This window comes from Silene latifolia, chromosome 10 (genome assembly GCF_048544455.1).
Source record: "Silene latifolia isolate original U9 population chromosome 10, ASM4854445v1, whole genome shotgun sequence".
Taxonomy (NCBI): Eukaryota; Viridiplantae; Streptophyta; class Magnoliopsida; order Caryophyllales; family Caryophyllaceae; genus Silene; species Silene latifolia.
Window position 1 is genome coordinate 137,842,191 of NC_133535.1, and position 72,089 is coordinate 137,914,279.

At 38.4% G+C, this 72,089-nt stretch overlaps 3 protein-coding genes across 3 annotated transcripts; all 3 read left to right on the forward strand.

Moving 5' to 3' along the window:
- The first annotated feature begins 7,370 nt into the window (after positions 1 to 7,370).
- On the forward strand, positions 7,371 to 13,648 carry LOC141608331 (uncharacterized). The gene is made up of 3 exons (XM_074427691.1): positions 7,371 to 8,362; positions 8,811 to 8,979; positions 11,060 to 13,648. The coding sequence occupies exon 3, from the start codon at positions 11,993 to 11,995 to the stop codon at positions 13,646 to 13,648; it is 1,656 nt and encodes a 551-aa protein (XP_074283792.1). The 5' UTR covers positions 7,371 to 8,362; positions 8,811 to 8,979; positions 11,060 to 11,992.
- Positions 13,649 to 31,441: 17,793 nt separating this feature from the next.
- On the forward strand, positions 31,442 to 33,279 carry LOC141608332 (uncharacterized). The gene is made up of 2 exons (XM_074427693.1): positions 31,442 to 31,720; positions 32,335 to 33,279. Exons 1-2 carry the CDS (start codon positions 31,442 to 31,444, stop codon positions 33,277 to 33,279), a joined length of 1,224 nt encoding a protein of 407 aa, XP_074283794.1.
- Positions 33,280 to 33,518: 239 nt separating this feature from the next.
- LOC141608333 (uncharacterized) lies at positions 33,519 to 34,588 on the forward strand. The gene is made up of 2 exons (XM_074427694.1): positions 33,519 to 33,624; positions 34,071 to 34,588. Exons 1-2 carry the CDS (start codon positions 33,519 to 33,521, stop codon positions 34,586 to 34,588), a joined length of 624 nt encoding a protein of 207 aa, XP_074283795.1.
- Positions 34,589 to 72,089: the final 37,501 nt, after the last annotated feature.

A 72,089-nucleotide genomic window follows, 5' to 3' on the forward strand; every position in this document is an offset into this window, starting at 1 on the left:
ATCGGTGCGGTCACCCATCGACGGCGAGGATTACCCGTTGCGATGGGTAATCTGGCGCGGGGGCTACACACTTTAGTGTGTAGTCAGTTACTGTGTGAGACAGGGTGATTGGGAGTTGACGATGATCGGACGTGTATTGCATTTGTTTGTCTTGTTGTTGCATAATACTGACCCCGTTGTTGTTTGTGTAATCTGCGGTGATCCATTCGGGGATGGTGAGCAGGCTTGACAGGTTTTGCTAGTGAGAGCTTGGGGATTTCATTGGGAGAATTGCCACCACGAGTCATAGCAACACTGTCTGAGTCTTAGCGAGTTTCCTTTTATTATTAAGACTTTGAAGTTGTATTCGTTAGACAATATTTGGATTTGGATATTGTAAACTTTACATTCTACATTACTTTAATAAATGTGCTCAGTTCAGACGCTTTTGATATGTACTAACCTCGGGCAACCGAGATGGTAACAGTCTTTCATACTTGGGTGGTCCTGGTAAGGTACCTTGGTATGAGGGGGTGTTACACCGACGCAGAAAACGAAGGTACAAGAATCGGGACGATTCTTCTTGAAGAGAGGGAGTGTTGATGCGTGTAGAGGGGGGTAAAAATTCTAATAAAAATTAGCGGGAATCACAAATAAAATCAGTCCGAATAATCCCAAAATAAATATGACGGATGATCAAGTTACGGGTTGACAAATAGAAGCAAGCACGCAAAACAAGGGAAGACGGAATTAAAGGTCACGGGTGGCTGTCGTGTGAAGCCTTATTGTGGGAATTCGAGATAATTTATTATTTGCCTAGCATTGTAATCTACATTGTCAAATTCTCTTTTCCATAAAAATTTAATTAGGAGATTATGCTAGGAACTAGGTAGAACTGAATTTAATACGGGTCAAATATGGTCATCCTAAGTCCCCTAGGTCGGTTTAGGGCCTTATAAAAGGGTAGATTGTATTTCATTTCAGATCATTGTTGAAAGAAATTAAAATTATTTTTGAGAAGTTTTCTCCAAAAACCGTCAAAGCATTTTGTGTGGCATACACGAGTGTAGAGACGACAAGAGAGTCGACGTGTTTCTAACCTCGAATTAAACCAAGGACGTGCTCCGAAGTTTAAGGGGAATTTCTTGTCGCGTTACGAGAATTCCGCCCATTGTTATCGTTATAGTTCTAACGATAGCAAATATCCCATTGGTTCGATTTCTTCATAAGATATCGAAACAAATATCCCTTTTATTCTTGCACAACAGAAAAACACAAAAAAACAACAAAAAAAGTCTTTCGCTTCGCCAATAATGCATCAAGAGACACGAACTGGTCGGGTTGCACCTAGTGCATTCGGATCTCTCGCCTCACTTGAATTCACAATTAAATCTTCCGCCCCGTACACGGTTCAGAAAATTAAGTGAATCTTAATGTTGATGGAGATGAATTGAAGGAAGTAGAGCGAGAGAGGGGAAGTGCTGGTAAATGGAGGAGGATTGAGGAAGAATAGATGCAGGGGAAAATTCGTCATTTTATAATTTTTTCCACCTGAAAATGGCATCGGGTGCAATTTATAAACGGAGGTATTAATTTGGATGTAATTAAAAAAAAAATGACGTGGAAGTAAATATAAAAAAAAGTGGATTAAACGTGGATGTAAGCGATAAATTACTCTTTATGTAATTCTAATACATTTCAAACGTTTCACATAATTCTATCAGACTGTTTGTGCTACGATTAGCGCCCATCGTTGGCCTTCTCTTATTGAGAGGTTTTCGTAGGCATACTTGAGATACAAATATAAGTACTTGGTGTTTTTAAACGCACACTACTTAACTGCTTAAGAACTAAGGCCCTGTTCTTTTGGATTTAAAGTCACTTAATTTAAGTTTACTTCAGATTCTATAAGTTCAGTTCAGTGAAGTTCAGATCCTATACGTTCAGTTCAGATCTTATAAGTTCAGTTAAGTTCAGATCCTACAAATTCAGTTCAGTTCATATTCTATAAGTTCAGTTCAGTTCAGATCATATATATATATATGTTCAGTTCAGATCCCATAAATTAAGTTCAAAAAAGTTATATACGGAATATTATTTTTAAAAACCGATACAAAAATATTTGACATTAATTATTTGACACATATATACATTACTATTTTTAAAACAAAATTATCACTCCTCTCTTTATTTTTTTTATCGTAACGTAATCGTAATATAATGTATGAACAAACCAATGTATATAAAGCGGGAAAATGTTATTATCTTACCTTGTGTTTTAGACTATATTTTCTTATCAATATTCTCTTTTGGATGCCCATTATTTTCTTGTAAATTTTCTGTTTAATATCAATAAAAGTTTATGTTTTTTATAACAACAACAACAACAACAATAATAATAATAATAATAATAATAATAATAATAATAATAATAATAATAAAATTAACTAAAGTTAATTTAAATTCGGATCATGTAAGTTTAGTTCAGATCTTATAAGCTCAGTTCAGTTCAGACCCTATAAGTTCAGAAAAGTTCAGATCTTATAATTTCAGTTCAATTTAGTTCAGATCCTATAAGTTCAGTTTAGTTCTGACCAGATCCGTTTCAGTCGAAAAGAACATGGCCTAAGTACAGTTTCCAGGAAACTAGAGTCCATTTTTGAAATAATGTTCAAAAATAAAATATTTGTCGTTTTGGGTCGGTTTTGAAAATAATTGTCGAAATGGTGTCCACGTAGACTCGGGATTGCGGAACCTGAAAATTAGGATAAACACGCCATAGGGAGTGGCGTGTTTATAGTTACCAAGAAGGTCAGTAGTGAAATAAACTAGGAAGCCAAACACGCCACACGGAACGGCGGGTATACTTGAGGAGACACGCCATTGATAGTGGCGTGGCTCATGGATTAAAAATTTTCAATTGAAAACAGTACCACGTACTGTAACATTTATGCCAATCAACCATGCTTCCTCCTTATCCTCCTTCCTCACACAACTTAAGCGGCAGTGGTACGATGTGACACGAACCCGGCGTTTCTGGGTTGTATGCGAGCAGGTGCAAGTGGTGGTTATCTGGTTCGTTGGAGATGCGGAGGTGGTTCGTTGCTCTAACTTCGTTTCGATGGTGTTGGACCGAGGTGAGCGGCAATGGTCGGGCTGATTGTTGAATTGAGCAGCTATGGTGATGCTAATTAACTCGATTCCGATTCCGACGGGATTGATTGAAGGTTGAATCTGGGCTAATCGTAAATCGTAATTGAGCAGCGGGGTCGGGTTTCGATTTTAAGTAGCGGAGCAAGGGAGAGCAGTGGCGGTGTTTGTGGTTCATTGGTTGTGGCTTAGTCCGAGCCATAATGACTCGATTGAAGCGAACCATGGTGGTCAAAAGTGTGACGGAGATGATAAGCCATTAATGTGGGTGTTGAAGATGATTTGGTAATGGTGATGAGATGCTGATTTGGAGTGCGTGTTTATTTAGCAAGACCCGCCAGGAGAAGTGGCGTGTTTATTTAGTAAGACACGCCATTCGTATTGGCGTGTTTCCTTACGTTTACTTCCCAATAAGTACACTTTCATAATAACTATAAACACGCCACTCCCTATGGCGTGTTTATCCCAAATTTCAGGTTCCGCAATCCCGAGTCTACGTGGACATCATTTCGACAATTATTTTCAAAACCGACCCAAAACGACAAATACTTTATTTTTGATCATTATTTTAAAAATGAATTCAGGAAACTACGGCTTTGAACTATTATCTGGGTGTAAAAAAACTACAGTTTTGTGTAATGACAGTTTTTTGGATTCAAGGACAGTATTCAGGATTCGCCCTATACCCCTAGCATCCGAGTTTCAAAAATATCTTTCAACGGGATTCCAAAATATTTTGACCGGGGATCGGATAAGACGGTGTGGGAGTGGGTGAGGGTGGTGGTCTATCAGATATTTTTGGGGAAATTGCCCTGGCGTTAATGATGCAACCCGACACCCGAATTGAAGATCTTAGTTTGACTTATAACGCAATTGACTCGACCTAATATGATCAGTTCCAAATTTTTATTATTGCACAACAATAATTATTCCTAAATAATTTGATAATAATAAACTCGAAAAAGACTCGAACCCGAGCTAACCCGATCATTATTTTCAAGCTAAAATTAGTCCGTTAGATTATGGTGGAATAAAATATGAGTCAAAAAAAGAAAAAGAAAAAGAAAATGAGATGATCCCAATTTGTTGTTCTACCCTCAGTCACAAATCTTGCGAAGAACCCTAATTCTACCTCCCTTTTCTCTTCACTAATTCACTTCACTGCCTTCCTTTACTATTTACAGTTGAAGATCTGAGAAAATGGGAGACAAAGACCCAAATAATTCAATTAATTCAATGAAGAAACAAGTGATTGAGCAACAAAGCTACCTTTTTGATGATCTGATTTTTCAAGAAATACTTACAAGATTACCCGTTAAATCCATTGTTCGATTTAAGTCGGTTTCGAAACAATGGTATTCTACTCTTCTTCTTCCGAATTCGCCAATGCCCACCTTATCAAATCCCCCTTTTCTCACCCTTCCGTTCCGGTAAGCACCTTGTTTATCAAGAATTGTAAGAATTATTACATTTTTTCTTACGATGATGATCAAATTGCTGGTAATTCTGAAGATAATTTGGTCAAACTAGACTTCGAGTTTGGCGTCGATAAAGATGAACTTGAACTTACAGGCTGCTGCAATGGGTTGATTTGTTTAACCCCAGTTTCTGGTAAATACTTCATTTTATGGAACCCGGCTTCCCGTAAGCTGCACAAATACGAGTCAGATGGGTATTTAAAGCATTTTGATAAGGCTGTTAGAGTCGTTGTAGCTTCTGGATTTGGGTATGCATCGTCTGTTGATGACTACAAGTATGTTGTTATTTTGACAGTATATCAAGGTAACACAAAGAGTGATACTGTTTGGATCTTCTCTATGAGAGAAAATAGGTGGAGAAAAATTGATTTTTTTAATTATCCTCTCTTTCTTTTAAGACACGGAGTTCTTGTTGGTGAAAAATTATATTGGAATGGTTATAGTAGACCTGATAGTTGTTAGCTTTGATTTAGGGGTTGAGAGGTTTGACGTAGTTGAGATCAACTGGGATGGGTTGGACTTGTTAGGAGTTATGAGTGGGTGTTTGAGCCAGTTTAACTGTAGTAACACATTTATAGGTGACCAGTTAATGCACATATTGGAACCTCCTGCAATAGTGAAATCTATTAGTTTACCAAATGGGTTGATATTTGATCTGGTCTCTCAAATGATCGGATTTACAAAGACTGAGAAGTTTTTTATGACGGGGCCATTCCCTTGCGAGTTAAAGGATTTTCCAAGTAGAGCGTTGGGGATAGTCGACACATGTACTAGACCTATGACATACACAGTGCTTTTGAGGTTCAAGGAGTCAATTCAGGTAGCAAGATATGTTCCAAGCCTATTTTCGCCCTTTACTGTTGAGGAGCTTTCAGAGGGATTGACTAAATGTAGCAGTGAATTCTGACCCAAAAATTGATGTGGAAGCTTACCTGTTATCTTCCACTTTTTATTTTCTTAGACTTTTGAGTTCTGTGTTATATGTGGCCTTGGATAATTTCTTCTTATACAAGGCTATGAATTGCTAATTTGGTTGTTGCTGGTTAAGAGCTTCTCTTCTATGCTTTGTCTTCATTAAATCTTATTAGGAATCGATATTATCTATCTGTTAATAAATCTTTGATGTTGATCTTCTTATTGGGTTGTACGAATGTTGACATGCATGAGTGAGATGGAACTGTGATTGAGAGCTTATAAGCAAAAGTAGGCTTAAGATGGTACTGGGTCGTTTTCCCATGCAAGCGGGTCGTTTTCCCATGCAAGCGGAACTGTCCCGAATTCAAAGGAAGGCCCCTGAGCATACAAATATGCGACCAGTCCCAAATCATCTCTATTAGCAACCCATAAATATGGTCCTGACGGAGGTTTAACGTTTTCAAACCACCACCTCGAAGCTTCATTATTAGAAAAAGCGCGCTCCAGTTTGCGAGCTTGACGGAAGCATTCGCGCTCATCTCCCGCTCCAAACTCAATCATTGCATGTCCCTTGAACGACCCATTGGAAGAAATAGCGGGTGGATAGCTTGAACTAAATTTAATCCGGACCCCAGAATAACTTCTACTAATCTGTCAAGATCATATGAGAGAGTTTCCTTTCCAAACCCATCTCTCGTGTGCTTGGCAAATTATAAAGAATACACATCACGGGTTTGACGTACAATATTTGGAATGGCGTCCAAAAACTTTCTCTCGAATCAAAGGATTCTACATCGATTCATAGGATGCATCGATTCATAGGATGCATCGGACATAATTAGTTTATAGTATAAGAATGGTTGAGAGGAATTCGGTATAGATTAAGTTTGAAGTTTTTTGAAACAAACACATGAAAACCTATTTATATAGAAATAATTAAGGCGGATGCAATGCAAATGCATCGATGAATCGATGCATAAAACGTTTGGTGCATCCTATGAATCGATGCACGAAATAATCGATGCATAGAAATAATTAAAGCGGATCAATGCGTCCAATTAAGTTTGAATTTTTTTGAACGAATGAATGTTTTGTGTGAAACCAAGAGAAATGTGTAAATGTGTGGTTGTAAATAGTCAATGTTTTTATCAAGTTGTTTTTATAAAGATCAACCAAAAAGAATCCAAAAAGAATTGACACAAATTCTTACTTAAGACGGGCACTATCCGTCTTAAGTTGTAGACGGATACCATTTTGTGAGACAAAATGCCCAAATAGAGGATAGTGGAGGCACATGGGGGTGCCCCCACTTGTCCCCCATATTCGTTTTGGGAGTATTTGTTTTCAAAAAGAATAGTGCCCGTCTTAAGTAAGAATTTGTGTCAATTCTTTTTGGATTCTTTTTTGTTGATCTTTATAAAAACAACTTGATAAAAACATTGACTATTTACAACGTTTCTATTTACCACGCATTTACACATTTCTCTTAGGTTTCACACCAAACATTCATTCGTTCAAAAAAATTCAAACTTAATTGGACGCATTGCATCTGCCTTAATTATTTCTATGCATCAGATTATTTCTGTGCATCAGATTCATAGGATGCACCAAACGTTTCTATGCATCAGATTCATCGGATGCATTGCATCTGCCTTAATTATTTCTATATAAATAGGTTTTCATGTGTTTGTTTCAAAAAACTTCAAACTTAATCTATACTGAATTCCCTCTCAACCATTCTTATACTATAAACTAATTATGTCTGATGCATCCTATGAATCTGATGCATCCTATGAATCTGATGTAGAATCCTTTGATTCAAGAGAAAGTTTCGACGCCATTCCGAAATATTGTACGTCAAACCTGTGATGTGTATTCTTTATAATTTGCCAAGCACACGAGATGGGTTTGGAAAGGAAACTCTCTCATATGATCTTGACAGATTAGTAGAAGTTATTCGGGGTGCTGGATTAAATTTAGTTCAAGCTATCCACCCGGCTATTTCTTCCAATGGGTCGTTCAAGGGACATGCAATGATTGAGTTTGGAGCGGGAGATGAGCGCGAATGCTTCCGTCAAGCTCGCAAACTGGAGCGCGCTTTTTCTAATAATGAAGCTTCGAGGTGGTGGTTTGAAAACGTTAAACCTCCGTCAGGACCATATTTATGGGTTGCTAATAGAGATGATTTGGGACTGGTCGCATATTTGTATGCTCAGGGGCCTTCCTTTGAGTTCGGGACAGTTCCGCTTGCATGGGAAAACGACCCGGTGGATTGGGTTGAAGGTGATAATGATGTTTTCAGTGATAATGATGTTTTCAGTGATATTTTGCTTATCACTGAAAACATCATTATAAGCAAAAGTAGGCTTAAGTTCCGCTTGCTCCTTGGCTTGTTTGAATTGGAAACCAGTTGGGAGTATTTGGTTTCTAGGTTCAAGACTTCAAGTGTATCTATTTAGTACTTGGTGCTTATGTGGTTTGAAGAGTCGGTTATATTGGAAGCTATATTCCAAGCCTTGTTTCGTCTATTTCCCATTGAGTAATTTCTATGACATGGACACGGCACATTGTGCTTATGTTGGACGGTTCTGGTATTACTTGTCACCTCTGTGCAATTTTACAGTACACATGCAATTGTGAAAACCGATCCATTATAAAGAACCTAAAGAAGCCGGATCCATTGGAGCTTTAACATTATGGATTTATGATGATCATACGAGTGTCTCCACATCAATGAAAAATGGAAGAGAATGGTGTTAATTTCCGTCAATCTGCTTGACGAGAATAGAAGAGAAGATTATTCAGATCATGTACTGCACACTCCTTGTGTGAGGACCAAGGTACGCACATTTTCATTTCAAATTTGTATTAACTATAATTATACAAGTAAAACATTTTCAAAAATTATAAGAAATATTACCTATGGGTTGTTTATTTGTTTAGTGGTGATAAATTTAAAGAAACAGGAAAGAGGTTAGTATGAACTATGAATGTATGATGAGAGTAAATAAATGTCTAGGATATCCTCCCAACTTATATTCCCGTGTCTAAAATAATCTACACGTCTGAGATGTATACAAACTAATAAAGTAACAAGTCGTATTAGAATTGTCAATACGTATATATCTAAACCTTCACGATAATCTGTGTAAAGACACGAAAATGAAAAATGTCTATAAAATGGAAAAGGCATTAAAGTATCATACTATCATGTTGTCTACAAAATGATTATGACAATTTCAAAGTAGTGATGAGCACTCATTTGTCAATAAATAACAAAACTAAAAGGTGAAGAAATTGAAGAAAAAATAGAGATGGAAAGTCAAAGCAAGGATGAGAAAGATACAATACAGCAAACTGAGCAAAGAGAGCTGCCACATGATTTAATAAGCGAGATGATATTAACAAGATTGCCTATCAAATCCATTGTTCGATTGAAGTCCGTTTCCAAACTTTGGTATTCTACTCTTTCATCTTCTCATTTCGCTTTTGCCCACTTTAAATCTCCCCATCCTTTAATCATTCAATCCTTTTTCATTCAATCTGACTTTAAATTCAAGATGTTGTCTTATGAAAATGGCGAAATTGAGCTGGTTAACATGGAGGTTGACTTTGATGTACATAAGGATAGAATGCTGTTGGTGGGCACTTGTAATGGGCTGATTTGTTTAGGATCAAAAACTAAGTTGTCCTTCATCCTATGGAATCCCATAACCAGCGAATTTCGCAAATACTCGAACTCGAAAGTCTGTAAAGACAAAGAGTGGCTGGTTACTTGGGGATTTGGGTACGTTTCTGCTACAAATGACTACAAGATTATTGGTATATGCAAACGTCTGTGGGGTCAAGCTATCAGAGTTCATGTCTTCTCAATAAGGTTCAATAAATGGAGAAGAATTGACAATGATTTTTCCTCTCAAAATTTCTCCGATTTGAGGACTAGTGACCACTTAGATAGATCAGGGTTGCTAGTTAATGAGACTCTATATTGGATGACTATTCAGCGCAAATCCGGGATACAAAGAAAAATTCTTTTTTTTTTGATTTAGCCCTCGAGGTGTTTGACACGTTTCCTCACCTCACGGTGGCAACGCCTACTGCTGGGGTTGGTGACAAGTGTTCATGCAGGTTCTTATGTGTCGTAAAAGGGTGTCTTTATAAGTTTGGTAGATCTTTGACAAGCCATGAATGGGTTATTACCATGATGAAAAATCCTGGAGAAACAGAACAAATTGTTCTCTCTGGGGATTTACATTCAATTGGCTGGGTATCCGGAATCTTCTCTGGAATTAGAGGAATTAGCAAGTGTTTTACAGAATATCACGCTATTACTGTAGGAAAACTACATTTAGGGGTTATGGACTTAAGTTCGTCGCCTATGGAGCACACTTCATTAGCGACATTTGATGGAAGGTCGGAAATTGCCAGCTATTCTGCAAGTCTTCTTTCTACCTTTGCTGTTGCAAGAAGATCCAATAATTAGTACTCGAATAGCTAACCTTTGCTTTGCTTGACCTCGATGTTGTGGGACAATCTCCTGATTTTTCAACAACTTTGTATGAAAACATGTTAGTGTGAGACTCATTTAATGACAAGTGTAACAAACGTTTCGTCATCTTGAAGGATTTGGAACTAGCACATATGGCACATGAATCTGGATTCGTCAATTAGGTTCATCAGACTGATTTGTTGAGTCATCTAACCCACCGGAGCGTTACACCTTGTTTGGATACCAAAAATGGAGGGAAGGGAAAGGGAGGGGAGGGGTTTTTGAGTTTTACCTCCAAAACTTTCCTTGTGGGAGGGGAAACTATTGGCTTGGAGGAGAGAAATGGAGCGGTCTAGTTTTTCGTCCCTTCCAAATCCATCCATCTCCATTTTGTCATCTAAACAAAGGATATCACCTCTTTCCAAATCCCTCCCCTCCCTTTCCCTCCAAATTCATGCAAGCGAGTTAGTGCAGTGACTTACTCAATGGATAAATTTGTTAGACTAGTTTAGAAATACCGGTCACGGTTGCGTGTCCAAGTGCTTGGGGGGCTATTGTTGACGTAGGATTAATAGACAGAAATATAGAATGCTGAAGTTGATTGATACCGATACAGAATCGATGCAGTAGTTGTGCTTATGGGCTGAATAGTCTGTTAATATTGCAAGATATGTTACAGGGCTAGTCGCCTTTTCCAATTGAAGAGTTATCTAGGCCGTAGAGACAGTATCTTGTGATACGTATAATTTAAGATTCTCTTGCGTCGTGGCTTGGCCTTCTGAAGACATCCTAGTGAGAAACCAAATGGCCTGTAGTATTACAAGAGATTGTGTTCAACTGTTCATGCATTCTTGCGGCTAGCCTTTGAGGTAGAGTAATACTTTTTCAATATTTACATTACCCAAAAGGTATTGACCTGAAAAAAAGGACCTAAATCCGATTTTTCCGGTTAAGGACCTTTACGTTAACCAAATGCTGTCGATTTTTTCCGTTAACTTTTATTTTTGCTAAAACCTGTGATTTATGTGCCTTCCTCTGTAAACTGCAGTTGCAATATACGCATCTTTCTACCCTTTTCCATCTCTCTACTTATTTAGAGGCGCAGTACACAGAAATGAGGTTGCAACACTAGTAGGAGAGGCCGGAGGAGCAGCACTAGCTGTCTTCCACGAGCTAAAGAGACATTTCTTCACAATGTGGTACTAGTTCTGAATGATCCCCAGCCCATGAATGCGCTTTCAGCAAATCTACGCAAAAGAGCATACCATTTGTGGGCTTTATCTCAAGAAACAATTTTTTATTTAAAACGGAAGTACTCGTCTTAAATATAAAACAATTCAAACATGGCATATGAAATCAAAGGAGCATACTTTATGAGATGTTATATCCCCACCACTCATGATAGTTGTGGGATGAATGACCATATGATTTTGACCTCATCATTGTTACTTATTTGTTAGCTCTTTGATTTGAGGCTAGAGATGTTTTTGACATAATTCAACTTTTACCCCTTGGACCCGTTAAGAGTTATTTGAGGATGTTTAAGCAAGTGTAATTGTAACAACACATATTAACCACCATAAGAGATGCCTCGTGATCATGAAAAATTAAGGGTATCATAGAAATTGAGAGAACACCTCATACAATTATTTCCCTTAATATCATAATATAACTACCTCTCTCTAGAAATTCTCTCTAGAGTTTTCTCCCAAGGAGTCCTTAACTTTTGCCTGCTAAACCTTTTTTCGCATGTTTATCCCACCGCTAAACTTAACCCCTGCCTCTCTTGCTGACCTAAATTCCCTTTCTACCTAAGACATCCACCTAATTTCCCCTGCTTTTTGCCCCAGTGTCAGTTCATCGTCCGGTCTTTTCCACGTGTCATCTTACCTGTTTTTCCCTTCGTCTTTATAAACAGTTCAAGTAGGTCCTTTCTCCTTCTCCGTTTTCAGAAACTTAAATTATACATCTCCATCTTTTAATGGCTTCTTCTTCTTCCACCTTCTCGCCTCCTTGTAGAGCTGGAGCTTGCTTACAGCTCCCGCCTCATTTGTGTGTTGATTTCACGGATATTGATGCATCTCTCACACTTTTGGGGAAGCTGCAGGATCAACGATACTTCGAGATTGTCCGGATTTTGCAGATTGTCAATGCGAAGTGGAAGTTGAATGGTATGGTTTCTGTCCGTCGTTTTGAACCTTTTTACCTTTTCTCGTTCTCTTCAAAGCAAGATTATGATTACTTTCGTCAGCGTCAAACGGTTAATTTGGATGGTAGCCTGCTCGTCTTCCGCCCTATCTCGGCTACTTCAACCCCGGACAACCTCTTCTTCCATATTGTTCCTATTTGGATCCGGGTGAAGCATTTGCCTTTTCATCTGATGAATACCGCTGTTGCGGCGTTCTTACTGTCCCATGTTGGTGATGTATGTGAAGAGGAATCGTACCCGACTTTGCTACCTCCGCGAAACTTTGTTCGGGTTAAAGTTTGGATCGACCTCTCAAAGCCTTTGATTCCCGGATGTTATTTGGCGCTGAACGAAAAGGAACATCAATGGATTTCCTTTTTTTATGAAGGTGTTTTCAGATTTTGCAAGACCTATGGCCAGGTTGGTCATAGAATTTCCTTCTGTCCAACGAGTAAGGCAGCCGGAGCTCGAGCTATTCGTGCCCGTATTGATTCACTTGCAGCGCGTGGATTGGTGGTTCTTCATGGGCCGCCTAATACTCCTTTTTATTCTACAGAAATCATGGGTCTTCCACCAAGGTACAAGTATTTGAACTCTACTATTGATCTTACGGTTGATGGGGACCCTGTGGTGATGGATTCAGGGGGTGCTTCCCCTGTTTTTTCGTTCTCGAGCTCTGAAGATGATGATCCTGATGAGGCTGGTCCTTCGTCACCGGCTCCTCCGGACCTCCAGGTCCACGGAGATTTAACCCGTGAAGTTCTGTTGGAAGCGTTCCTGGTGCTGCGTGGAACTGCGGCTTTTGATCCTCCTTCTTCTTCTCGCTTTGTTCCACCTGCTGTCTCTGTTCATCCACCTTCTCCGGCGTTCCGTATGCACGTTCCTGAAGATGCTATGGAGGACTCACCTTTATTAGGCCTTCGGGAACCCACTCTTCCTTCTCAGATTATAGATATTGGTTGCCTTTTTCGTGACTCGATCACTTCTGCTTCTGATGTTGCTTTTGACTTTGTGAAACCTGTGTCGAGGTCTTTAACTATGGTTTATAAACGTAAGGTAAAAGTCGGTATAAACTCTTCCAGTCATGCATCTTTTAAACGAACAAATCGATCTTCTTTTTTTGATTTGGACTGCACGACGAATTTGGTATCCATTTCTCCTGATTTGGTATTAAATCCGTCTCGTATTCCTTCTTTTTCATTTTTGTTTCCTGCGCTTTCTAATAAGTTTGATGTTATTTTGAGGCATGTTGCTAAGCGTCTATTCAGTTCTATTTCGTGTGATGATTTTGATCAGCTGCCTCCCAAACGCGCTCGTCCAGATGAGCTTTTTCTTTTTCGTTTTGTTTCTTATTCCTTACCTGTTTCTTTTTTGCCTTGTACCAGCGTTGAAGACATGCTAGCTGAAGGTCTGGTGGCGGACCATAATTCGCCACCCGGTTTCCAATGACTACTTTTGCCTGGAATTGTAGGGGATTAGGAGAGATGGATGATCCTACAATTCCGTTTTTATTTTGGTGTATCCGTCAATATCATCTGTCAATTTTGTTTTTGCAAGAGATTGTGACTTCTTTATCTGTTGCTGCTTCGAAGACAGCCCATCTTAGACGCCCTCATTTTTGTGGCATTGACTCAGTTCGGCATAGTGGGGGGTCTTCTTTTGCGTTGGGATGACTCATTTATACTTAGCTCTATTAGTATTCACCCCCACTTTATTTTGTGTAAATTATGTTTACAAGTAACTGATGTATGTACAAAGCCTGATATGTATGTGATGTTTATATATGGTGAACCATCTTTTGAGTTGCGTCTTTCTTTATGGACCTCTATTACTGCTTTGATTTTTAGTCTGTCTCCTTTTCTAATTATTGGTGATTTTAATCAGGTTGAGATGCATTCTGATAAATTAGGTGGCTCATGTGACATTCGCGGTCAACAAGATTTCACTACCTGGCGACTTGACAATTTTTTGCTTGATGTTCCTTTCTTTGGTCCACCGTTTACTTGGTTAAATAATCGATCTGATGGTCAATTAATTATGGAACACCTATCGCGGTTCTTGTATTCCCGTGTTAAACAACGATCTTCTCATCAACGTATTCTTGCTTTACTTTCTGGCTCTGGTGAATAGCTGTTTACTCCAGAGCAGATTTCGTTGGAGATTACATCTTTCTTTCGAGATCTCCTGTGTGCAACACCTCCTCATGAACACCTCCTCATGATCCTGGCTCACCTCGTGGGTTTGTTGCCCCTTTGCTTGAGTCTTTAGATCTTCCGATGCTCAGCTCTGAGGACTGCCTACTGTTATCTGCTCCTTTTACGGAATCTGATATTATACATGCACTCAATGGTATGGATGGGTCCAAATCACCTGGGCCTGACGGGATTACTCCCAAATTTTTCCGGATGTTTTGGCCCCAGATAGGTCAGTTGGTTACTTTGGCTCTTCTTCGATTCCTTAACTCGGGTGTTATGTTGAAAGAATGGAATCATACACATATTATTCTTATCCCTAAGGTTGAGAAGCCGGAGTTGATTTCTCAGTATCGTCCTATCAGTCTCTGCAATGTTATTTATCGTCTTGCCTCCAAGTGTCTTGCTAATCGCCTCAAGCTTGTTATTTCATCGATTGTTTCGGAATCTCAGCAAGCTTTTGTCCCTTCTCGGCTTATGTCAGACGGCTGTCTTATTACTCACGAGATTATGCATTATCTTAATAAGACAAAGAAAGGATCGGTTTCTTATGCAGCTCTGAAACTTGATATACATAAAGCTTTCGATCGTGTTTCTTGGACATTTCTTGTTGCGGTTATGAAGAAATTTGGATTCCCAATTTTCTGGCAAAATATTATTTGGGAATGCATATCGACTGTCACTTATAATATCATTATCAATGGCGAGCCCTCTGCTACATTTAGACCTTCTTGTGGTCTTAGGCAAGGTGATCCTCTTTCACCTTATTTGTTTATTATGTGCATGGAGATTTTATCTTGCCAGTTGCGAATAGCGGAAAAGACTGGCACCTTACATGGCCTAAAGATTTCTCGGTATGCTCCACCTATTACGCATCTCTTTTATGCTGATGATGCCTTCATTTGCTGTAAAGCAAATCCATCTTCTTTTGAGACTCTCAGAGATTTGTTTCGGTGCTTTGAACTCGCATCGGGGCAGATGGTAAATTTGGATAAGTCTTTTATTAAATTCAGTCCTAATGCTCCGACTGATTTCAAGTCCCACACGGCATCCATTCTGAAAATGCGAACATGTGAATGCTTTGGGAATTATTTGGGTGTCCTGGTAGATCTTCCTTCTAAGAGATCTTTAGCATTTCATCCTTTGTTGGATAAGATGACTTCTCGTATTATTGCTTGGTCCTCTCTCCATCTCAACCAGCCTTGTAGCCTTGTAAGCTGCTTATTATCAACTCTATTATTTTGGGTTCTCTCCGGTTTCTAATGACTTCTATTCCTTTCCCGCTTGGAATTTGTAAGAAGCTTGATTCTCTGATTGCGGCTTTCTGGTGGCACAAAGATGTTCGTCATAGATCTATTCACTGGCTCTCTCGAGACTCTCTGCAGCTTCTTCTTGAAAGTGGTGGTCTGGGTTTGAAATCTGTCTCTTTGCTAAGTCAGGCATCCCTTATGAAAAATTTCTGGCGTATACATCATCATCCATCTGGTTTATTATCAAAGTTTATGACTCCCAAGTACAGGAAGGATCTACCTATTCCTGCTTCAAAATCAAAAGTCTCTCATCCTTCGTTTTTATGGTCTGGATTATGTCGAGCGGCTAATGCTTTTTCTCCTGGTTTTTCATGGAAACTTGGTAACGGTGCCGCTGTTGACCTGTTTACTAGCCCATGGGTGAACGGCCACACCCCCTCTGTGAGATTATTTTCGGCTGCCGAAACACCAACTCTTTGTGATTTGCTCAATGCTTCGGGTAATTGGAATCCTTTCTCTGTTTACCGTTGGTTTCAGTCTCCGTGTGCTAAGGCTATTCTTGCTATGGAACCCCCTCATATTGATATAGATGATTTTCTATACTGGAAATACACGGAGGATGGAGTCTATACAGTCCGCTCAGGATATGATTTCTTGTTGTCACAGATGTGCTTTTCTTGCTCTCCCTCGTTTTACTCTGCCTTTCCTTGGAAAGTTCTTTGGGGTTTTCGCTGTTCTCCTAAGTTCCCTCTCCTTGTTTGGCGTATAGTACATAATATCCTTCTCTCTTTAGAAAATCTCTCTGTTAGAGGCATCCAGGTTAGTACTTGCTGTGTCTTCTGCCACTCACATTCGGAGTCTTTAGATCATCTTTTTCGCTCTTGTACTGTTTCTAGACATGTTTGGCTATCTTCGGCTCTTGGCATTAATTCTGTAGCTAATCCTGCTGTTTGTTTGCAACGATGGATTGCTGATTTTATTACCTATTTTCACAGGGTCACGGACTTTGCAGATCAGTGCCTACTTCGTTTCCTATGTATTATTAAGGCCATTTGGATGACTCCAACTCGGTAGTCTTTGACAATTGCAGCGTCAATCCGATTCAGATTTTATATCTATCTGACTACCTTCTTGCATCTCATTCTCAGCTGACCGTACTTTGGTCTTCCTATTCTGCGGCCGCCTCCAAACTGTCTTTACCAATCTTGAACTGTGCTCTGCCTGTCTCTGCGGTGACTTACTTTATTCCTGTTTGCAGGTCATCTCATCGGGATCACTACATCATCTCTTCTTCGGATACGAGTTCTGACACTCCTGTTGTTCAACATGTGGCATCCACGGTTTTTGCAGCATCAACACAAGGCCTACTTCTCACAATGTATAGAGCTCACTCAGCTTTGCAACCTTCCGTTGCTTTCCAAGTTACATCAAAAAAATTATCTGCTGTTCTGGCCTCCAAAAAGCCAGTACCAATCGAATTGCGCCACTCTTTGAGCACAATTCGTAGTTTCCTTCGTCTATATGTTCACTGGTCAGTTAGCTTGGCAACTGGCTGATATTGTGGGTACTTTTTAAGTTAATATATGAAGTTTATTATTGTCAAAAAAAAAAAAAAGAAATTGAGAGAACGGAAATTTTGTTTTTCGACCCAAGTACAAAAGTGCGATCATGTCTCCTATTTAAGATGCGCAGCTCCACCTAGTGTGTTCATATTTGACTTCGACACCCATACACCACTCGTTATAATGTGTCCGATACGCAACAGAGAGAGTAAATGTTTTATTACTCTCTTCCTTCCGGTCAATTGTTGTCCTTTGGTTTTGACACAAAGACCAAGAAAAGAGTAAAGGTCATTACTAAATGACAAGTGGAACAAATATAGTGTGAATGATCAAATTAGTCTTCAAATTCATTTTTGAAATAAAAAGAACAATAATTGACGGAGACACCCCAATATGAAAAAGGACAAAAAATAAGCAGACAATATTATTTTCAAATTTTGGACACACCTCAAACCCTAGATGACACTTCAACTCAAATTTGATAAATATCATATAGTAGTATAATTTAAGGATCTTCATTATAAACATGATTATTTTTTGCATACATAACATTCATTTTCGATATGTTGAAATATCTGTTAATATTAATACAACCGTTAGGTTTTAAGTAATTAGGATTTACAATATACTTTCAACTCAATCTAAAATATAATACAAAATACTTTTAAAAAATAGTTTATAACACCTTTTCTTTTACAATTTTTAAATTGAAAATATATTTTTAAATAAAAATTATTTAATATTAATATTTTAATAGTATTCAATTTTTAAACTAGTTTTATGACCCGTGAAATTCACGCGTTCGGTTTAAGGACCGTTCATGCATTTTCCTCTTTAGTTTTTTTTTGATGATTTTTCCATTTTTCATTCGTGGTCTATCTCTATAATTATTTTAGCCTTTCATATTTTAGGTATGTTTTACTCAGCTAGAAAATGAGTTGTTTCTATGAATCGATAACAAAAATAAAGTTGACACATGAGACCTTCCATGATGTCTCATACTAATATACTCATATTTTATAAAAGTAAAAGATTGGCTTTTAAAGAGGATGATGAATTTGAATTTATGCCAAACTAATGAAAGAATTAAAAGTTAGAAAACATGAGAAGACACACAAAGCATTTGTGTAGGGTTCTAACTATTGCAATATTATGATAGGGAAATTGAAAGGATGAGATGTGGTTTATTCAATAGGAGATAACCTATTGTGAAAGTGTAAGAGTTAAGCTCTAACTTTTCATTAATTTGTTGGCGTAAATTTTTTTACTACTTTTTGTAGTAGCTTTATATTCAGTTATTTACGATTTTACGTCATTCTTTAGTATTGTTTTTTTATTGTAACCTATTATTTTGTTATTCTCATTCTCATTACTTTTGTAACCAAATGATATCATTTTTGTTTTACGTCAAATTTGATATTTTTGTTAGTCAACTTTATTAAAATGATAACACTCCGTATTAATTAAAAATAATAATAAGTAGTATATTATACAATAGTTTATATACCTCTTTTTTTTTTAATTTAGAAATAATGATGATATTTAAGACTTAAAATATTCTTCATTTCTCTTAACTATTGTAATGTTTAATCAAATAAAAATAATTTAAATAAGGTGGGTAAATAGATAAAACATCCATTCTCACATTGAAAATTAAAAGTAAAAAAGATATTCTACTCATTAGTATTATGTAATTTTGGGATAAAATGTAAGTAATTATACTAAGAGAATTAATATAAACATATTATCGCAAATCGATATATACAATGTACTTTTGCCATCTTATCATCAAAGCAACAATAAGATAACAAATTCAAATGTATCCTATCTCATCTCATTAGTATTCAAATCATGAGAAAAATATAGATTTACGGAAGTTGCTAAGGTTACACTTGGTGTATAAAATATTCTATACACCACCAATTAAATTTTGATATGTGGAAGAATCTCTTGGCATTTATGGGGGAATTATGGAGAGGTTTTGAGGGAAAAAAAATTCAACATTAGAGAAAAATATGGGAGGGAAAGTTTTAAGAACTTTAATAATTTTGGTATCAAGATTAATAAATATATTTACTATAATTAAATATAATATTATATCTTAGCAAAATATTTACCAGATCACTTAAAATTTCTACCCTAGCATTTAAGCAATTATCTTTCGATAAAAAAAAACTACAATTCTTACGTTGCTTTTTTTTTTTTTAGGGAATTACAAAAATAAACACCAAAAAATAATATCTTAAACAATCTGAATAATTATGACACATAATATTTTAGAAAAATTTTGAAATTTGAGATTTTATGTTTTGAATTATGGCTCCCAAATTTTGACAAAACAAAACCTAAAGAATATTCTATCTCGTATCCCTCAATTGCCACATGTCATAACGTTACTGGCAGTGTATAGAAGATTCTATACACTGAATGTAACCATAGCCTTTTCGTAGATGTACCCATTTAACCAACTTAATTAAATATATAGAGAATATTATATTTACACCGACGACTTGCCCTAGTCATATTTATAATTTGTTGTTAATATCAATCTTAATAAATTTATTACACATTAACAATGATGAATATATTAAAAACATCCACAAAAAATCTATCAATATTGAAAAGAGATTAAAAAAACTAAAGTTACAATTTATTCAAGTTATATTACTACGAAAACGCGGGTAACTGACGGGCAATCCGTCAGTAATAGCCTTTTTCCTTCGGTAATTCGCTGATGATTTCCTTCACCAAAGTTTGACCACCATTCGCTGATGATTATATTCAATCGTCGACAATCTCAAGTGTCTTTATATGCATTCGACAATGCCTAAAGCAAAATATATAATACAAATGCTTGTCGAATTCTCCACTTTTCTTCTACTTCTCTCTTATCTCTTCATTTATTGTCCATTTGATGTCCATTTGATTCCTACACAGCACAAAGTAAAGATATGCGAATTGTTGAAAAATAAATCAAATAAAATAATTAGGTGAAAATAAACAAACTTTTTCATTAATTTGTTTTTGCTAGGAATGTGTTAGAATTTTTATCAATTTATTTTCTTTTATAGGTGAAATGTTTTCATAACGGTAGAATATAAAAAGATTAGTACTAAATTATGATTATAGTTAAGTGGAATATGCGTGATAAACGAAAGTGTTTAAATAAGATGAGTAATTAGTCTATTGACTATTACTTTGCCTTTTCATTTTCTATTTTTACTTTTTTTTTTAAATAAAAAATAAAAAATTGATCAAACATGTAAATGTAGCTCGTCACGTGTTATTCTAGTGACTACTCAATTTAGGCTTTTTATGTTACTTTTCATTAATTTATTTTTGCTAGGAATATGCTAGGATATTATCAATTTATTTTCTTTTATTGATGAAATTTTTTCATAACAGTAGAATATTAAACCATTTGCACTAAATAATGATTATTAAGTGGAATAATGCATGGTAAATAAAAGTGTTTAAATAAGATGAATAATTAGTCTATTGATTACTACTTTGCCTTTACATTTATAATTTTTATTTTTTTTAAATAAAAAAAATGATCTAACATGTAAATGTTGCGTGCCATGTGTCATTCTTCTAACTACTCAATCTAGGCTTTTTATATTATTATATAGATATCTTGAAATTATTAAATTATAGTTAATGCATATTTTTTTATTGTAGTTTTTTTTTTGAGTTAATTAAGTTTAAAGCTAATGTAATATGGATGAATTTTTAAAGGAAATAAGTGAATTAAATTAATGCAATATAATAATAAATTGATAATCCATGTCATTTTGTTTGCCAAGTCACATTGTTATTGTGTACGTCACTTTTTTTTCATCCCATGTGACATTTTCTACGTGACATTTTTAGGCTAACCTTTTAATAATATTTTATAGATTTCTACGTGGCATTTTTAGGCTAGCCTTTTAATAATATTTTATAGATTAGTTATATAGAAACATTTATAAACATTTTTTCTTATCCACAATAATTCCCAAATAAAAAATACATTTTCTTCTATATTAATGTTGACTATGAAACACAAATATGGAAACAAAGTTTGTCAACGCCGACTTGATCATGTATATATATTCAACACTTTTTCAACTTAACGTAACCAACCAACCTCTCAGCTTAACGTAACCAACCAACATGTTGTCAAGTTTATGATTGTTGTTTAAGGAGGTAGAATTCAATGAAAGTCGGTGACGATCTGAGGGGATTAAATCTCCCCTTTTGTCAAAGTCGGTTGAATTTCATCAAGACTAGCTAGGCTTAAAGATTATTATGCCCCAAGTTCTAATGATCTTGCCTGTCTTGGGTCACTTGATGAGATAGCAAAAAAGTTTGAGCATAAGGTCTTTCTACAGGCAACAAGCCGCGGTGATTATTTAAAGATTATCGAACAAAAGCTCACGCAGGCCACTAATATACGTCCTGCATTATCTGTTACAGGAAATTAGTTGGAAGGGAATGTGATTTCGAGGCCTACTGTTCAGTCCGATTATGCTGAATTGAACTTTAATTAAAACCCGAATATTCCTGTAATCCAACCAAGAAATATGGTAGTGCAGAATCATCAGTATGTATCTCAAAATTATTCCGGTGCATCATAATTGTCAGCAATTTCCGATTCTGGAAGTACAAATCCGAATAAGTCTCAGCTTCTAATTGATGAGTTTAGACGCGCCAAACTCTCATACTTGCCTGAACTTGAGAAATGGTTAAAGGCTATGGAAGGTAAGTTTTCTGAGGTTCAAACTATCAGTGAGTGTGACAACCTTGAGACACACATCGTTTCAGTCCGACAAATGATCAAATTGCTGAGCATTGCCGAAAATCAATTGATGCTATGTGATAAGCAGAAACTACGCCATAACATGAATAATGCTATTGCGTACTATAATAAATTTGTTAAAAATGGTATTAGTTTTAATATGAACCAAGCATATCAGTTGTCTGCACCTCGGAGGATGGCCGGTACAAATGTAACTCAGAATACTCTTACTGGTCTGGTACTTATGAACCAACCCGAGATTTCTTCATCAACAATTAATCCAACGAATATGAAGAGTAATACAATCCAATATCCAGAAATGCCGGAGTCTGTTAGTCAACGAGAAAATAGAAATAAATTAACTAATGCCACCGGTAGGACATATAAGAAGCCACGCTCTAAGTCGATGGAAAAATCGTCAGGAAACTCTCATGAATCGTGGCTTAACTTGGCTACCTTACACTCAAAACGGTGCTATATTACCACAAAACTCTCTCACACCTCTACACCTTCAACTCCTATTACACAGTCTTGTGGAGCACCTGATGAGATTTCATTGGGTTCGCCAACACTGGAGGAAATTTCAGCTTGGAAACTGGTGATATAGACCCTGTTGGATCCGAATCATGATCAACTCTTCAAGAAAATATTTACAGTATAATAGAAGGACATAAGTCTTTCTTACATGTTAAGCTCTATTTATATATTTTTTTTTTTGAGAAATAAGCTCTATTTATATATTACAGTACTTGTTAGTTAGTTGTTCCACAATGATTACCTATATTTGTTCCATATACATATATGTACTTAATGGTTCAATAAGCATTCTATGTCGAAACTTCGAATCTGTACTTACGTATTATAGGGAGCTAGTTTGAAGAGTTAGGAACGATAAACATCTAAGAGGGGGAGGGGGTGAATTAGGTGTACCTTTTTAAAAATTTGTTCTTAACTTAGTTAATTGATAACTTAAGTAGAGAACCTTAAAGTACAAACCTTGAGAAACTTAATAGATTGTAAGTTCACAAGATGGTACAACATTTTTATGTCACAGTATAGCTGACTGTGGCACAGAACTTGAATAGGTATGAACGAGAAATAGCAAAGTGAAATAACTTATGAGTAAATGAACAAACAACCAAAATTTTTTAAAAATTGGTTCAGCCTCTACTCGAAGGCCTACGTCCAACCGTTATTTTATTGCTTGTTCAGAAATTTACTCAAACAACTAAACCTTTCAAATGAAAATAACTCGCCAATCTACCCCGACTGCACTCAAACTTAAAGCTACTCCGCTTCAAGAGTTTATGTGTTCTTTCTCACAGGTTTACAGAGTCTTTGAATCTCAAGGGTTCACTTAATGAACATGAAGATCACGATTAAGATTTAAACACGAGAATCATGGAACAAAACTCATTATGTCACAGTGCAGCGAACCGATACTCGGAGGTTTACAACTTTTTGAAAACAAACGAAGACTTTTAAAATCTGAAAAACGTTTTGCAAATACTTGAAGAACAAAGCTTTAACTGCACAAATGATTTGCAAGGTTTTACAATAAATGCTTTGGAAAGTCTTGAGAAATAAATGAAACTAAGGCACACTATTTATAATGGATTTGATCTTTAAGAAGTATAATTAAGGTTAATTAAATCCAATATAAAACAGGTAGCCTTTGAGTGATGGTAAGTGTTAGGCTTTAGGCTTGAGGCACAAGTCTTTGATTAAAATCAAAAAATACTTCCCAAAACACTCAACATGTGACACTTTACCAAATTGGCAAAAAACTTTTCTAGCTTTAGAACGTTGACAAGTTCAACTTACCATTTTGGTAAAAAGCAAATGTACAAATCTAGAGGTTTTATCAATAAAGATTAGTGACTTAAAATTTCAGATTTGTTTTGAACTTTGAAGATTCAAATGTTAAAGCTTTGACAATATTAAATTTGTAAAGATTTTAAGACTTAAAATTTTCGTATAAACATTCCTCCATACGGTAGTATCAGAAACCAAAGTGCAGTGCACTGTTGCATGGTTTTGCAACCACTTGACGAAAATGAGAATGTTACACTTAGGCCCTGTTTTTTCTGGCTTTTTAGAGCTGAATTGAACTGAATGAAGCTGAACTGAATGAAGCTGAACTGAATGGAGCTGAATTGAACTGAACTGAACTGAATGGAGCTGAACTGAACCAAATAATAATAATAATAATAATAATAATAATAATAATAATAATAATAATAATAATAATAATAATAGAGAGAGAGAGATAGGGGAGGGAGAGGCGATTCCTGGCGATCACGCGATTCCTAGCTGCTGCTGCCGTCGACGTTCACTATCACCCTAATCTTCACCACCGTGACTGCCGCCTCACACCGGCTTTGGGGTCATCGGCGGGTGCTGTTTAGGGTTTGTGGGTGTTTCGTGTCAGAGAGATTGAGGAATAGGGCATCGCGTTTTTGTGTCCTGCCGTCGTAGGCTGCCAACCACCACACCACGCCGACCTTTAGACCTCACGTCACCGGTCAGGGTGGTGATTGTTGGCTGTTCATATGGCTGCTGTCGTTTCCAGGGATATCGTGAGGGAGGGTTTGTCATTGTCGGGGTTTTCTGTCGTTTTCTGCGCCGGTTATTCCCTCTGCCACCACCATTGGGCCACCAGACCTCACGTCGCCGGTCTAACATGGTGGTTTGACGGCTCTGCCCTACGATCCTTTGCCGGTAAGTGCCTGCCATTTTTTTTTTTTTTTTTTTTTCGGTTAGGGTTTTCTTTTCTTCTTCCCGTGTTGCTGGAATCTGTTTCTCTCTGTTCTCCGGTGTCCGATCACCTCTGCCACCTCTGTCGCTGCTGGTTGTGTGGGTGTTACGGGTAGCGGGTGCTGTGGGGTTTGGGTTCGTTTGCCGCCTGCCTTTGTGGTTGTGTTGGTGTTCTCGGTTGCTTATTGATCATCACCGGAGTATGTGGTGCGTTGGTGGTCAGCTGGGCTGCCCTTTTGGATGCTGGTAGCGGGTACACTTTGAGCTCTTAGCTGCTTGTGCGTGAGCCTGTTTAGTGGTTTCCATTCGGGTGGTGGTTGTTGGTGGCTCTATAGTTTTCTGTGCAGGTTGGTGGTGTGTTCCTTCATGCCTGACTTGTACGGTGTCACTGTCCTTTTTCGAGTCTTCATGCATGTCCGGATGGTTTTGGTAGAGGCCTTACTAAGGCTGCATGGCAGAAACATTTTCAGGTCCGACATTGTCATTATGGTGCTTTAGAGCTTACATGTCAAACTCTTGTTGATAGTCTGACTGTTTTCTCTAATGCCGTGAGTACTTTGAAGCGGATGGGGCTTTGGTTGTGTGGGGTATGCTTTAAAACTCGTACAACTCGCGCTAGATGTCGGCATAGTCGGGGTGATATTGTGATGCCTCCGGAGTGTATTGATGGCCTCTACAGCTTTCATATTTATGGTATTCCAAGACCAAAGGCTCGTTCTACTTCGGTTTCTTCTGATGATAGTGTTGAGCTTGTTCAGTGGTCTATATCTTCGCTTGACCGTTTATTGTCTTTGGGCCTTTGCACCGTGAAATCTATTCCTCCTAAGTATCGTCTTGGGTTTGCTCGGGATTTGAAAGGAGCCCTGGATGATGTGGCTGGTTCCCCTAGTGATCTCTCCCGCTGGATTCGTTTGCTTGTTTTACCACTTTGTCTCCTTAAGACTTGCGCTCCTCGGAGTAATCTTGAGTGTAGGTGTGACACCCCCATACTCCAAGTGCCTTACCAGGACCACTCAGGTATAGAAACGTCACCATATCGGTTACCCAAGGCAATGATAATCACGTGACAATAGCGGAACATATTTTAAATAACAATATAGTTTAAAGTGATTACATGTTCAAAACAAAAACTGTTAAACTGAAGTACAAGGTTCCTAGACGGTCTACTGATAAAACTATCAAAACTATAAAACATCGTCTGACACATCGGAAGACTTCTAACTGCCACGTGATGACTCATCCCAGCTATCCCATACGCGTCATATCATACCTGCTCGATAACTGCTCACCATCCCCGAATGGATCACCACAGTTTTTAAAACATTTAAACGGGGTCAGTACTAATTACACAATACAAACCAATACGAAACAAATGCCAAACAGCTCAAACAACGCATCAATCCCCAGTCTCCATCATCAATCTTCACACAACTGACTACACACTAAAGTGTGTAGCCCTGCCAGAGTATCCATCGCAACAGGTACTCCACACCGCCAGTGGGGGACCGCAGCCGTTCCCACCTAAGCCCCGCTCATCTCATCGAGCGATAAACCCATGTTCCTTAATGTGAACATCCCTTCTGTGGCGGGTGCAGGCACGGAAAATTTATTAATGTGCCGAATAAATAAAATAAATCAGTTGAATCTGAGTTAATATTAAATTTTAGCTCAATTTGATTAATTTACCCCGATTAAATGAAATACGGATCGACACGGATTACAAAATGGGTTATCCGGATCATTAGACCCGAAAAAGATCAAATTTGGGCCAAATTCACTAATAAACCCATAAATGGGCCTGTGAATGCCAAAGTCCACCAAGGGGAATTAAAACTCTATAAATAGAGCTATTCCCATTCATTTCAGAAGAGAGAAATCATAATCATAAAATTCAGAGAGAAGAAGACATAAAAGCTCTATAAATTCCCTCTGCAAGACACCTCTGCAAGCAGTCAACAAGCACACCAAAACTGTGCCGCCTGCCCAAGAAATTCAAGTTCAAGCTACAACATTTAAGAGAGAACAAGTCGCAGTGACCCTCTCAAGAATACAAATCGACACCTCCTACAGAGTGCATACAACCTCTACAGGTGTCATTCAAATACAACGTTCGCGCCTCTACTACAAACAGCGTTTACGTGATCTACTACGGCATTTAGAATCAGAGGATACATTAGAGATTGTACACATAAACTTTCTGATATTAATAAAAATTCATTTGTTTCCTATTTTGTATTACATTTATTTTGCGATACAAAATTTGCTGTTACAAATTTTGGTGAACCCGACGTGAAAATCTCTACCTCTCATCTCTACTGCTGTTTTATTCAAGTCTACCAAAACAAGAAGATGTCTACTAAGCAAAGCATCTCCTCCAGTCCATCCAAGAAGACCTACGCAGATATCCTGCAGGGTACCCCCATTGCTGCTACCTCCCCTGCTACGCAGTCAGTTGGCATCTCCACAAGAGGAATGGCGAAGAAGGCTGCTGTCAATGCTGCTGCTGCCAGTCTACGCTCTGCACACGTCCCAACTAGGCCGCGCAAGTTCTCTGTCGCCTCCATAGCTGCTGCTGCTACAGCGCTCCTGGCCGCCTCTTCTCCTTCACGCGAGGAGACTAGAAGTGTTAAGGTTGACAAAAAGGCTTCCCCCTGCAAATCCAAGGCGTCGCCAAAGAAGAAAGAAACATCAACTCCTAGCGTCGCTTCAGTCATGGTGATAAGTGGTGATACTCTTGAGGATCGAATGCAGAAAATGAATGAACTCCTTGAGAAGATGATGAAGGAAAATGAAGAAAAGAACAAAAAAATTGATGAGCTCCAAAAAGAGGTGGTGGCACTCCGTGACAGGAAGGCCGAGAGCGAGCATGGTGACACCGATAGGGATGATGATAGCGATAGAGAAGTTGGCGAGGATAGGGAAAAGCCAAAAAATGAGATCAACAACTTCATCAAGAGAAGCTGCAGGAGTTAATAGCCAAGACGATCAAGTGTCAGTTGGATGATAGCTCGACAAGTAGTGGACGCTACATCAAGCCTTACACTAAGAGGATTGACATCTGCGCATGCCATCTCGGCTATCGGCCTCCAAAGTTTCAACAGCCGACGGGAAGGGGAACCCAAAGCAACACATCGCCCACTTCGTCGAGACATGCAACAATGCTTTGGAACAGAAGGTGATCGTTTGGTGAAGCGATTCGTTCGTTCGCTCAAAGGGATCGCGTTCGACGGTACACGATTTGGACTCGAGTCAATTGACAGCTGGGGTCACATGGAAGATGAATTCCTCAACAGATTCTACAAAGACACCAGGACGTGTCGTCGGCATGAGCGAATTGACAAAGACAACTCAATGGCAAGATGAGCACCGCTCGTCGATTACATCAACAGTGGCGTGCGCTGAGTCCGGAATGCAAGGATCGCTTAAGTGAAGCGTCGCAGATTGAAATGTGCGTCAACGGGATGAAATGGGACATTCTTTACATCCTGAAAGGGATCATGCCAAAGAGCTTCCAAGACCTGGCTACCCGCGCCCATGACATGGAGATCACAATCAAAGAACATGGTAGTGATCGACCAAGTTCTTCTAAGGTGCCAAGTGAAAAGAAGGAGTTCAAGAAAAATGATAAGAACTCCAAATCGTCGACAAAGGAAACAATGGTCGTCGAAACCAAAAACAGTGCACCACAAAATCTCGTCAAAGCCTAAGTATGAAAAGAAGAAAGAGTCATTCTCTTACAACTACCAACGAGACAAGCCTACATTGAAGGAGTTGCAGGCTAAGAAATACCCATTCCCAGATTCTCGACTTGTCCGGAATGCTCGATGACCTCTTAGAGAAGAAGGTTATACAATTGCCAGAGTCGAAGCGCCCTGAGCAAGCAAACAAGACAAACGATCCCAATTACTGTCGTTATCACAGGCTGGTGAGTCACCCTATTGAAAAGTGTATAACACTCAAGGATAAGATCATGCAGCTCTCCAAGGAAGGGAAGATCATTCTTGATTTGGAGGACACAGTAACCACAAATCAAACTACTGTAGTCCTGGAACAACTTGACGAGCCAATTACACAGCAAGGACAATGTGTGTATATGTTGCAGTTCGGAAGTTTTGAGCCTGTGGCATTACAGATCCAAGAGTCATTGCCGTCGCTACCTCCAATGTCATTGGAAGAAAAACTACCTCCTCAGAATAAGAATGAGGAAAAGAAGCATGAAGATGACGATGAAGGTTGGACTTTGGTTACGCGCAAGAAGTCAAAGAAACAAACAAGACAGATAGCGCAACTTGTTCATCGTCGAAGAAAACAATAAAAAAGGACGAAATCTCGCAAGACGAAGGGAAAGAGAAAGTCCAAAACAGTGGTCAAACCACATGTCTTGCCTATCGATATACTTGAGCAGGAACCACCGAGTCCCGTCACCTTAAAAGAATTTTTCCCACAAGACTTCTTAAACAAGGTTACCGTGTACACCGTCTCAGCTACGGAAGGTGGTGATGATAAAAATAATATAGAGGAAGGAGGCCCAGATGATACGGTATTGCCTCAACAGTTGCATTCTGAAAAGGAGAACGAAATAGTGGCTGCTCTTCACGCCCTTCCTACAAACATGGGATGGAAGCAAATCTTTCATCTACCTAAAGAGAAGCGTCAGCTGATAATTCAAGGACTTGAGAAGCCTGAGTTGTATGCGGGCAAGATGAAAGAAAAAATTGAGCCTCTTGAGCAATCAACTGGATGTGTCTCTGCAACGCACCTTGAGTTTTTCGGGATGAGGATTTACTTCTTGGATCCAAACCTCACAACAGGCCACTTTATGTGTCCGGGTACATCCGGGGGCAAAAGGTCAAGCGCATCTTAATAGATGGAGGCTCAGGAGTCAATCTCATGCCAAAAGCCACTATGAATGAATTAGGGATCACGATGGATGAACTCTCCAGTAGTCGAACAATGATTCATGGTTTCAACTTGAATGGGGAGCGCGCAGTTGGCATGATCCGCGTGAACCTTACCATGGGTGATCTTTCTTCCGACACGTTGTTCCATGTCATGGATGGCAAGACATCGTTCAAACTATTGCTGGGACGACCTTGGAAGCACGAAAACGGAGTTGTCGCCTCAACCCTCCATCAATGCTTGAAATATTACCGTGGTGGTGAAAGGAAGATAGACGGAGACGCCAAACCCTTCTCTAAGGTCGACTCTTTCTTCGCTGACGCAAAATTCTTTGAAGAGAATGGTACTTCCAGTGAGTTCATGCCAACCACCATCTCTTCAACAGGAAAAGGGGGTAAGCGGGAAAAGAACATCATCAAAGAAGATAGTGCTGCAAATCCTGCTAAAGAAAATGATGTTAAGAAAGATGTAGACAAGGCCAGCAAAACAGCTACTCCTGCCGCATCACCCAAGAAGCAAGAGACGACGCAGAAAACTACACCACCAGTACTACGCTACATCCCGAAGTCTCGCCGCAAAGATGGGGAGAGTCCTTTTACAGAGTGTCTAACACCAAAGACAGAGCCTAAGGATAAAAAGTCAAGTCGATGTTCAAGCGGGAATGGGTGGCCAAAGTCGTTACACCTCTACCAAGTTCATCTCAAACGAAGATTGTGAGACCTCCTCCGAATGGTTTCGTCTGTTCATCCAAAATCGTCAAGTGAGGGAAACAAGGGGATATTTGATTCCAATGCTTACAAGCTACTGGCAAAGGCTGGATATGACTTTACAAATCCGACTCCTCTCGGCAAAGTTATAGAAGTTGAGCCGTACGGTCTGAACAAAGCGCAACATGAAGTGTTCAAGCAAGATGGGAGCTTCATGGTGACCAGGGCCGGGCTCGGATATGAGTCTCCTGCGCCTGTGAAGATTGGTGCTCGTAGAAAAGGGCTCTCTGCGTCTTCTCGACATCACAAAGAGAAGAGGTCGAAGAAAATGAAGGAGAGGAAAAGATGCATCCATCTTCGCTTCGATCGAATAAGTCCACCTGCAGAGAAGTGTCACCCTTCTATATTCACAAGGTTAGGGAGACCAAGTGCTTCAACCAAACACATTTCTGTATTTGCTAGGCTTGGCAATCAAGGAGAAAGTAAAGTCAAAGTGTCAACTCCTTTGTTGCGCATAAACAAGAAGGGCGCAATACATGAACGCTTGGGCGGTCCATCAAAAACAGTCTTCAGTCGACTAGGGGCTCCCAAGAAGAATAGTGGCAAGGTTCGTCCTCTCTCAACTTCTGCAACACAAAATGAAGAAGAAGTAAGAGTAAGTGATGACTTGAGAAGCGCAATACCATCTCGTATGAAGCGTATGCAAGTAGTGGATATCATCCAACATGAGCCACTCAAATCAAGGAGGCGCGTACTAGTTCTTACTGGCCAGCAAAAGAATGCCGAAGAGCTTGTGCCTTCATCTTCACGTCCCTGTGATACAAAGAAGTCAAGTGACTTAGAAATTACAACGTCGTCATATCACATCACGAGAAGAGATACCGACGAGAACGAAGAAGTTGAGGCGGATGAAGCCCCCGAAACACTTGAAGACGGGGGCAATCGATCGTAGATGAACTCAAGGAACTCAACTTGGGAACTATTGAAGATCCTCGGCCCATTTATGTCAGTGCTCTACTGACTAAGGAAGAAGAAGAGGAGTACTACAAGTTGTTGGTCGAGTACAAAGATGTCTTCGCTTGGAGCTATAAAGAGATGCCTGGACTCAGCCCAAAAATTGCAGTTCATCGTCTAGCAATCAAGAAAGGCACCAACCCCAAAAAGCAACCTCAACGTCGTTTCAGGCCGGAGCTTGTACCTGAAATTGAAAAGGAAGTCAATAAACTCATTGAAGCAGGTTTCATTCGAGAAGTCAAATATTCTACCTGGATAGCAAACATTGTCCCGGTCAGAAACAAGAATGGACAACTGCGCATATGTGTCGACTTCAGAGACCTTAATGATGCATGCCCAAAGGATGACTTCCCTTTGCCAGTTACAGAGTTGATGATTGACGCAACCACTGGTCATGAAGCCCTCTCATTCATGGATTGTACTGCTGGTTACAATCAAATACATATGGCACCTGAAGATCAAGAAGCAACAGGTTTTCGAACCCCAAAAGGGATCTTCTGCTACACGGTCATGCCGTTTGGATTGAAGAACGCTGGAGCTACGTACCAACGCGCAATGCAAAACATCTTTGATGACATGCTGCATAAAACAATAGAGTGTTATGTTGATGACGTGGTTGTCAAATCAAAGAAAAGAGAAGACCATATCAAAGACCTTCGAACCGTCTTTGAAAGACTTAGAAAATGTCAACTCAAGATGAATCCACTCAAGTGCGCATTTGGAGTCACATCTGGGAAGTTCTTAGGTTTTGTGGTCAGGCATAGAGGCATTGAAATTGACCAAACAAAAATCAGAGCTATCAACGAAATGCCGGAACCAAAGACATTGAAAGAGTTGCGCGGATTGCAAGGACGTTTGGCATACATCCGAAAGTTCATCTCTAACTTAGCCGGGCGTTGCCAGCCGTTTAGCCATCTCATGAAAAAGGATGCTCCATTTCAATGGGATGAAAAATGCAAAAATGCTTTTGATAGCATCAAGAAGTACTTGGCCAGCGCGCCAGTGCTGGGGGCACCAATTCCAGGAAGACCACTGGTCCTCTACATTGCAGCACAAGAACGCTCACTGGGGGAAATTGTGCTCAAGAAATTGAAGACCGCAAGGAGAGAGCACTCTACTACCTGAGTCGTACCTTGGTTGGAGCTGAGTTGAATTACGCGCCTATAGAGAAGATATGTCTTGCTTTGGTGTTTGCCATCCAGAAGTTGAGGCACTATATGCAGGCGCATACCATACATGTGGTCTCAAAAGCTAATCCAATCAAGTACATACTCTCAAGACCAGTCTTGTCTGGAAGACTTGCGAAATGGGCAATGTTGCTTAAGCAGTATGACTTGGTGTTCGTGCCTCAAAAGGCTGTGAAGGGTCAAGCTATCGCCGACTTCTTTGCTGATCATCCAGTGCCAGCAGAGTGGGAAATTTCAGATGACCTCCCAGGAGAAGAAATTTTCTATGTAGACGTCCTACCTCCATGGCAAATGTACTTTGACGGTGCTGCAAGGCAAGATGGAGCTGGAGCTGGAGTTGTATTCGTAACTCCACAAAATCATCTTATGCCATATGCCTTTACACTCACTCAGTTGTGTACAAATAATATGGCAGAATACCAAGCCCTTATACTCGGCCTTCAAATGGCGATTGAAATAGGCGTCAGGGATATGGACATCTACGGAGACTCAGAGTTAGTGGTCAACCAAGTCCTTGGTGAATATGAAGTGAAAAAGGAAGACTTGATCCCCTACCATCAACGGGCATTACAACTGCTGAATCAACTTGACGACATCCATGTTGGTCATGTAGCAAGGAGTGCCAATAAGTTGGCTGACGCGCTTGCTAATCTTGCAGCCACTTTGGCACTGGGGGCAGAAGAGTCTATGCAAGTCCCGATCTGCAAACCGTTGGGCGAGATCTTTGCTTGAAGGAGAAGAAAATGTAGACACAACCAACATGATATGCGTCTACACACAACCGATGAAGATGATTGACGTCAACCTATCATTGATTTCTTGGACCACCAAAAATTACCTGATGATCCCGCATACAAGGTTGAGATACGTCGACGTGCTCCAAAGCTTATTCACTATAAAGGGACGCTCTACGACGTTCTTTCTCGTGCCAATGGTTGAGGTGTCTAAGCAAGGACGAAGCTACTGAAGCAATGCATGAAGCTCATTCTGGCATTTGTGGTGCTCATCAATCCGGGCCTAAACTTCATGATCGTGTAAAGAGAATGGGGTATTACTGGCCAACCATGGTGCAAGATTGTATTGACTTTGCGAAAAAATGTGAACCCCGTCGCTCTACGCAAACTTCATACACCAACCGCCGGAGCCGTTGCATCCTACTGTTTCTTCATGGCCTTTTGAAGCTTGGGGACTTGATGTTGTGGGACCTCTTACTCCAAAGGCCTCAAATGGACACGAGTATATCCTCGCCGCCACTGACTATTTCTCAAAATGGGCAGAAGCCATCACACTACGGGAAGTGAAGAAAGAAAATGTTGTGGACTTCATTAGAACCCAAATTATCTACAGATATGGTGTACCTCAACGTATCACAACTGACAATGGGAAACAATTTTTCAACCATCTGATGACAAGTCTGGGAGAAAAATTCAAGTTCAAACAATACAAGTCATCCATGTACAATGCCTCTGCAAATGGTTTGGCTGAAGCCTTCAATAAAACTCTTTGAAACTTGTTGAGAAAAGTAGTAGCAAAGTCAAAGCGAGATTGGCATGAAAGAATTGGTGAGGCGTTATGGGTATACCGTACCACATACAAAACACCTACTCAAGCAACCCCGTATGCATTGGTGTATGGAGTGGAGGCCGTGCTGCCTTTGGAGTTGCAGATACCTTCCTTACGCATCGCTATTCAGGAGGGACTCACAGATGATGAGAATGACAAGTTGCGATTAGCAGAGTTGGAAGCTCTCGATGAAAAGAGACTAGAGGCTCAACAAAAGCTCCAATGTTATCAAGCAAGGTTGTCACGCGCATTCAACAAAAAGGTGCGCCCTCGTTCTTTCCAAGTAGGAGACCTCGTCCTTGCAGTACGAAGGCCAATCATCACCTCTCACAAGCCAGTTGGTAAATTCACCTCTAAGTGGGATGGTCCATACGTGGTACAGGAGGTCTACACAAATGGTGCTTATAAGATTGTTGATGAAGACGGTGTGCGTGTCGGTCCAATCAACGGAAAATTCTTGAAGCGCTACTATTCTTGAGGCTCAACAATGAAGGCTCCTAAGCAAGAGCTTAAACTGCACACCAAGGCTCCTAAGCAAGAGCTTAAACTGCACACCAAAGCTCCTAAGTAAGAGGTTAAACTGCATACCAAAAAAAAAAATAAAAAAAAAATGTCCTTCCCTTTTATGAACTACGTCGGCTTGATCTTGTAAAGTGCTTCGTGCTTTACAGGTACGTAGGCAGCTTGAGTGAACATGTAGCTCAAGTGCAGCCACACTTCCAAACAAATATCATCCCTCTTTATGAACTACGTCGGCTTGATCTTGTAAAGTGCTTCGTGCTTTACAGGTACGTAGGCAGCTTGGGTGAACATGTAGCTCAAGTGCAGCCACACCTCCAAACAAACATCTTCAATCTTTGAACTATGTTGACTTAATTCATTGCGTACCCTCTTGGAGTCGACAAGTCAGGTACACTGCATGACATCTCCTAGGAGAGTAGCTCGCCGTCTTGTTCTTCCTGTCGACGAGTCAGGTACAATGCATGACATCTCCTAAGAGAGTCGAAATGATCTGACTCGGAGTAGCTTGCGGTCTTTTGCTCTCGCAGTCGACGAATCGGGTACATTGCATGATACTCCAAAGGAGAATCGAAATGATCCGACCGGAGTAATTTCCACATCTTCAAGCGGTCGACGAATTAGGTACGTTGCGTGACAAATCCAAGGAGAGTCGAAATGATCCAACCGAAATAACTCTTAATCATCATGCGGTCGACGGATCGGGTACATTGCATGACAACTTCAAAGAGAGTCGAAATGATCCGACCGGAGTGAATCCACGTAGGTTGATAAAGCCTGATTTGAAGAACTGCAGGCCTGCAAAAATTTTGGCCAACAAACAAGAGTACAAGCAACAACCTGCGCAATGAATATGTACATTATGTTATAATGTTGTCTATATAAAGCTCTAAGAAAAGGGGAATAAAGGATATGTATCACCTCACCTGAAAAGACTATAATAGATAGACTCTTAATTAAGGGCCAATCCATTACGTAAAATTAATGCGTGTGAAAATACATAGTTAATAACGCATGTCTTTACTTGGTACGTGACAATGGTTAACATCATGAGGAATTTTATAAAACAAAAAAAAATGGTTGAAATTCACCAAACAAAAGACAAAAAAAGCAACCACATCTCTCACAATAGAAGCTGATACATGGAATTGAACATTTTCATTCATCAGCACTCAGACTGGCGTTCTCTTTATTGTCCTCAAACAAAGCTCAATTTGCGTACGCAGAGGCATGCTCCAGTGAACCACTGAATCCGGTACTAATTTTTTGTCCTCACCATCTCACAACCTCAAGGAGTACACAAGTCCTCAGCACCAACCTCGTAGTAGTGCAAGCGGCTGGGCAGCGTAGCTTGGTGCGTGTGCCCTCGCCTCCTTATCCAGCGGTGTCATTGTTATTCTGCTGTATGAGACCAAAATAAAAGATTCCGACAGCCCCATAAAAAGCGGCAGACTTCGTCGTGTTCGAAGTCGTTGAATATTTACGGTAGTGCAACGATTAAATGTTGCTGAAATTTAGAAAGAGTAAACTCCTGCTTTTTAATTGACTGGGGAACATGGTTAGATATTGATCAATCAATTTTTTTTAAAGAAAACTGGGTTAGTTCAAGCATTCAGAAGGTAGTACGTGAATTGAGTCTAAAGAAAAGGGATAAGGAGGAAGCTACCGTATTCGATGACGGAATTGCGCGACCAGTCCACCGCCTTGAAAAGGCATCTCCATGAATATAAGATTGAAACTGGTCTGAGATTATTACGGTAAGTTTTGGGACAAACTTACGGCTCACGGATAGTCAAACAAAAGTGAAAGATGATCATGAAATAATAATCATGGCTAGAAATTAAAACTTATAAGAAGAAAGCAGCGCTTCAGTATAGAAACTACGCACATACCGGTATCATTCAGAATCTTCGACGGCGGACGAATGTTATCAGCGTTGGAGATGAGTTATCAATGAGCATGAGATCCAAGTCGGTTAGGTATAAATAGGCATGTGGTGGTCTCTAAACCCTATTTTCAAAGGCTTGTGGACAAAGGAAAAGAAACGGCAAAATTAAGGAAACTCCGTATTGCTATAATTTGAATGTTTCCACTTTCCTGAGTAGCTCAACTATGAATTTGGGCCTAAAGTTTGATATGTGGAGTTGTGATGGCACGAAGTTCACATGCAGTTAGCGATTTGCGTCACGTGATCTCGACTTCGAAGTCAAACACTAGTATATCACTGATTTGCTACCTTTATGACTACTCGATTTTCAAGTCAAACAAAAAATATGTCAACCGCCAAGTCAGATAATGACAGGGTGACGTTAAAAAAAAAAAATTATTACCCTTACGACAAATTTGGGTATTCCTCGACTTCCAAGTTAAACAAAAAATTCACCCGCGAAGTTAGATAATGACGGGGTGACATTGTTAGAAAAATGGACTACCTCTACGATAAGTTAAGGTACCGTGATTTTCAAGTCAAAGAAAAAAAAAAAAAAAAAGCTCACTCGCCAAATCAAAATACTGATAGAGTGACGTTAAAAAAAAATGGGTCATCCTTGCGACAAGTTTGGGTGCGTATAGACTTCCAAGTCAAAGCCAAAATGAATCGAGACCTCGCCACATCAAGACACCAAAGGTGCACGTGACAAGGTCCCGAGGGGGCAATTTGTAGGCACGGAAAATTTATTAATGTGCCGAATAAATAAAATAAATCAGTTGAATCTGAGTTAATATTAAATTTTAGCTCAATTTGATTAATTTGCCCCGATTAAATGAAATACGGATCGACACGGATTACAAAATGGGTTATCCGGATCATTAGACCCGAAAAAGATCAAATTTGGGCCAAATTCACTAATAAACCCATAAATGGGCCTGTGAATGCCAAAGTCCACCAAGGGGAATTAAAACTCTATAAATAGAGCTATTCCCATTCATTTCAGAAGAGAGAAATCATAATCATAAAATTCAGAGAGAAGAAGACATAAAAGCTCTATAAATTCCCTCTGCAAGACACCTCTGCAAGCAGTCAACAAGCACACCAAAACTGTGCCGCCTGCCCAAGAAATTCAAGTTCAAGCTACAACATTTAAGAGAGAACAAGTCGCAGTGACCCTCTCAAGAATACAAATCGACACCTCCTACAGAGTGCATACAACCTCTACAGGTGTCATTCAAATACAACGTTCGCGCCTCTACTACAGACAGCGTTTACGTGATCTACTACGACATTTAGAATCAGAGGATACATTAGAGATTGTACACATAAACTTTCTGATATTAATAAAAATTCATTTGTTTCCTATTTTGTATTACATTTATTTTGCGATACAAAATTTGCTGTTACAGCGGGTTCCACAGAAGGCGAATCAAGGGCGTGAAGCCACTCCCGCAAGTGACTCCACTCAGCCAGGAACGCACCCCGAAGAACATAGACAGTTAAACAGTAACCACAATACAACATCAACAACCGTCTGAAACAATAAACAATATGAAATCAACAACTAAAGCACAATCACTACACACATCATGTAATTAATACCGAGTAGGGAAACCCTACCTGGAACAGCAATCACAGAATCAGACGATCTAGCAATTGTCTCAAAACCTCTCTTCTACGAACCCTCCTCCTACACATACATTCACACAAATACTACCTTAATCAAACAATCATAAGAACCCCAAAAATCCCCAAATCTACCCAATTAGGGTTTTAACCAAACTCAATGAAACAATATAAAAATCATACTCGGAGCTTACCCACAATACGACGGTCTCAACGGCGTAAAGAACTTAACGATCCGACGACTCTAGCCATTAGGATTTGCTAAAAACGCGACGAGAGAGAACTACGTAACTTCTTTTTCTTTTTAAAGGTTTAGAAAGGTGAAAAGTGATTAAAGAAAATGACGGAAGCCTTTTATATTAATCTCGCGTTATTAGCAAAACCCGTCAAAACAAACCCGTAAAACACACTTACTCGATCGAGTAAGGCACTTACTCGATCGAGTGCCCCCTACTCGATCGAGTACCCATCTTACTCGATCGAGTACCCTACAGGCAGACTACCCGTTTTGCGTCAAAAACTACTTACTCGACAGAGTAAGCCCCACTCGATAGAGTACCCTAAGACTCGTAAAACCGTAGTATTACAGTCTTCCCTCCTTAAAAAGAACTTCGTCCCCGAAGTTCAACCCATACATAAAAACAGACATACTAACCCGATCAAAACACAACAACGCAACCAAGAACTTAAAACAAAACCCCAACCTATAAAACATGAACTCCCAACACCAACTCCACCAACTGTGTCTACCTCCACAACATGACTCACGATATCGTATCCACCACATTATATCTCTCTCGACACCAACTCCATACATTACCAACTACCGTCCACAAACGCTGCTAGCTCCGTAATATATCATCCACTAGCAAATCCAATATCAAGACACTCATAGACATCAAACGGAATGTTACATTCTACCACCGTTAAAAGAAACTTCGTCCTCGAAGTTTATTCACACTCATAAACATCATCATCCAACTGCCAAAACTATCGAACTCATAATCATCATCATCCAACTGTCAACACTATAGAAATATTCTCGCACTCCTAGACATCACACTACTACAAGCACGGTCATGGCCTTTAACAAAATCAACCACAACAGAAAACCATCCTTTATTCTCCATTATGACTCAAACTTCCAAATATACTACAACATCTACAACCATCAAACTCTCTTTGCCGCATTCTACTGCTCTTAAGATAAATGTTACGTCCTCTTAACTCACTAATACTAAATCCTAGTTATATCTTCTCATTATCCTCATCACCACAGCATGTCAAAGATAACCACCTATAATCTAAACACTCGCCATGCATATGTCCAAGGCTCTCTTACTAAACAATTCTCATACTTCAATCCACTCGTCACATCACCTAACTTATACCTCAAAATATTTAGCTTAACCAAAACTTCAATTGTTTCGTATTAATGCCAAAATGACATAGTCCTCTATACTTGCACCTATCTCCATACTCATAACTCACGATCCACAATTATTACATACACTCACACTAGATCCTCAAGTTCTTTTCTTTCATTACTGCAAAACTCATACATAACTTAACATGAAACTAATTCCCAACACCCTACACTCCCTGTCTCAACGAAAGATTATGAACCACCTGCAGCTTTCAGATCATTACCACACATGTTCTACGAATCACTTGCCATGACTATGTGCACCAATGCCTCATCTATAACAAGATCAAATGTACTGTAACAACTTCTGACAACTGTGTTCCATCAACAGAATATCACTATACCATGACAACAACGAAAACATATACAAATCTCTTTCATATCATACTCTACCCTCATTCTCAAACTGTCTATCCGTACAAACTGAAACTTATAGGAAGCAACATCAAACAAAACAACAATCTATGCATAACTGGTATGTACTTTCGAAACTCGAATCATAATCATCTCGCCTACTCCACCACAACCAGTGACGGCATCGCAACACCACTACCAACAGCCACACCGCAGTGCGAAAATACCCGCATCATAACACTAAGTACCGTGCCCGGATCACCACCCGAGGCACAATAACCACATCGATAGACATCACAACTACATACAATTCCCATAAACACTGACTCAGTATAACTTTCCGGAAAATAAAACTTACTCAAAACTGCTTTACTAGATCACAACACAACATATTATACGTAATAAACAGACAAGAATCTCATGAATACCATCCATACCTTTTCACGGAATAAACATACAACATGAATACACATGCAAGTATAACCAGTCATGCCAGATCACCTAAACTATCACTTTTGATCATCATTCCATTAAGTTTACCGTATCCAACATATATTACAGAACATTCAGATAATAACTTTATAACTATCACACCATACCGCTTCTCGTGAGGTCATAAACTCACACAAACATTTATATACATCTTAGACCCATAATCACATCCAACTAGTCAATCCTGATCACGTATGTTACCACTCAATAAAGGTTACCTGTCGCCCGAACTTAACTCATATGCTCCACATAACATATTCCCCCATTCGCATAACCATCACCTCATGCCAAGTATAACCATACCATTTCTATTCAACTATTAGCACCCGCCTCATCTAACCACATCTTATACTTCCTTACAACCATACATTTCAATCCGGCCTCTACAAAATCAACCTCATTAGAATTGCTATCTTTCTTATCTATCATCACCCTTAACCACTAGTGACAACATCTCAACACTACAGTCGTTCAGACATCAAGCCTCTTACACTCCTCTCTAAACATCACGGTTTCTTTCCTAATTCGGTTAATTTCCCAAATAACGAACATCAACCTATCAACAAAAATTTACCTCAACATTCTTCCCAATACTATCCTTAATTGTATCGTCCTCTAACTCTCCACCAAAATCTCATATCGTGCAGATACTCTATCAACCTCTTACTCCCTTAATTCCTCAAAACTATGACTAATCATGTTGTCCTGAAACTCCTATATAACCATTAACTAACATCCTCATGATAGCATCACACATCTCGATGACTTCTTACCTCTATATCACATAACTCCGGTCAACATTTTCTCAGCTTACTTTTATCCTTCTTTTCCCTTTAAATTCAACAATACCAATTAATAATTCAACTCCTTATTACTTCTATCTAACTCTTTAGTGCTCCGGTTACCTTCTCATTGCTCCAAAACTCAAATCTCATTATTTCTTATCGCTATTATCTCACTCTTTCTTACCATGGATCTTCTCTTATCATGCTATCACTCACACTTATCACCAATCAATCTACACGGTCAGTCCACTCCATCTCTTTTTTTATTTTTTTTTATTTTTTTTTTTATTTTTTTATTCCCAAAACTCATTTCATACTGTTAACTGCCCAAGGAAATCATACATTAGTTTCACTTCTTGATAACACAAATTCCCAAACTCACTCATTATCTGCAAATCCACGTCGCGACATGTCTCCATTAAGTTCACTATATACCACTCTTCTCAATCCCTCTAAAACGACCTTTCATTACATATATTCCTAACCAACACAATTCCTAACCATCTCCCTCCATAATCCCTTACGAATCTCAAGCCGCTACTATCCACATCCTTCATTCCAATCTTTTCATTCTCACGTTCCATAAACTCACATCATCCCTTGCCCACATTCATTTACTTTTACATTACTCAACACACAATCATATCACTCGTCTCATCTCACAAAACAGGCTCCATGCCTCAATAAGCCTTACCAATCCTTCTTTTCTTTTCCACTGCCTATCACAACCGCATATAACTCATGTCCTCCCACCGAACTCATACCCATCATAAGGTGCCACTCACTACATCATAATATTGGGTAACTTACGCATCGAGACCAACATACATGTAAAACAATACATAAAGAAGCAAAATAACACCTTTGAATTAAACATAATATGCAACGAAGTCAAACGATAAGCATATGACCCAAAACATGGGTCACTAGATCGAGTACAGGCCACTCGATCGAGTAAGTGACTTACTCGATCGAGTAGGAGAAGGTCAGAAGCACGTAAAACAAATTACAAGGGCTACTTGATCGAGTAAGGGTTACTCGATCGAGTAACAAGAGGTGCACTTGATCGAGTGAGGGCCACTCGATCGAGTACCCTACGCATTTCTCAGCATTGTCCAATTTTCGTAAAACGGTCGTAACTCACTCGTTTCTTGGTCGTTTTGGGCGTGTGACCTATCGTTAGAATCGTAAAAGAACAAACTATCACTTCCAATTGGAATTACATTAAAATAATTTATTCATCTCAAGTTATAACAGTTTAAAGACAACTTTGTTGTAATCAGACGACACAACTATTTGATTTTCGCTTTCAAACAACTTAAACATCAACAAGGTGAACAAAAGTGACTCGATACTTGTAAAACCACTATCCCCAACCACATGTTACTACCTACCAAAAGCCAGACATTGACATCTATCATGCTCATATAACATTCAACTTATCAATCATGTACTACCACATACTTTAACTTTATAATTTTTCGTAAAATAAAACATACTCATACATTACAAATCCTATTTCCATGTTATTATTTATTACAAATCCACTTTGTCACCTAAACGTATATTCATAATAACAAAATTCATATTCTCATGCAATTGCTACTTCATCTTTTCCAATCAATTCACCTAGTTCAATCACAATCTCCATCTAACAAGTGCATATGATACGACAGTAGACAATTATATGAACTTATTATATAACTTTACGCAAACAAAATTATGTAAAATCATATCAAATCCCTAATCACATGTTACTAGTATAGACACATTATAAATCATTCATCCTGCAACATCATTATTCATCATATATTATCATATATGAACTACTTCCTTTTTCCACCACATCATTCATCATTCTCATGTACTTTTCCAACAATTCAAAACAACATTTTAAACCAACTATCATGCAATTCATGTATTCAATCAACGCAAATATAATCATATCATCATTATCCTTCACTACACAATTCACATCCTCCACATGCATGCATCCATCGATTCATACAACACGTTACTATATAGATACACAACACACAAGGTAAACACATAGAGATCCCGACTCATATCCCATGTGACCGGTTCAAAATTGTAGGGCGAGTTCGCGACTTTAGGACGTCTCCCAAGCCTTTGCATTAGCTCCTACAATTTCTACCCCGGGTTCATTTTAATTTGACTCCCTATGTTCATTAGGTTCATTGGTTACAGGTTTCAGGATCGTCGCTCCAATACCACTTTGTGACACCCCCATACTCCAAGTGCCTTACCAGGACCACTCAGGTATAGAAACGTCACCATATCGGTTACCCAAGGCAATGATAATCATGTGACAATAGCGGAACATAATTTAAATAACAATATAGTTTAAAGTGATTACATGTTCAAAACCAAAACTGTTAAACTGAAATACAAGGTTCTTAGACGGTCTACTGATAAAACTATCAAAACTATAAAACATCGTCTTACACAACGGAAGACTTCTAACTGCCACGTGATGACTCATCCCAGCTATCCCATACGCGTCATATCATACCTGCTCGATAACTGCTCACCATCCCTGAATGGATCACCATAGTTTTAAAAATATTTAAACGGTATCCATCGCACAGGTACTCCACACCGCAAGTGGGGGACCGCAGCCGTTCCCACCTAAGCCCCGCTCATCTCATCGAGCGATAAACCCATGTTCCTTAATGTGAACATCCCTTCTGTGGCGGGTTCCACAGAAGGAGAATCAAGGGCGTGAAGCCACTCCCGCAAGTGACTTCACTCAGCCAGGAACGCACCCCGAAGAACATAGACAGTTAAACAGTAACCACAATACAACATCAACAACCGCCTGAAACAATCAACAATATGAAATCAACAACTACAGCACAATCACCACACACATCATGTAATTAATACCGAGTAGGGAAACCCTACCTGGAACAACAATCACAGAATCAGACGATCTAGCAGCTGTCTCAAAACCTCTCTTCTACGAACCCTCCTCCTACACATACATTCATACAAATACTACCTTAATCATACAATCATAAAAACCCCCAAAATCCCCAAATCTACCCAATTAGGGTTTTAACCAAACTCAATGAAACAATATAAAAATCATACTAGGAGCTTACCCACAATACGACGGTCTCAACGACGTAAAGAACTTAACGATCCGACGACTCTAGCCATTAGGATTTGCCAAAAACGCGACGAGAGAGAACTACGTAACTTCTTTTTCTTTTTAAAGGTTTAGAAAGGTGAAAAGTGATTAAAGAAAATGACGGAAGCCTTTTATATTAATCTCGCATTATTAGCAAAACCCGTCAAAACAAACCCGTAAAACACACTTACTCGATCGAGTAAGGCACTTACTCGATCGAGTGCCCTCTACTCGATCGAGTACCCAACTTACTCGATCGAGTACCCTACAGGTAGACTACTGTTTTGCGTCAAAACTACTTACTCGACAGAGTAAGCCCCACTCGATAGAGTACCCAAAGACTCATAAAACCGTAGTATTACAGTAGGACTGTTATTCGGCGCCAGCGTCAGGAGGAGAGTATTGCCAGGGCTATCCTTGCTTTGGGGGGGGGGGGGGGGTGGGTTGCAGCTCTTGCAGGAATGTTTGGATGACGGTCCTTCTTTATTCAATATAGAGGAGGATCTGTATTTGAGTGAGCTTAACCTCCGTCAATGTCGGAGGAAGATTTGTGATGGTCACTATACTGCTGCTGTTCAGGTGCTTTCTTCCTCTGGGGTAGCCCCCAACTCCGATGCCACTCTTGTGGCCTTGCGTGAGAAGCATCATGTCGCCCCGCCTCCAACATTGCCTCATTTGTCTGGGGATCATCATCCTCTGGTTGCCTATTCGACAGTGTTTTTGGATATGATTCAGAGCTTCCCACGCGGTACTTCTTGTGAGAGGGATGGTTTTCGTGCCCAGCACCTGATGGACTGTTTGAGTAGCACAACTGTGGCTAGCTCTGATGAGTTTATCACTTCTATTACTTAGGTGGTTAATATTTTTCTTAAGGGCTGGTGTCCTCTTATTCTGGGTGAGTACATTGCTAGCGCCCCTCTCACGCCGCTTGTTAAACCAGGTGGTGGTGTTCGTCCTATTGTTGTTGGCACTGTTTGGAGACGGCTTGTCTGTAAGGTTGGTGCTTTTATGGTTGGTCCTTATTTGTCTTCTTACTTTGCTGGTCTTCAGTTTGGGGTGGGTGTGTCCGGTGGAGGAGAGGCTATCTTGCATGCCTTGAATCGGCTCATTGAGGCTCGGGGTGCTGAGGTGGGACTTTCTATGTTGCTGGTTGATTTCCAGAATGCTTTCAACCTTGTTGATTGTGCGACCATGCTTCAGGAAGTCCGCCATCGTTGCCCGGTTCTTTCCCGTTGGGTGGAGTTTTGTTATTCGAGCCCTGCCCGTCTTTTTTATGGGGAGCATTGCTTGTGGTCTTGTCAGGGTGTCCAACATGGTGATCCTTTGGGCCCTTTGCTTTTCTCTTTGGTTTTGCTGTTGGAATATGTGTCCTCCGACAATAATGCGATCACGACTGTTGATCATGATGATCACATGTTTAAATCTCATTATACAGAATACAATTGGGAAGTAAAATTGTTACTGTCAACTGGTCAACATATATCGGTAATGATTGGCTGACTAGAGTTTGACATTACTGTCGTGCGACGGTGGTGATCGATTGACCCCTAGGTCATACCTATAGGGCAACACTCTTAATTGATTATTTAATTAATCGTATAATGTTACGAGTTAATTAAATTACTTGAAAATTGACGGACGATTTTGGAAGTAAAATTTACGTATCATATTGAAATGTGATTAAATAAGATACGGTCTGAGTAATTGAATTGTATCACTACTCGGATGAAATTATTGTTTAAAGAAACAATCGGAATTGAATGAATTATTATAAATACAATCTGTTGTGATTTATAAATTGGTAAAATATTTTGGCACAAGTAATTATGAAATTACTAAGGCGATTTTTGTATGTGACGTATTTTTATTAATACGTTGATTTTTAATATGTTAAAAATACATAACAAATTTATGTTACATGTGACATGTTACATATTGAGAAATTGACAAAAATAATATGGACTCCATATTATGATTGTACCGAAATTAATGGGGTATTAAGTTAATATTGTGTTGATTAATTTATTAAGTAAACACAATGATTACCTAATTGTCTAGCCATGCAAGCCTATTAACATTGTTAAGAGCAACAATTTCATGCATTGGCTCACCCAAAAAGGCCCCCATACCACCCGGTTTTTGAGAAGAGAAAACCATCATGGTTTTCTCATATTTTTACCTAATAATATACAAAATGTTTTGTATCATTATTCATTCATTTGCTCATCCAAAAATACAATCCTAGAGAGAATAAAATCATTCTCTTCTTCTCTCATCAAAACCGAAATATTCAAGTGTTTTATAAATATTTTGGTTCAATTTTCTACCTAATTAATATTATACTAGTTCTTGTAATATTAATTAAATTAAGAGAAAGCCTTGGGTATAAAGCTTAGGGAGAGATCCTATACTTGGATCTTGTTCTTCCATCTTAGGGAAAGCTCAAGAACAAAAGAAAAGGAGATTTCTTTTGTGCCCATAATACCGAAATCACCAATGTAAGGACATGATTTCTCCTCTATTTTAATATTGTTTGCATGCATAAAATCCACATTTAATTTTATGACAAATTAATTTCGACATATATGAGTATGTTAGTATGTATATGAATCTACATTTCCTTCAATCGGTATCAAGAGCCACGGTTGTTTGCATGCAAATCGGTTAAAAGTTTTTCCGAGTTATAAGAATAACAAATAAAACTTGTAAAATTTGTGTTATTATGAGATATCACGAAATTAATCCATGCATGTTAATATTTCTGGTCCTAAAATGTTTTAGGATATTTTGGTTAATTTTACGGATTTTTATTGTTCATAATTTACAATAATGACATTTAAATGTGATTTTATGAGTAAAAATGTCATTTTTGGTCTAAAATTAGCTATACTTCGAATTTTCACTTGGTTTTTGGATATGTTGTCACATATATTATTTTGAGATAACCTGTAAATGTTCATAATTTTTGGACTTGTTATGCTCGAAAAATGAATTTTTCATTATTAAATTCGGATTTAAGTGAAAAATAGGTTAATATGAGTTAAATTTTGAATCTGGTCATAGAAAATTAATATGTTGTCACATGCAATTTTATAAGATGTGTGTAAAATAATTGGCTATAAAGAAGTCCTTTTGCATGATTTATGGATTTTTGAAGAAAAATAGCATAAATAGTGACATTATTAGTGGAAAATTAATAAAACATAATCTATGACTTAGGAAAAACGTCTAATGTTGAATTTTATCATATTTTTCAGATCTAAAATTGAAAAGTTAATGAAAATAATTTTTCCATGTTTTTATGATTATTTTATTAAAAATCGATAAATCGCAACATTGTTTTTCCGGAAAAATTTCGAAATTTTTAACCTAAGATTTTGAACATTATGAGTGTCATGGTATTTTTCCAGAATGTTCATAAATTTAAATTTCAAATTTTGAATTTATTTGAAATTTTGTGATTTATTTGAAGTTTATGGCTTATTTTTGTAATTTTTGGTCCATTTATGAACAATTTTATAAAATATGGGTTAATTATGGTCAAATTATTAGTGAAGACTAAATTTTGAGTCCTAAGAGGTTAGGGTAATTAACTTATGCATAAATATGAGTTTATGTATTTTTGGTGATTATAAAATGTTGAAATCACGCAAATCCGTAAAAACCGAGTAATATACGATATTGGCTAATTAAAGGCGATTTAGCATAAAATTGAGCATGTTCATACATATTATAATGCTGCATATTCTTTATGATTGTCATAATTTTAATTTATGTAATTTTGAAATTATGTAATTTTACTTAGTATGGCCTTAGTTTTAATTGGTATTTCCCGAAATGTATGGGAATATCGATTCGGTTGTAATTTTATTGTGATCTCGTATCACCGTTTTGTAATTTAATAGATTTATTTTATTTTAGTTACAAATGTATAATAGGAAATTATGTAATTTATTATGTAATTTTATTCATTCCGGAGTTCCCAAAGACGGATTTCTTCAAGAATGGCGATACATAAAGACGGTGTTACCTCGAGATGCGTGCCACAACCGAAATTCAAGGGACCAATGGAGTTGGTTTCCGAATATGTAATATAGTTTTTCTATTTTAGGAAAGGCCATACTAGGATTTATTTATTTATCTTTTTGCTTGCATTTTATTTTATGTCACATGCATTGCTAAATCGCCATAACTAAAACATGCATCCTTATTTTATCGAGTTTATCGACCGTGTCAATTAAAATTATCGTAGTTCACCGCTTTAGTTCACTTAAAACGTGATAGATAATAAATTGACATGACCTCTCGCTAAAACAATTAATTGAGACATAGCCTTACCAAATAGTAGAAACCATGAAAACCTATTTCGCGAGGGAGTGCGCTCGGCCCCACCGGGGTACAAACCTTGTTACGTAGGGGAAGTGGGTGATGAATGTTAATCCACCGAATTCATGTTGATAAGGGATGTATCGGCCACACCGTGCCCAAGTTAATGTGGGTTTGGATCATGGACACATTTATTCGAAATTTGGATTGAACTCAACAAAAGTATTTGATAAGGGATGTATCGGCCCCACCGTGCCCTTGTCGATGTGTTTTGGGCTAAAGATAATTGTTAATGTAATATTATCGACCAAGAGTTCTAAAAGTAGAATCGATTAAACGTTAATCCACCGAGTTATATTGATAAATGATGTATCGGCCCCACCGTGCCTAAGTCGATATGAATTTGGGTCTTGGAATCATTTATCTAGTTGGGTAGAGGTCACTAGAAAAATGCATAAAACTTGTTTAAATCATACATTTTTACGAGTATTATTATAACGACAATTGTTTTACTCCTTATATTTTGTTTTGTAGACCACTTCTTTTTCATAACAAATGGCAACACCAACACCAACTCCTAATGCTACACCTCTCGCTAGTTCATCTTGGCTCCGATCCTTTATGGATCGATGTAAACTTGAAAAGAATGGGTCAAATTTCTCCGAATGGGATGCCCAACTCAAATTAGCCGCCGAAGGTGACGACAAGCTTCGTTACCTTACCGAGGCCTCTCCACCCGAACCCTCCACTAGGTCCACCGCGGCCACAAGGGAAGCATATGAGGCTTACCAAAAGGAGTCCGCCGCAATGAAAAATGTCTTAATATTTGCGATGGAGGCGGACCTCCAAAGGAGAGCCTTCAAAATGGGCAATGCTAATGAGATATACTCCAAACTTGTGACCATGTTTTCACAAACTCCGCGGATCGTCCAATATGAGGCGGCCGCGGCATTCTTTGATCTCGACTTCAAAAAGGGCCAAAAGGTTAGCCCTCATGTGCTCAAACTCATGGAGCTTGTCGAGACCTTGAAAATTCAAAAGGTTGAAATCCCCAAAGAACTCATCGTAGATAGGATTCTACACTCCTTGTCCAAAGTCAAGGCATATGTGCAATTCCGGGTGAATTTCAACATGCAAGACAAGGATGTGTCTCTTGAGGAGTTGCACAAGTTACTCGTGCAAGCCGAGAGGGACATGGGGTTAAATGTGAACCCTCCCAAGGATGTGCTTAACATAAGCACTAAGAGTAAGGTGAAATTCAAGAAGAGTGGAAGGAAGGGTAAAAGGCAAGCTCCCACATTCACCAAAGCTAAGTCTTGTGAAGCTAGCACATCCAAAGTCAAGAAGGGTCCTCTTGATAAATGCCATTATTGTAATGGCATGGGACATTTGAAAAGAAATTGTTCCAAATACCTTGGTGATATCAAAGCTGGAAAGATCACTCCAGTAGGTAAATGACTAACCTTCTTTTATGTTTCTAATTCAACTATGGTATTATGATGCAAAGTTGTGATAATGTATCTTCCTTTTTATTGTAAATAGGGCCTCCACCAAGCAAAGACAAGGGAAAAGAAAAACAAGCATGAGAAACCATGGAGAAGCTAAGGATAGCTTTTATGGAGCTTTGTTTTTCATTGTCTTATTTTAAGTAATGTTTTGGATTTTAGAACTTTAAGTTTCTGTGTTCGACATGGAAAGGCATTTTGGATAATGAGTTGTATCTTGGATGATGGTGACTTGGTTTGCAACCCAAGTCACCCGTTTTATCATTTATCCTTTTAATGTTCTAAATTTCATCTTTAAAATGCTTGCGTTTTGAAACATAAGATTATTCACTTAAAGGTGATCCAATAGACAATTATAATGACGGGTTTCATTATATGTCCACATGCTTAAGGCTTGTGTATGATCATTTATGAAGCAATTTTGAGTCTATGAACTCTCTTAAAGGTATGTCAATCACCAAGTACACATATGAAATCAATTACTATTAGTCTATCCATGAGATAGTTCTCCTTATACTTCAACATCATTAATTTGTGTCTCATATGCTATCTTTGAATATATAGTGTATTTATTCTAAAGATAGAGTGGGAGAAAAATGAGGACACAACACACAAGGCAAGATAAAATTGTGTACTTGTGTATATGAAGATCTACGCAAGAAAGAATGATTTGAATAAAGGTATATCTATTTACATAGTATACCGAATAGATGAGATCTATGGTCTCAAGTTAGTTCTATATGACTAAAGAGACCAAGTGTAGTAATCATAAGAGAATTTTCTCAAGATAACTACACGAGGAGACCAAAAGAAAGTTTTGGAAGAAAAATGACTAATGTAAAGTCTTAACAAGTTTTTGACTAAGTTTATGAAACAATTGACCAATAGTTTCAACCTTGAGATTTACTTAAGAGCCTAAATGAATCATAGTAACATACTAGTTATGATCGAGTTGCAAAAATTGATATACCGATATCTTCAATGGCCAAAGTTTTAACCACGCAAATGTCATTGTTTAACCTCACTATGAAATGGTTAAACCTCCTTCCAAAAGGGTTTTTGCGAAGGACATATTCTAAATATTGCTTATATTTGAAAATGACATTACTACACATCATTATGACATGAGTGTGTTGGAGATTTAAAATCTCTTTCCGTAAGGTTAAGATGAGACCACTTCAAAATAGGTATTTTGAAGGGATATGATGGGAACATATATGGTTCTATCTTAATAACTTGGCAATACAATTTATATTTCAATTCTTGAATAAATTTCGATTGAGAAGTCAATTTCGAAATGTGTAGAATTGAGTGGGAGTTAGGAAATTCTCATGTGAAGACATGGAATTTAGTGGGAGCTATCATCCTTCGAATATTTACGACTCATCACTCATTAAAGAATGACGAGCTAATACCTTCTTTCATAAAGAAGCTTTTGAGTTTTCAATTCTGGATGAAAATGGACAATGATGAATCCAATTACATCAAGGGATGTCGGATTAGTATTAAGAGATACACATCGTATCAACATTCACACAGGTTGTTCATGTGGATGAAAATGGAATTGCCATTAGCAGTCATGGTCGTTCATTGAACCTATGAACGGTTGATCTCATGATTATTAGTAACTAATGTTTCCGCCATTAGAATAATCATGTACATGTCCAATTATGAATCATATGCATAAGAGCATGATGATTGATTGGTGAGCCATAATAGAAACGTCATGAATTCTCAAGTAGAATCCGATGAGCGATTTCGGTGCTTGACGGAATGTTCCATTGTGTGTTAAGAGGTTGCACATATTGTAGAAAATCCGAGCACATATAAGGATTTATGAGAATCCTAAATATTTCAAGCCTAGAAAGAGAAATGAGAAGTTTTGGAAAGATGCTTGGTTGAATAAGAGGTTATTCAAGATAATCTTTCCTAGTTAAGCTAGGACTTGTGAGAAGTACTAAGCTAATAATCTTGACAAATTGTTACAAGATTCTACAAAACATATACCTAGTGCATTGTGTGTGGATGAAATACTTGATCAGTACAAGTTATATTATTCATCACAAATTCGTTCGTTATGTGATAGTCGATAAGAAAGTTCTTTCAAGTTAAAGAACCGAAACCAAGGTCGGGAACCTTGATGTGTGCTTGGTAAGATTCATGCTATGAGAGAGAACATGAATGTGAAGGAGATTGCAAGTGTAAGAAGTTTGAACACATGGACACATGGGATGTTAAACTTCTATTGCAATCAATAAGTGTTTACACTGACGATATACATCACAAGGTTGTAATATGATATTGACTACCCGAGTGTGATGTCGACATTTGTCGTTTGAGTTATTATTAACTCACCTTGTACATTGTTATGTCCAAACGGGTTGTAGAGACAATTGAACCCCGTTAAAGTGAACATGGATTAACATTGTTTTTTGCCCATAGTTACTTATATGAGGTGACGTCTCGAAGTGACTAGAGTGTGATGCGATTGATGGCAAGTTCAAGTGCCATAGAGTCATGTGAGATGACTAGTCGATCACATAGGCAGACTGTTAGGAACATTTTGTCGGGCCTAATGACCGCTTATAGAGTTCTGGCAAATTTATATAGCCTGGTCGTGGCGAGAGCTACTATAGTATTCAAATGAGTTGATTATTTTGACTAAAGACTATTCTCCTAAGATGGCACAGTTTCAGATTAACTTTGATTTGTGTTACTACGACCTTCGTAAATGGGGTCAAATGGGCATATTTTGGGTTATGATGGCTGTGGCTAGTCGAAGGGAATGAGTGCGATAGGAATTGTCCACCCCTAGTCAGGGTTATAACAATATCTCAGGGCCACTCGAGGAGTAATGAATCGAAATGCGTGGCCACGCTCGGAAAGTATCTATGATAGATAAGTCCGGTCAATCGCTTATTCACCAGATCGAGGAAACCACTCTCGATATGATCACTTGCAAGTACGACCTGAAAGACACCTTGCATTGAGTGGGAGATAGTAATAGGACAAGAGAATTGGTGACGCACACTTGTCGAGGACAAGTGGGAGATTGTTGGAATATGTGTCCTCCGACAATAATGCGATCACGACTGTTGATCATGATGATCACATGTTTAAATCTCATTATACAGAATACAATTGGGAAGTAAAATTGTTACTCAACTCGGTCAACATATATCGGTAATGATTGGTGACTAGAGTTTGACATTACTTGTCGTCGATTTGCGACGGTGGTGATCAGTTGACCCCCTAGGTCATACCTATAGGGCAACACTCTTAATTGATTATTTAATTAATCGTATAATGTTACGAGTTAATTAAATTACTTGAAAATTGACGGACGATTTTGGAAGTAAAATTTACGTATCATATTGAAATGTGATTAAATAAGATACGGTCTGAGTAATTGAATTGTATCATTACTCGGATGAAATTATTGTTTAAAGAAACAATCAGAATTGAATGAATTATTATAAATACAATCTGTTGTGATTTATAAATTGGTAAAATATTTTGGCACAAGTAATTATGAAATTACTAAGTCGATTTTTCTATGTGACGTATTTTTATTAATACGTTGATTTTTAATATGTTAAAAATACATAACAAATTTATGTTACATGTGACATGTTACATATTGAGAAATTGACAAAAATAATATGGACTCCATATTATGATTGTACCGAAATTAATGGGGTATTAAGTTAATATTGTGTTGATTAATTTATTAAGTAAACACAATGATTACCTAATTGTCTAGCCATGCAAGCCTATTAACATTGTTAAGAGCAACAATTTCATGCATTGGCTCACCCAAAAAGGCCCCCATACCACCCGGTTTTTGAGAAGAGAAAACCATCATGGTTTTCTCATATTTTTACTTAATAATATACAAAATGTTTTGTATCATTATTCATTCACTTGCTCATCCAAAAATACAATCCTAGAGAGAATAAAATCCTTCTCTTCTTCTCTCATCAAAACCGAAATATTCAAGTGTTTTATAAATATTTTGGTTCAATTTTCTACCTAATTAATATTATACTAGTTCTTGTAATATTAATTAAATTAAGAGAAAGCCTTGGGTATAAAGCTTAGGGAGAGATCCTATACTTGGATCTTGTTCTTCCATCTTAGGGAAAGCTCAAGAACAAAAGAAAAGGAGATTTCTTTTGTGCCCATAATACCGAAATCACCAATGTAAGGACATGATTTCTCCTCTATTTTAATATTGTTTGCATGCATAAAATCCACATTTAATTTTATGACAAATTAATTTCGACATATATGAGTAAGTTAGTATGTATATGAATCTACATTTCCTTCATTTGCATCCCTTAGTGTGCAAAATCCGGGACACTTTTGACCTCACTATGCAGGCGTGGTACTTGGATGATGGCACCATCGTGGGGGATATATTGGAGGTGGGGAAGCTTTTGGATTTGATTATGGCGGATGGCCCTCGTTTTGGACTGCATCTTAATATCTCCGAGACGGAGGTCTTTTGGCCTGTTGAGGATCCTCAGAGTCGGCTTCCTAGGGTTTTCCCCCCTTTTATTGCTCGGCTCTTTCATGGTGTTACAGTTTTGGGTGGACCTGCCAGTATTAGTCCTGGTTTTGGCAGTGAGATTGTGGCGAAGAGAGTGACTAAGACCATTGAGCTAATGGACTTGGTTGCGAGGATTGAGGACCCGCAATGTGAGTTGCTTCTACTTCGAGCTTGTACTGGTATTTCTAAGCTCTATTTCTCTCTTCGTACTTGCTCCCCCAGTGTTTTTGGGTCGGTCCATCATCCTTTCGATGCTGCTCTTCATTCCAGCTTGGAACGTATTGTCACCGCGTCTGGCCCGGGTTTTGGAGATTGGCAGTGGCGCCTTGCTACATTCCCTTTTCATCTTGGTGGTCTTGGTGTCTATGCGGCAGGAGATGTTTTACACTATGCTTTTATTGCGTCCCGTTTGCAGTCTGCTGATTTGCAGGCTAAGCTACTCGGACCTTCTGGTATTGTAGCTACTGGCCCTGCTTTTGACGATGCCGCATGGGTGTTTACTGCGACTACAGGTTCTGCTATCTTAGGTAACCCTAGTGAAATTGCTGCCCCAAAACTTATGAAGAAATTGGCAGACATATATTTCGCGACGGTTGCTGCTGCTTCAGAGTCTGTTTTCTCTTTGACACCTCGCCAACTTGCTTTGTGGAAGTCTCAGCAGGGTTCCCAGTTCCCACTCCTCTGATTGGTTGCGAGCGGTTTCTATCTCGGGGTTGGGTCAGACTATGAACGGGAGGACTTACCGTAGTGTGCTTGGGTATCGTCTGGGTGTTCCGTTATTCACGGTATCTAGGCCCTGTCCTGCTTGCTCTCGGGTTTTTGCTGATGATGTTTTCGGGGACCACGCTGTTTCTTGTACTGGTACTGTGGGCGTTAAACATCGGCACAACCTCGTCTGTGACACTCTATTCGACATCTGTTATAGATCTGGTATTTCTGCGGGAAAAGAGGTTGATATCGGTTTGGTTGACGGGCATGGTGGCTCTCTTCGTTCAGCGGATTTGTTGCTTTATTCTTGGGACAGAGGGCGTGATGTGTGCGTTTACTTGACAGGGTCTTCTCCTTGAATGAAGTGATGGATTTTGTTCCCGGCCGGGTTGTCGCTGATGCTGCTCAGCGTAAGTGTGCTAAGTACGGGGATTTGTGCGCGACAGCTGGATATGGTTTCCTTCCCTTCTCTTTCTCTTGACTTGGGGAGCTGGGTTCGGATGCTATTGCCTTGCTCAAGCGGATCCATAAATTCTCGGTATCTCAGGATGCGGGGGCTCGGCTGGCCGCTTACATTTTTACTATACCTTGCTTTGTTGTTGCTAAGGGTGTGGGAGCCCAGATTTGTTTCTCGGCTCCCCACCAATTTTATGTAAACTTTTATTTTTCTTTTAATGAAAGCTGCGCGCATCCTTTTTTTATAAAAATAAAAATAAAAATAATAAAAATAAAAATAAATAATAATAATAATAATAATAATAATAATAATAATAATAAAACTACTACTACTACTACTACTACTACTACTACTACTACTACTACTACTACTACTACTACTACTACTACTACTACTACTACTACTACTACTAGTCTACTACTACCACTACCACTACTACTACTACTACTACTACTACTACTACTACTACTACTAATAATAATGATAATGATAATGATAATGATAATGATAATGATAATGATAATGATAATGATAATGATAATGATAATGATAATGATGATAATGATAATGATAATAATAATAATAATAATAATAATAATAATAATAATAATAATAATAATAATAATAATAACACTACGCCAAATAAGACATTCAATAGGTCAAATAATGCAATTACCGCTTTTATATAGAAATACGGGACCGTTATTGCAACGACGGTTGTTAAATATATACCACGGTTGTACAAATAACACGCGACCGTTATATACATCAAGATCCGTTATAAAATCTTCTAAGAAATCGTTATTAATTCTTAAGAACGGTTTGATATCCGTTGTCGTAGTTTACTATTGACAAAGTCTTATCGTTCCAAAATCGTTGTTAAATATTATATATGATAACGGTTCATTTCGTTATCTTATTTAATTGAATGTCAAAGTTTAACAACAACTTTATTGGGGGCAAAACCATTGTTATATTCATCTGTTGATAACGGTATGTAACCGTTATCTATTTTTATTGATGAAATTTTTGACAACGGTTCTGCTTAAATAAACCGTTGTAAAAGTTTTAAACTTGACAACGGTTATCGTTCGTTATCTTATATTTTTGGCGGTTTGAATGAAAGGGAAAATATGTCAACGGTTATTTATCTAAATAAAACCGTTGTCAAATAATTGTTTGCAACGGGTTGTTTTTAACCGTTATCGTTTTTCTCAGCGATCTGATTATTCGGGTACCTATTACGCCACATGGAATGAAAAATGTTATTGTAATTGATATTTTTAACAAACATCATTATCCGTAAATGGAAATGACTAAATAGTTTTATTAATAAAACTTACTTCATCCAAATCAAAATGTGAACATCTAAATTGTCAAGGTCGACAAATTTCATCAGTTGCTTCGGGTCAAGTACAGCTATATCAACTGCGCCCATAATTTCCTTTTCAATGTTAACCATGATTACATCCCCTCTAGGTGACTTCTTTACAACAGCCAGGTTCTGCAAAGCCACCAGCGAAGCAGTTTTCATTTTTTTCTTATATTCACACAATTCATAATAAGAATCATAAGCAGCCTTGACTGCAACAACTTTCGCTGACGTAGTAGTAATTGCTTTAGCTGCCGCCATGGCTTTTCTTAACTTCTGCAAATGTAAAGATTAAAGTACTTACGATGTGTTAATATTCGTACCCTAATATATTTAAAGAACAAGTAATAATTTACGTCTGCGTATAGGTACCTCAGAGATGACAACATTGATGAGGTTGTTAGGCCATTGTACATAAGAGCTCAGGGCATCTTTCAAATAAGTGATCTCCTCATTAGGAAATGGTACTTTTACTTCCCCATACTTGTCTTTATATAATTGGGACACTTCCACTTTCCTGCAATTGTGACGAAGGGGTATACCATGAACCTTAACTTGTTGAAGCTGGTCGTAAGCGAACGCATATCCCCTGGCAACATCAACTTTCTGTTTCCCCTGTAAATAGAACAGACGACAAGCCACCTTGCAATTGCCCTTCACGACAACTTTAATCAATTAGTACACATACATTCACTACCTTTAATAAATTTCATAAGTAAAAAACGTGTACTGAGATGAATAATTATAAACTAGCAGCTATTACCTTTTTCGGTGTAGAGAAGAACGTCTGATCATCAACTACCTCAATCTCATCCTGTGTCATGGCGTTCCTGGATTCCTCTTCCTCTTCAACTGCCTGATATCGATCCTCGGCTCCCACCTCAGTCTCCTTTGCCATTTCCTTCTCCCTTGCCATGTCCTCCCCGGCTTCCTTCTGTACATTAACACTTGTCCATATAACACGTATTGATTTTCCAAATCATATAACACATTGTATGTATATATATATATATATATATATATATATATATATATATATATATATATATATATATATATATATATATATATATAGAATTAGGATCACATGAGTCCACCCTATCTTTTTGAGTCCTGTGAGTCCACTTATGTATCACACGTTCTACACAAAAATATCACGTTTAAATTTTTTTTTTTTTTTTTTTTTTTTTAAAAAAAAGCTGTGATATTGTTTAGTATAACCTGTGATATTGTATCTGAGTATGTGAGTCCAGTAAAAGAGTATTACGAGTTATACAAAATAATATCACACCTTACAATAAACAATATCACTGGTTGTACTAAACAATATCACGGGTTATACTATACAATATCACACCACTGAACCTAAAATATGCCAAACTACTTCTCGATTCTTGAATAGTTGCAAAATGACTGGTTACTGTGGAATTGATAGCATTGAATAATGCAAAATGACTGGTTATTTACTATCGATTATGTGACAAATAAGTCATCTCATCAATTATTCACGCAATTCTCGATTCTTACTTCTCCTCCATTATTGAATTATGCCCTCGGTTGTATGTTAATTTCCTGATCAAAATTTCTAGTTAAACGTGTGATGCATTACGTTGCTATGTGGTTTTCATAAGTTAATATCAAAAAATGTGCCCGTGTGATATTAACTTTACTTTCATTTATTTGTTGCGACTTTACTCTTTCTTACACATGCCCTTTACTCTTTCTTACACATGCATCAGCCAACATCAACAACTCAGAACTGAAGGTTTTTAATGCGAAGTCTGTTCATCAATTTAGTTATCAGTCACTTGTTGATGCAACACAAGGTTTCAAATTAAAGTGCCGGATAGGTACTGATGATTTGGGACAAGTTTACAAAGGGCGAATGGTTGATACTAATGAGGTGCATTTGTTGACCTTCAGCTTTTTCCATGATATCTTTCTGTTTTGCGTAATCATAGTTAGAATTCATTCATTGTAGGAAATCTAATTTTGCTTCTTCTAATCCTACACCCAAAAATATCACGCTCTTAGCGCAACATGCAGCTTCAGAGGTTCAATTTAAAAAAAAAAAAGAATGGTGATATTTTTGTGTATAGCGTGTGATACATAAGTGGACTCACGGGACTCAAAAATATAGGTGGACTCACTGGATCTTGCCTCTATATATATATATATATATATATATATATATATATATATATATATATATATATATATATATATATATATATATATATATATATATATATAAGACATAAATATTATTACCTCCTCCTCCTCCTCCTCCTCCTCCTCCTCCTCCTCCTCCTCCTCCTCCTCCTCCTCCTCCTCCTCCTCCTCCTCCTCCTCCTCCTATGCTTCCTTTATGACTTCTTGAACCATATCCAACTCTTTTTCTAATGGCTTTTCCCCAGTTTCCAACATTCTCACCATCAACCTGGCTATTTTATGTAGCTGTGTAGTAGATGTTAATATCATTATATATAGTTATAAATTACGTTGGTTCAAATACAGTATTTATAGATTACCTTCTTGGAATCATCACCACTTCGAGTAGTTTTCCCAAAATACTCAGTGATACCAACATGCGCCGATATCCCTCTCACACGACCTGGATGCTCTGCTTTGCCGATTGCCCTAGCATAAATGTGATCACGTCCATCAGGCTTCCATTTTCCTTCTTGTACCTCCTTCTCACAGATCCTCTACATACACATAAAACCATTAAGCAACTCACAATTATATAACTCCGACCACCAACGGTAAAGGTAACATATTTATTCAAACTTACAATTTTCTCTTTGATGTCCTCATCATATTCAATTTCCGTCTTTCCATTATTAGGAGTTTAACCTTCCACCCAAGCGTCGTGACGACCGAATTTTCCAAGCTTTGCCTACAATTCATTTATCACATTGATATCCTCTTAAAATATGTATGATTACTATGAACATATATAACATTCATCACCTAATAGTCTAATACTATAAGAATTATGTACATACAAGTTTCTACTTAATCAATGTATAACCACCTCGGGAGCCGTAAAAGACGGTCTTTTTCTTTGAAATATTCGCGTTGTTCGTCTCACTCATAGCCTTCATCAAATAAATTGTATCAAGAAACGTAAGCTTGACCAAACACTAAACTAATGAGTCGTTTGGTTCGTTAATATAATTGAAGTTCCAAGGAATTAAGATATCCCATGATTTTGTAAATCACATGAAATGAGAAAAAGTTGTTTGGTTGGAATGTGGGAAATGAATTCCACAGGAATTCTCACTTACCTAGGGGGACCTAGGTAAGAAACTTCTCACATCATGGAGGAATTGGAGTTCCCATGGAACTTCAATTCATGTGATTTAGGGCAAACAAACAACTCACCCATTTTGCAAATCCCATGAATTGCAATTCATGTGTTTTAGAATGGGTAACCAAACAAACCCTAGGTATACTTCTTATTATTATTAAGTTACTTTAAACTTGTCAGACTGCCTATAAGCGATATATCTATCCCAATGGGCTTGACTAACATACATATACTTCTTTGTTGGTGGGTTCTTGTTCATCTCCCCGGTTTCCTTGTTGAACAAGTGCTTCTCAGCAATCTTTAACTTCCAACAACTGAGGGCTTCCCCTGTCTTTTTTTTAGGTACTTATCATACATTTCGGGGACAACGTAAGCTAACTGCATATATGATGAGCATAGTTGGTACAAGTGTTTCGGCTAAAACACATATTAAGTAGTAACTTAATTTCAGCTAAAACATTTATTATTGTATATACATACCTTTATTCTGTTTATTAGCATGGTGTTCCGTATTTTACTCAGTTCACTGATACACGGCGTACCGAGAGCCATATACTGTATTACACAACAACCAATCCAACTCGCAAAATACCCGACATACTCACCATATGACAGCCCCGTATCTTTATCCCACTGTAAAGGATTATGTATCTTTGAATTTATTGCTTCTAGGGAAACCTTGTGGCGCATTCGACTCGCAGTGTGTTGCAAATTATTCTCATCACCTGAGTTGTCGCCTGACGCATTTCCATCGTTTCTTTTCCGCTTTTGGACCATAACTAAAGCAGAAATTAATAAACAAATAATAACAATGTATACTTATAATAACAAATAAATATCTAGAGAGGAGGGTTTATTACTTCTTTAAAGAGGAGAATCCGGATTGATCTGGAGGCGGCAATAACGATGATGACGATGACTGCGACGACGATAGGGTAGGCTGGTGGTTGAGGGGAAGCTCAATGTTTGAGGATATTATGTGGGGGAGGGGAAGCTCAAAGTATATATGTGTGAATAATACAACACTTGCAAGACCTTGTTTATTAGAAAGTAAGAAACACGATATAAGAAAAACCGTTCTATTTTGTTCCCAAATAGACAACGATTTTGTTTGAAACCGTAACTGATTAGTACTATCTATAACGGGTTAGAAATAACCGTTGTCTATAATATTTTCATGTTGTTTGATTTTCCCGCCAAGAAATAAAGCATCATTTTTATATACATAACAACGGCCTGGCCTGAACCGTTATAATTGTATACGTCCTGAACAACGGTTTGGGTATAACCGTTTTATTTTATATTTCATTGTGTTTAATTTTACCGCCAAGAAACAAAGCATCATTTGGTATATACCAGCTAATTACAATATGTTTCTTAGAAAATATTGCTTATTTCTGTTAATTTATAGGATTACAAGTTTACACATAAAGAGTACAAACTACCACCATACATAATAAAATAGGTAAATAACAATTAGAAGAAGAAATTTGATAATTAACTTAAGGCACGCCTCATTATTTTTGAGTTCTACGATATCCATGGTTAACTTCTTGCATTCTTCTTTTGCCTTCAATATTTCATTGTCATCCCCGCTTCGATTCTTCAAGTTGACATAGTATACTTCTCACTTGAGTAATCTCGATATCCATGCTCTTTTTCTCATTCACTAACCTGTTTATAACCTTCCTCTGCCACTCAGTCATTGGTTCATCATTCTACTTGAAGTAATTGCATCCACGCATTTTAGTCTCGGGATTATAGAATTTGCAAGTAAGAAACTTTCTTCCCGAATTTTTCAAAGTCCAAGAAGTCCGCAATGCTGCCGGAACTGAGCAATTACATGTCCTTGTTGAAATAGAGGAAGAACAAGAGCTACCACTTGACATAATTTAAGTAATAAGAGAGAGAGAGAGAGAGAGAGAGAGAGAGAGAAGAAATAAAGAAGGTTACTTAAAATATGTTATTCAGCAATTGCATAATTTAACACGGTTCTTATAAGAACCGTTGTAATTATCTTATTAATATCTTCCAATTTCCATTTATTTTTAGAGGTATTTATATTCTAACACGGTTCTTATGTACTACCGTTGTCATTATATTATATGTTATTGTTTCATTTATTTGTCTGTACGCAAGTTATTTAAAATCTATGTTAATAAGCATTTGCATGTAATAAAGAGTAGAAGTATATATTAAAACAAGCATATTATACAATGACGCAAAAAAAAAAAACAGCACAACAAGGAAAAAAAAAAAGGAAACACAATAAAAATAAAAAAACAACAAAAACAAACAGCTAACTAATTAGTACATTAATCAAACACCCTAACATGAGTTTGACTAGGAGGTGGGTACTGAGGATAAACTTGATTATAAATCAAGCGTACTACATCGGCATCAAGACAATGATCAAAATGAGGCACTTCTTCGTCTTCCCATTATTTCGATACATTAATAAAACTGTACGGAATGAACCTCCTCATCAGAGAGCGTCCTCAGCGGTGGCAGCCCATAACTAAGGCCCAGCGTGTACATAACGATCCTTAGGGTCGTCGCCATAAAAGTCACTTTTGTCCCTTTGATGGTCACGTGATGCATACCTTGCAGCGAGTTGTTTTGCTTGGCGAAAATCGTCAAGACCATCCCCTCGAAACACGATCAGAGCATATCCAAGAAACCCACGACCAGAAATCCAAGCTGGGTGGATTGCCCTAATATTTGAAAACCCATTCTCAATGAAGATGTCCCTCAATGAGTTAAGAGACTTAGAAGCTGGCTTCCCAGCAGCATTGCGTATGACTGGGAGATTGTGAATTATGCACGTAATCAAGTTGATATTGCGGGTTACCGATTGCTGAGGAGGTGCGACTGCGAGTGATGAAGACGACGACATTCTTTTAATTATAATATGTATGTATATGTAGATTATTTAAAAAGTGAAGTAGAAAGGTTAGTAATAATAAAACGATTCTTATTTTTTCTAGAAATGTGATGCTATTTATAGTATAATAAAGCTATAATTAATTAGATTAATTTCATCCATACGTTACATTCAAACCTATATTAATTGTGCATGCATGCATGAGGTGAATAATGGTCAAACAAACAATAATAATACGACATGCATTGGTAAAACCACAAACTTTTTAGTTTTCACAGTGGATCTCTATTTACAACGGTTATAAGAAAAACCGTTGTTTAATGGTGTAATATGACAACGAATTTACAATAACCGTTGTTGATATATGAAATATGATAACGGCTTAACAAAGAACCGTTATCATTTTGTGTTATACATACGGTCAAACAATCAATACTGCAACTTTGAATCAGAAAAAGAAAAAATTAAAGGGCGTCTGGGCATGCATTAGTCAAATTACAAACATTATAAAATCACAGATAATTAAACAATTTTTTTTAAAATGGATTCTGTCCAACCGTTGTTGATATGTGTAAAAGATAATGGCTTAACAAATAACCGTTATCATTTTATGTTGTACATATGGTCAAACACGCAATATTGCAACTTTGAATCAGAAAAAGTAAAAATTACAAGGCATGCATTAGTCAAATCAATACCGTTGTGTTTTTAGTCATTGGACAATGGTTTTTTGATAACCGCTTTTTTCTTACTATTTGGACAACGGTTTTTTGATAGCCATTGTTTTTTTACTAATTGGCAACGGTTTTTTGATGACCCTTGTAAGCTAATATGTTTAACACGGTAGAGTTGACGATTCTTATTTAACTTGTATCGTTTCCATTTTCCAATTCTTAATTCTTAAGTTTCCAATTCTTATCTTATTATTATACCGGTTCCAATTCTTACTATCTTATTAGACCGTGTCCACTACAACCCAAACTAATTATAAGTATAATTATAGTTTTCACAATCTTAACTTGTACCATTTGCACTTTCCAATTCTTAACTTGTTAAGTCCTCCATTAATTTTTCACATCGATTATGTCGTCAAGTTCATCAACTTATAGTGGTTCATATTATTCATCCGATGATGATGATGATGATGATGATGATGAACCATCGTGTGAACCTCCTGCAGGACCCCAAACAGATTTATGTACACTAAACCCTTTATGTGCATCATTTACAATCTCCAGTATACAGAGGACGGGCATGGAAAGGCTATACTCTCGTATAGCCTTGATTGGTTAATAGGTTTGATTCGGTTAGCTATATTTAATTTGGTTCAAACTATCTACCCAGACAATGATGCGTATGATGGCTTCGGAAGGTGCGCCCTCATCGAGTTTGGCGGGGATGAGGAGCGGGAATGCTTTCGTCAGGCTCGCAAACTTGAGCGGGCATTCTATAATAATGACTTTTCGAGCCTCTGGTTTGATCACGATGATCAGCGGGTAGGCCCATATTTATGTGTTGTGAATGAATCTGACCGTCTCCTACTACTTCCGATTCTGCACCGCTAAAGTCGCATTGCGGAGTAGGGGACACTGCCGTTGGAATGGGAAAACGACTGTGTGGATTTGGCTGAAGGTGAAAGAGACGTATATGGTGATATTGTCTCTGAATTCCAGAGGATGGGGTAACAAAAAACATATTCCCTCTATTCAACTCCACACTACACATTTGCTTTTTCACGTTTGTCAACGCTTGTTTTACGCGATTTTTTTTTCGCTTGATATTTTAATGTACTCCTAAAAACCTAAGTCATTATAATAAAAGTTTGATATTTTTATGGTGATATTGTCTCTGAATTCCAGAGGATGGGGTAAAAAAAAACGTAAAAAAAACATAAGTAATTAAACTTTAATTCAAACCACCACCATAATCCAAGTACAACTTACAATGCCAGATAATAATTAAAGACTTAATTATTAGAATCCGATGAAGTATTAGGATACTCATTATGAATTTCGGTATAGATCAAGTCGCAGATCAGCCCTTCATTATCACCGAGAAGCGCAGGTGGAATGGCCTCTTTCTCCCATGACATTGGCACGGTGGCAAGAATGTAATGCTTCCTGCAATGTTTCTGCAGATGATGATCAAGATGGGTCGCAACCCATAGATAAGAGCCTTGTTGTTTATCGTCCGAATAGAAGTCCTCTTTCCCCGCATCTTCCCCCGTAAATCTATTTCTTGCCTGACGAAAACTATCATGGCAGTTGGCTTCGTCAAACACGATAAAAGTGAAGCCTAAAAAACCTTGCTTGTGTGTAGACAAAGGGTACACTTTTTTAACCGCGGTGAAACCGGAGTCATGAAGCATTTGCGTCAACCACCCAAAATTAGGGTTTAAAACCTTTCCATTCACACCATAATGAACCGGGAGATTATGGAGAATGCAAGTAAAAGGCTATGCGTAACGAGAATGTGATTGTAGCTTGATGCGTACATTTTATATAGTCTTTTTGTACCATATTTTCACGCGTCTTTATGCATATTTTGCAGTGTTTAGCTACAAATGTCCCCGAATAGGCTACTTTGGTTTGTCTTGTATTATTTGCAGGTATGAACCAGAGAGGAGTATAATCAAGCCTAAAAACATGTCTCTATGCATTAATTTAGGAGATGAGTTGAGTTGGAGCTTGAAAACTACTAATTATGATGCGCAAAGAAGTAAGATAGCTAGGCGAGCAAAGGAAGAACATCAAAATACTAGTGCCTAATTTGAAGAGCCATATCTCGAGTTCTACAACAGATTTTCAGGTAATTTCAATTATAGATAAAATCTTGTCCTCTTAGCTTTCCAAAGCCAGCAGAAACGCTCTGTTTGCCCAAGTAACGAAGAAATGGCGGCCGTTTGAAGTTCAGTGCGCGAAGAAGGAATTGTGCGCTAGAAAGTACTCGATCGAGTACTATAGTGTTCGATCGACTCCTTTTTCTACTCGATCAAATGTGCCTTTTTGATAAGTGTTCGATCGAGTACCTAAAGTCCTCGATCAAGAGGTTTTAGATTGGATTTGTTCGTTCGAGTGATATAAAGTTGCTCGATCGAGTGACTAGTTTATATACTCGGGATTATTATTCCGTGTTAGGTTTATTTTATGTTATTAAACACTTTCCTATATAAAGGAAGTCGTCATTAGGTTAATAATCATCTCATACACTCTTAAACACTGTTTTTATCTCTTAATTGCTGCTACTTTGTTCTTGCCTTTCTTTACTCCGGATCTTAACTAGTAATTCTCTCTTTACTCTCTTTAATTTGCAATGGTTATTATTTCTTCATCTCTTGTTCTTGCTTTATTTATATTTATGCGTAGCTAATTCCCTAATGCTAGGATTAAGGGGAGTCATGGTAGTATAGCGATGATGCTTTAATTGGTTAGGAGATTTTATGTGAGAATTGTTTCATTAACAATTTTATTATAATCGTTTGGTTGAATGCATGCAAATGAACTAGTTAATCTGGTTAAGTTCAATTCTAGATCGGAATATTGGAATGAATAGACCCGTTATGAGCAATAGACTACACTAGTGAGGGCGGAAGCTAAGCTAGTTGTATTTTAGGGCGGATAGCGGACCGGAAGAACCTTTCCTTTACCCTTCTCACATTAGATCGACTGACCTATGTTTAGCTGACCTGTGCATCTATCATGATAACCCGACATCCTGACATTTTTCTCTCTTTTTGATTTCTCTCTTACTTCATCCCTTACTTGCCTTCATTAGTTTAGTTAAATTACTCAAATCCCCAAATTGTGACCGTAGACAGACTGAATTAACGTGTAGATAGTGACCGCCTCCCTGTGGAGATCGACCCTACTTACCGCTGACTTCAAATAGTAGTACTTAGGTATTTATTTTTGGTACTAAACGACGGTATCAAATTTTATCGCCGTTGCCGGGGAGGCAACTATTTTATTTGCTTGTTTATTTTTGTCTGTTTTTAGCCTCAAGGGATTTATTCCTTGAGGCAGTTCTCATCTTTTTCTCTAGTGTTGTTTTGATAGGCCCTACAGGTCCTACTTAGACAAATATAGGTAAATGATCATCAAAGGGAAGGCTTGAGTACCTTTGATCTTCCACCTATGTTCCATCCTATGGCGCAACAGGTGGTTTACTGTGAGAGATGTGGTGCTACGGGGCACAATGCTGTTATTTGTCTAGCGGGGAACGAGGAAGTCTATGCGTTTAGGCAGCATAGGCAAGCCACTCATTCCTTTGTATATTTGCCACCATATCCGCTTCAGCAACGAGGCTGTCAAAAGCCTCCGTTTATCTGGCCCCCGCAACAACAAACCCTTCCTCCCGTTGAAGAGAATATAAAGGAGATTTCTGAATTGAAATCCTTGGTGAAGGCATTTTCACTTCTAGTGCAAGAATCCGCAAAGCTAGGGAAGTTCGTGATAAGCTATTTGAATCTCAAATAGCTCAATTAGCTACCGAGATGGATTATAGGCATTCAGAGGAGGTACTTGCTATTTGTACCAAGAGCGGTCCTTCCTATGAAGAACCTGAGCTGCCTATTGATGATGAATATTTGTACGAATCGGAAATTTAAGAGCACGAAGCATTTCTCAAGCACTTCACTACGATTCAGCATCAAATGCTCGATCGAACAACCCACCATGTTCGATCGAGTGAATTCTATGAGGAGGAATTCGATCGAGCAGAACATGCCACTCGATTGAACGGTTTGTATGAGGAAGACCTCGATTGAACACACCACACTGTTCGATCGAGTATTGCTGAAGAAGAGGACCTCGATCGAACACCTTACCTTGTTCGATTGAGTGAATTTTATGAAGAAACTCCTCGATCGAGCAATATGCATTCTTGATCGAGTGATATGGCTACGAAGAGCATTGCTATGCCACTTTGGTCCGTTTTGGATGACGATATGGGCGAAGACAATGGTTATGGCGAATCCCCCATTTTCAAAGCCGAGTTGGATGCTTTAGAGGCTGCGATTTACGGGATAGAACCCACAAAGGTGGGTAACGAGAAGGTAGCTGAGTTAGAGAACGCTTTTAGCACGGAAGAGGTAATACATTCTTTTATCAATGATTCCGACGTTAGGAGCGACCGACCTGAGGTAATTAAATATGATTTCATGATTATTGCTCTGACTAAAAGTAAATTACCTCGTATGACTCATGCTATATATTTCAATACTCCACCCCTCCCAGTTGGATAAATAAGCTTATAAAGTTTCACCGTATTTATCATCGAAAATTTGTTAGGCTGAGATGGTACTTTTTATTGCTTTCATATGCTCTTTCTTTATTATGGTGCTACTTACAGTTTTGTGTAGCACATGCGCAGTTATTTGATCGGCTGCTGCGTACCTTGATCTGTTTTGACTGGGCTCAATTAGAATGGCCGATGAAGAAAAGAAAGTCAAGCTGGGACCTGTCTGAAACTAGCGCTACCCGGGAGGCAACCCGTGTAACACCCCCATACTCCAAGTGCCTTACCAGGACCACTCAGGTATAAGGATACTACCATCTCGGTTACCCGATGCATGATAATCATAAGACAATAACGAAACAAGATTTAATAGTATAACTTTAGTGAAAAGTACAAATCAAGCCAAATCCCAAAATACGGGTACAAGTTCTCAAACCAACTGTCTAATCAACTAAATGCAAAGTTTATTAAACTACTAAGCTACAGCGGAAGACTTCTATCGTCGACAGTGGCACATCCCAAAGCAATCCCATGCGACTCAACTCAAACTCGCTCACATTCTTGCTCACCATCCCCGAATGGATCACCGCAGTTTTACAAACAACAACACGGGGTCGATCTAATCACACAATCTATATATATCAACAATATGATAAACAGATATCTCACACCGTCACACACACAATCACATCAGTCCCCACCAATCTCAATCACCGATCGTCCACTGGACCACCGCCAGGGGGGACCGCACCGTACCCACCAAATCCCCGCTCATCATATTGAGCGATTTCCCTGTTCATTAATGTGCACATCCCCTTCCGTGGCGGGTTCCACGAAGGGCGAAACTAGGGCGTGAAGCCACTCCCGCAAGTGACTCCACTCAGCCGAGAACGCGTCTCGAGAACCAGAGACAAACAATCACAAACAACAACCGTCACAATACAATTACTATATTATTCAATCAACCACAACACATCAACATCACATTATGGGACTAATACTTGAGTAGAAATCCTACCCGGAAAGCACAACTATCGATTTGTCTCAACAAAATTGTATCAAAAAGCCTTTTCTACAAAACCTCCTCCTATCATACAAACACATAAACACTACCAAATCACAATCTACACAAAACCCCCAAATCCCCATATTAGGGTTTAAACAACTTAAAGGAAATACTATAAAAATGGTACATAGGTCTTACCCTCGACGCAAGGATCTCAACGGTATAACGAACGATGAAATCCGACCTTCCAAACTCTGGGATTTGCTAACAATGCGATTAAAGTGAAGAACGTACTTTGGTATCTCTCTTGACAGTAATTTAGGTTTTGAAAAGTGTTTAGAACAATGACGGAAAAGATTATATACCTTAATCGCATAATTAACAAAACCCGAGAAATAACTCCCCGTAAACCGGCTACTCGATCAAGTAGCTAAGGTACTCGATCGAGTGCCCCCTTACTCGATCGAGTATCTTAGTTACTCGATCGAGTACCCAAAAAGTCAGAAACTATTTTAAAACGCAACTCACCCTTACTCGACAGAGTAAGGCCTACTCGATAGAGTACCCAGAGACTCATAAATACGGAGTATTACAGTCTTCCCTCCTTAAAAAGAACTTCGTCCCCGAAGTTCAAACCACCACAAAACAAAGATACACCCACAACACTTCCGACTCAACAACCAAAACAAAACTCGACATAAAACATGTTACTAACCCAAACTCATCCCGACAAACATACCGACACAACATACAAAAGGGTACAAAAACTCTTAAAAACTCTTCGCGATCATCTCCTACCCCCCTAAAAGAAACAAGGTTACGTCCCCGTAACCATACATACCTGATCAAAAAGGAAAGGGTAACGCTCTTTCATGGCCTCCTCTGGCTCCCATGTAGCTTCCTCGGTCTCGTGGTTAGACCAAAGGATCTTAAGCAAAACTGTCTCACCACTCCTAGTCTTCCTAACCTTTCGGTCAAGAATCTGCTTAGGAACCTCAAGATATGATAAGGACTCATCTAGCTCTAAGCTCTCTGCCTCTAACACATGTGACAGATCACTCACATACTTCCGAAGTTGCGATACATGAAACACATTATGCACTCTCTCTAACGCAGCTGGTAAAGCCAAACGATATGCAACTTCCCCAACTCGCTCTAAGATCTCATAAGGCCCGATAAACTTCTGACTCAGCTTGCCTTTCTTCCCAAATCTCATTACCCCAAGCATAGGAGACACTTTCAGAAGAACCTTGTCCCCAACCTAAAACTCTATATCTCGGCGATGTAGATCTGCATAACTCTTTTGCCTATCCTGAGCTGCTCTCATCCGTTCCCTGATCATCTTGATCTGTTCAACCATCTCATGTACCATCTCTGGTCCTAAAACCACTGCCTCAGCACTATCGTCCCAACAAATTGGACTCCTACATCTCCTCCCATACAAAGCCTCAAACGGTGCCATACCAATACTAGTGTGGTAGCTGTTGTTGTAAGAAAACTCTATCAAATCCAACCTCTGTTCCCAGCTACCACCAAAGTCCATCACACAAGCTCGTAACATATCCTCAAGAGTTTTGATCGTTCTCTCTGTCTGTCCGTCTTTCGCAGGATGAAATGCTGTACTCATCTTCAAAGTTGTTCCCAACGATTCCTGCAAATCTTTCCAAAACCTTGATATAAATCTCGCATCTCTATCAGACACTATGTCCTTAGGGACTCCATGTAACTTAAGCACGTTCTTTCGATAGGCCATAGCCAATTGTGCTTTAGTCCATGTATATTTCATTGGAACAAAGTGAGCTGACTTTGTTAGTCGATCCACTATTACCCAAATCATGTTGTTACCCTGTTGACTCTTTGGCAAACCCACGATAAAATCCATAGAAATGGACTCCCACTTCCACTCAGGTACCGTTAAAGACTGAATCTTACCTTGTGGTCGTCGCTGTTCCCCTTTAACTCTCTGGCATGTCAAACAACGGGCCACAAACTCAGTGTCTCTTTCTTCATCCCAGGCCACCAAAACGTGTTCTTTAAATCCTTGTACAACTTCTATCCACCTGGATGAACTGAATATGGTGTGCAATGTGCCTCTGTCATGATAGTCTTTTTCAAATCCTCATCTTTAGGGACACACCACCTACCGTCAAACCTCAAACTACCATCTGTATGAATAGAGAATCGAGACACTGTCCCTTTCTCTACTCCAGCTCTCCACTCAACCATATTAGGACCCAACGCCTGTTTACCTCGAATATCCTCATAAAGATCAATCTGCACTGTCAAATCTCCCATGGCATCTCCTTTCTGCATCATATGTATCCCAAACTTCGCT

What these genes read in the sequence shown, in the direction of transcription:
- LOC141608332 (XM_074427693.1), top strand. Translation starts at nt 31,442, where the DNA reads ATGCCTGGACTCAGCCCAAAAATTGCAGTTCATCGTCTAGCAATCAAG. An exon ending in AGGATGACTTCCCTTTGCCA is followed by an intron (nt 31,721 to 32,334) that starts GTTACAGAGTTG and finishes TGCTTTTGATAG; the next exon opens with CATCAAGAAGTACTTGGCCA.
- LOC141608333 (XM_074427694.1), top strand. Translation starts at nt 33,519, where the DNA reads ATGCATGAAGCTCATTCTGGCATTTGTGGTGCTCATCAATCCGGGCCT. An exon ending in GCCAACCATGGTGCAAGATT is followed by an intron (nt 33,625 to 34,070) that starts GTATTGACTTTG and finishes TGTTGAGAAAAG; the next exon opens with TAGTAGCAAAGTCAAAGCGA.
- LOC141608331 (XM_074427691.1), top strand. Translation starts at nt 11,993, where the DNA reads ATGGCTTCTTCTTCTTCCACCTTCTCGCCTCCTTGTAGAGCTGGAGCT.